Source organism: Egretta garzetta, unplaced genomic scaffold, assembly GCF_000687185.1.
Source record: "Egretta garzetta isolate BGI_Z169 unplaced genomic scaffold, ASM68718v1 scaffold306, whole genome shotgun sequence".
NCBI lineage: Eukaryota > Metazoa > Chordata > Aves > Pelecaniformes > Ardeidae > Egretta > Egretta garzetta.
In genome coordinates, this window is record NW_009260131.1 from 1,513,237 (window position 1) to 1,585,325 (window position 72,089).

Here is a 72,089-nt window from a genome sequence, read left to right on the forward strand (position 1 = left end):
TACATATTTACATGATAGTCTGTAAATTCTGTAATTACTTATTTACACAATAGACCATAGCAGCTGTTACAGTCTATTATGGTAACTCTCATAGAATTACATTATGGATTTTTTTATAACTTAAAAAATAAGTATATTTAACCAGAAAATTGTATTGTTAGTCTTAAAAAACCCCACAAACCTATAAGATAAGAAAATGTACGTAAAGGTAAAAATGTAGGGTGATACAGAGATAGAGAAGTTCTTACCCCTTCAGTGATAAATGTCTTTTGTTAGCATGAGTAGCTTAGGATTTTTCATTAATTTTAGAATTTCTTTATTTAGGTAGCTGAAATATAAATATGCAACATTATATGATTATACTTTCCTTATTGTCATGTAGACATTCAATTTGGCTAAGCATTTGCGATTCTTAAAATTCTTTAGTTCCTGTTCTGCTCTTATTAAAATCAGTGATAAAACTCCCATCAACCCTGGTTTCAGAAATCATTTATATTGAGGACAGCACTTAAATATGTACTTGAAATCAATGGCACTTAAGCATCTTTTAAAAATAAGCACATACTTAAGGACTCTCATGAATTCTGATGGACCGAAACATATGATTAAATGCTTTCCTGAACTGGGATACTGTCTTTCATGAAGGCAGAATTGGAGCCTTCCACTCACATGGCTTTTATTGGTGGGCCACAGGTTTTTTGTTGTTCATGATGTGGCTTCTCCCTGAGGGAGGGCTTTTTTAGCATGTTTAACTACAGACATACACGTGTAAGAATCAGTGCTACGGCAAATGCGTTGCTACTCCTTTGTTCTTTGTAGAGATTCATGAATTGAGAATTCATCCTGTGTTTTCCATAGCTCAGCTGCTGAATTTATTCCTCATGTTAAAGACTGGATCAATACACCTAAATGAGACTTCTGTCCATAATTACTACTAAATAGGAAGGCTAAATCAAGCAAGTCAGAATCTGACATTTAGCTCAGCCGGACCTTATGCATTTAGTAACGAAACAGAGTATGAGAGAAACCTTTGATCCTCACTGTTAGTTTCATTAAAACATTTGAGTTAAGAGAATTTGAAATGTTGGGAGCCCCATTTATAAACATGCTTTAAATGTAATGAAATATGCAAGTATGTTTTAACAGTGGTTTGAGGTCGAGGTGTTCAGCTGCGCTATATAGGCTGGTCACATATTTTGACAGAAAGTACTACATAAAGGGCTGAAGGTTTTGCCTTTTCCTTGCAACAAACCAGCGTAGCATCACATTTGGTAAAGAAGTATCTATTCAGAAATAGAGATGACATTTTATCAAGTGAAATATGCAGAAATTGACTTGCACAGGGGAAAAAAAGCCCCAGCAAGATATACTTCTGCTATTTTTTGCCACAGATCTTCCCAGCTGTTGTTACTGACACCAGTGCACACATCTGGATATTTGGTTAAGTGACCTGGAGCATCAAAGGCCAAAGGGAAAGTCGATACCAATCCTTTGTTAAAAGCACAAAGCTGGTAGAAGAAATTATTAAGTAGCAGCAGCCTAATTCTTCGCTCTTGCATGATGCTTTTTATCTGTGTACAACAGATAAACAGCATTACCTTACTGGTTAGTCTTTGAAATCAGCAAATGAAAACAAGGGATGTAAGGGATTAGAGAAACAAATGTGAGAGCAATAACTTCAGGTTAGGTAGGAGCCATATTTAAATGGTTTTAATTTAAAAGCATCTCCAGTCTTGCATTCTCCACAACAGATCCTTGCATTTGAGAAGTAAAAAATAGAAGACATCTCTCTCTTGTTGGACAGCCCTGTGGCAATGAGAATAACCGATCCTCTTCATGTAAGTGCTATCCCTGTGAAACTGTCAAGGTCAGTTTCTGTGTCATTTTTCTACTCTGCCATTAAAAAATATACACATAAACATTTGCTGGTTTTGTAACACTTCCAAGCTTTACACTCGAGTTAGCATACAGGAGTCGTCATCTTTTACACGTGCATCCTAATCCTGCAAGATATTCAGATTCTTTGAAGGTTTTGCAGATCGTCAGCTTTTCACCAGGTGAATGTTGAGAATCTTCACTACTCCTACCCTTTTTTATTTGTATGGCATCCATCCTTGCCAGGCAGGTATGTTATCTGCCAGAAGTTCTGTTACATATTATTGCTAAATAAAGATTTTGTGTTCATGGAACTGTGGCAGTTCTCTAATAATTCTGACCTGAGGTTGAATACATCCAGAAGTGCGCAGTATACATTTACACAAATAAACAAGATGTGTTGCACAACATAAATTTACATAAATAAACAAGATGCGTTGCACCATATAAGCTATATAAAGGGAAAGCTTTATTATCATATGCTTTTTGGGCACGAACCAGCTTATTTTATTGTGAAAAATCCCACTGGGGAGCCAGCACAGGAAATATTACATGAAGAAGGCAGGCAGATTCCAGCACATTATATTTGCCAATAAGCAGTACTTTGCACTTGTAATTTTGTTAATTGTCAGAAGTAATTTAAATTCATCAATTATCAATGAGTAATTCTATCAGAAGTATTTCTAGGAAAAGTTAAAATCCCAGTTGGACTGACACAACACTTTCTCCTTCAGAGATAGATAAATTTAGTAGAGAGTAATTTGTCTCACATGGTATTTTCAAATGTTCTTGGACAATTAGAGTTGAGGCTAAAGTGAGACTTTATTGCTATCTTCACATCTGCAACAGTAGAGTATGTGTCTTTCTGAGGAGACAAAGCCAGGCTTTTCTCAGAGGTGCAGAGTGAAATGGGAAGAGGCAACGGACATGAGCTGCAATGGGGGAAATTCTGATTAGGTATTAGGAAGAATTTATCCCCTGGGGGCTAGTCAAACACTGGAACAGGTTACCCAGACAGACCGACACTCAAACCTTGGCAAGTTTTGCACTGGGTTCCCAACTATCTTTTGTAGGTTGCCATAGATGTAGGACAGGTTTTGGCTGTGGTCCCTCACCATCTTGCCTGTATTCTGCAGAGAGCTTTCAGATTAAAATGTGTTGTGCTGTATAAAAATAAACAGTTACTATTACTGGTTTGTGGTGGTCCTCATTTGCGATAGAAGAGCAAGTGATTACATCACTTGGCAGCTATGATGACAAATACATATTTGTCAGAAATAGTTATTTACTTTATATGCACATGTTAGCTTTCTTTTATTGCTTTTTTTATTATAATGGAACTTGAGGACAGAGACAGATTTCTTCCCTGCAGTGTTAACTACAGTAAGAGGCAGCATTATGGAATGTCATCTAATGCCTCTTATAATGATAAATATTTCTGAGACAAAACGTTGTGAAAACTTGTATGTATGAATTCCTTCATCCCAGTTATTAGGATGGGGGTGAAACTACAGCTTACTATTGCTAGGGATTTGTCAGCAACTAAATGACTCCTTGCAGGTAGAGAACACCTCCTTCCCCCTACCATCTTTTCCATAGTTTGTGTGCTATCCTTTAAGGTCTGTATGCAAGCAGTACATCTTTTCCCTGTAGGACAATGTTTTGCATTTGATGATGCCAGGTACAGCTGAAGAACACCACAAGAGAGGAAAGACCAACCTTTAAATGCTTTTTTCTTGGTGCTTTATACTCTTTGTAAAATTTAAGAATCTGTTAATATAATATTGAAATGGCTGAGCCTCTGGAAGAGGGAGTCACATTCTGCAGCACAGTTGGTCAAGAAGGCCCATTTTATAGGTGGGTAAACTGGGACTCGGAGAAACTAAAGGACTTTCCCAAGGTGCCCCTGGGAGGATGGTAATACGGCTAGCATAGAACTGAGGAATTTTTACCTATTTTGTCCCATGCATTAGTCAAGAAAAAATGGTGCAGATTGGTAAAGATAGTTATTTTCCTTCTGTCTTAAAAGTATTCTGAGAGCTGAATTTGATGAATTTCAGTGTTCATCAAAGCAAAGGAAGTTTTACTGTAGCTCTAACTAGAGTGAGAGACAGCGTGGAAAGGTGTTGTGCAGGCAAGCCCTCACAGCTGTGTTAATGGACTTCAAACCTGACCTGCCGCACCCCTTCAGTGAACTGTCAGGCCTCTCTAGTTCAAAGAGTATAAAGGGGAATTGGGCTATAGTTAACGGGTTCATCTGTTTTTCTGTTGCATGGAGTCTTGACTCTTTGTTTTAAAGGATGTTGGAAAAATATCAAGCGGAGGACTAATGTGAGGGCTAATATGAGGAGCAGGAAGAATGTCATATGAGGCAAAATGACCGTAGCTAAGAACTTTCCATAGCAGCTGAGCAGAATAGCTGTGGTTCTGCCCTGTTGAGTCCTGCAGAAATTTAAACAGTCAATTAAAATTCCACGTGTGAGAACAACCAGAAAAAAAAAAGTCAGCAAATTTTCAGACACAACAAATTCTATTGACATGTAATAAATGTCATCCTTTCTCTTGAATCTTGTTCAATTTCCACTGCTTTTGTTCGAAGGATGTATGTTTTTAAAATGCAGCTGAGTAACTTTCTGAAAGCATAATTCTTAAATAGGTCTGGTTTTGGTCTTGATAGTTTTATGGTTATGCACCTAAAACAATAATATCAATAACAAAACCCAGATACCTTTGGTGGTGGTAGCAGTGCATGTTGCTTACTAGTTGTTCCCGAGACATGTTTGAAATCGAGAAAGTCAGACTTCTAGAAATCAGGGCTTCAGAGAACTAAAGTAATGATTTCCCCAATTTTTTATATCGTATCTTTTGAATACTTGATATCTACACACACAAAGAGAAATGCTTCAGCTGTTGTTCTATAGAAGTCTTGTTAAATGACTGAAAAATGAAATAAGAAGTCTTGTTCTTAGTGATGAACAGTGCATGTAAGTAATTGGTCACTCATATAATTAAGGGCTGGTGGGTTTGATACCTAATATATTTTTAATACATTGGGGGATTCTGGGCGAAAGATAAGAAAATTAGTAACTTAGTGTAAGACCTATTAATATTCACAAGCCCATGTGTTCACAAACTCCAGCCCAGGGTCTTTATGCAATCACAATGTACTTTTAATGACTATTGGTACGTTTCCTATACACCCAAACCAGTTTTGTATAAAAGTAACTGTATGTCAAAACCATGCAAATGGCTAGCGACTGCTTTGAGGCTGGTTGAAAATTTGGCCTATCTACATCCTCACCTATCACATAATTTCACAACTGCATTTATATTCAGTCAATGGTGTTAACACTGTAGCTTTTGTGATAGTTCCTCTAATATTTCTGAATGCTATTACAATAACTTCTCTATCACCTGCACCTTTTAATGATTCATAAATTCCTTGATTTCTATGAACAGAAAACTATAATAGCACTATAATCAGGACAGCATGCTACGGTATAGCAGAAACTTCTGCTGCCTGACTACCTCCAGCTTTCCTTCATTGCCTGACTAAATTGTTCCAAATGAGGTTTCCACTACAATTTGAAACAAGGAACTCCTGAATTCAACACAAATACCAGTGAAGGAGACCATGCTGAAAATTAAAAAGCAAAATAGACAATAACATGTAACAGATTTCAAATAGAGTAAATGCAAGGGCATTCATTGAATAACAGGCATATTATTAGCTGTACCGTAGTTTCTCTTTTTCCTCTTTCAGTCATTTGGTCCTTTTAACTAACAATTTCCACTGTCCACCACCTATACCTTGCATACACAGCACACATGTTCTGATGCAATGATACTTTCCAGTAACTTTTTCTGGGGTTGTTTAACAGCTTCATTTGAAAACACTAAGAGACTTCATGAATCAGGCTGCGTGATAAATGCTGGTTTTCAGGCACTCCTCTTTGTTTTCCACCTACCAGGACTAAATCAGTCCCTTAGAACTGCAGTAAGTGAAACATCATAGGCATGACAGAAATTGCAGATGCTATAATCAGAGGGCTCTGTGGTTTTTTTACTGTGGTTTGTTTTTTCCCCCTAAGCTTTTAAGAAACTACCTCACTCCAAAGAATTAGGCACTGGATGCAAAAGCTTTTCCAGAAACTAGTGATATAGTTCCATTTTATTCCATCTCGGTACTGATTAAAAGCTTTGACTGTTGGCTGGCCATGCCATGTCTTATGTGATCAGTCTGCCTGAAAGGTGTTCATCATAAAACTTACCATTTCTCATATTAATTTTGGTAGCTTTCTCATCTGATTAGGCAGACATGGAGAAAAATCCCCTCACTTCTAAAGTATAGGTAAGAGATACCTTAATTTCATAAATTACCTTGTGCTGCACTGTTTTGTGATGAGATGTGCTGTGTATAGAAATCGAGAGCTGTCAGTGTGCTCCTTCCACTGGCTTTTAAGTCATTAAAAAATAAACCTTCATTGATCAGAGTTCGTTCTGTATGGAGCGATTTTTCAGATGCGCGCAGTGCTGTCCTAACTTTGCATCTGTTGAAGTCAACAGGAATTCTACTATTAACAGCATTAGGCCAACTGAGTACTTTTGAACGTCATAGGCTTCGGGGGTTTTTTAGGGTTGGTTTTTTTTTTTTTTGATTGTGCACGTATAATTTTTGCTTTACTAAAGCAATTTATGGAAAACCTCTTTATCTAAGCATTAACAACAAAACAGGTATGAACTCCATCTTCATTCTTCCACTTCACAGTAATACTTCTAATAGCATTGAATGACATCTTGCCTTGAAGCCAATGGCAGCTGTGTCTGGTTAGGAAGGAATATATAAAGTAGACAGTAGAAAATGGAGGTAAAGGAGAAAACACATAATGTCATTGGAATAAGAGAATTTATATATCAAGTCTTGGAGTTAGGTAATCTAATTTTTTGTTGAAGAGATTGTTTTCTGGATTGGCAGTACCTATATCTAGATTAAACATGTAAGTGTTTTTTCACTCACCCCATTTTTTTTGAAGATGTTACATGCTAACCTGCTGTGTAAAAGGGACTGTCTTCTGTGGCTGGTGAAGTTAAGAAATCATTTTCCCTTTTCTTTGCTTCATGATATGTTTCCATTTTAACTATCAGTTTCCCATTTCTGTAGCAACCACTGCACCATTCCACTGCCTGTAACTAATATGTTGATAATCATTTAATATAACTTCCTTTTAAAACCAGCTACTATGCTGGCAAATTGGAAGTTAAAAAATGTGCCTGGTTTTAAGGAGTATTCTGTTGCAATTCGTTTGTGATTTGTATAAATCAACATGTATTATTTAAAAGAAAAATTGAATCTATTATCTAATCTACTGGGATGTTCAACTGTATCCAAGAGTTGTGGCTAAAGTGATAAAGTTGTCACTTGTACCAATGGTGTCATCAGTTGTACTGGGTTAGGACTGCTGTTATTCAATATTATTGCGTTTTAAAATCAGATGAACTTTGGGCAGAATTCGCAGATGATAGGCTGCTATCTAGGGTAATCAAGATCTTAGAAGTCTGGTGAGGAGTTTTAGAAACATCTGCCAAAGCTGAGTAAATTAACAGGTTAAGGAGAGAAAGAATTCTTGGAGATGAGTATTAGAAAAATTTTTTATTTTTAAATTAAAATCTATTTCCAGATTCTATACTAGCTTTATACTTCTTGTGGAGATCTCTGTGTCATTCTGAACAGATCAGTAAAAAAACTCTCTGTGATAACTTGGCCATTGAATTCGCTCCCAGCTTCCACTTAAATCAGTGGCAATAATACAGCTGATTTCAGTGGGCAATGATCAGTGTCTTAGTGGGATGGGATGAAAAATATTACTAAAATATTATGCCAATAAATCAATGGCCCTGGTTTATATAGAGTATTCTGATTCTACTAAGGAGGAGGTGCTCATGTTAGAATTGCTGGAAATATCAAAGGACTTGCTAATGAGGACTAACCAAAGAAACAAAGTAGGTAGTTTTAGAGGACAAAGGAAAAGAACACTTAGTGACTTATGAACAGCTGAAAGCTAGAGAGAAATAATTGTGGGACAGTTCTGTTCCATGCTTTTTAGCGCATCAGCCCAATAGTAATAGCCATACATATAGTTAATGTCTTGATTTCCTTTTAAGAGGTATGATTTTTTTTCCTCTACTGAAAATTCCATCATTTCCTAAAGTAAGCAATAGTCTGGCCTAAAGGTGCATTGACATAAGTGAATAAAACCACTGATTTCGGTAAGGTTTGGGTCAATCCCCAATATCCTCAAGTATGCCAGCATGGTCTCATCTTGCTTTATACTACAGTGATAGAGATAATTCAGGAGCCTTACTTCTGCCATCGCTTGCAATTTACACTGGGTTTTTAAAAAATTGTATGTCTTTCTTAATTCTTCTACTGTTTAGAGGTCTGCTTCTCACCTCTTTCTCTTGTGAAAACCAGACATTTGAAATTAACGGAGTACAGCCATGTGAGAGACTTGAACTTTATGCCTTTCAAGGGTAGAGCCCCTTTGCTTGTTGTCTGCTGTGAGTTTTATTAGCCTAAGTTTGGCTACACTGAATTAATTTGTCTACACTTCTACTCTGCCGGGTTTTTAGTCTGAGTGTACCTCAGTCATTCTGAATTTTGCCCAGTTTCTTTTCCTTGACTAGCCTACCAGTTTTTCTCTTTCAAACGTATCCCATCGTCTTACTGATTTTTCCCACACTTCCTGACCTTGTAGATTAGTCTTCTATGTGTTAATCTGTCAGAAGCTTTTCTATAGAGTGTGGAATATAGGCTTTTACCATCCATTATGATCAATAATTTGTAATTCTTCTTAAAAAAGTGCTGGGGGCAGTTTTAGGCATGATGTCCCTTTGGTGAGCTGTGCTAGCAAGTTTTCTTGCAGCTGTACAAACTCTTAATTGTATTGTTTCCTAAAATAATAATGTTTCAAGAGTATGGCATAGATGTGAAGTCAGGGGTTTGTATTTTTCTAGATAGTATTTATCACTAACCTCTCTTCAATCCAGCTCATATTTCCAAACTGGTTTTAAATATATCTGCTAATGATTCCTCTATCTCTGCTGACATATCTTTCTGAGCTCTGAATTAATTCTGTCTATTCCTGGAGTTATGTCAACCTTCGGACTTTCTAATTTCTTGATGAGCTGTTCTGGCATGGTACTGATTTTCTCTGGTGTTTATTCTTCCTCCCCCAGGAAATTTATGTCTGATCCTGTCATCGGTCCCAACCTTGTTTTATGGACAATAAAATAGAGACTTCATTTTTAAACAGTCTCTCCTTCCTGTTAGTAAACTGCCATTTGCCATTTCATAGGTGTGCTTCTGTTTCTCTCAGTGACCTTATGCTCTTTACGTGCCTGAAAAGAAAAAAATCTTTATTTACAATTTCCTCACCTTATGTGAACTTCTCCTTTCATTTCCCCCCTTTGCTTTTCTTATCAGTAGTTATACTCTTTTAACTTCATGCTATAATCTTTCTAGTTGTCTTCCCTATCTGTATTTTTATACCTTAAATATGCCTTTTTCTTAAATTAATTTTCTTGCATTTTCCTCTTCATCCACAATATATATTTTAACACACAGTGTTCTGATGCTAGACAGCGCATATAACCTTCGGGCACGTAATAATTGACTTTCAGTACTTTCCATTTCCTTCTCTGTCCTTTTCCTCCAGTGCTGTTTTCCATTCAGTCTCACCCACTGTTTCAGTAATTCTCTTCGCTGAATTCAGGGTTTTGATTTTTTTGTGTGAGTGTATTTTTGTTGCATTGTCATCTTAATTAAAACTGTAACTAGATGGTAACCACTGCTGAATTGATTCCAGTTATGTCCTCTTCTGTTCAAATCCTAGGTGAAGCAATAATTCCTGCTCTCATTCTTTTATATATTGTTTAAAGAGGCAATCCTGCCTATGAAACATGTTTAAAAGCAGTCATGAAAGCTGTTTGATGGGCAAAATTTCCACCTGTGGTCCTGTATTTGTCCAAGGAGAGGGCACAATGCAGACACATAGATGCAGGCTACCCAAGGCGGCACAGCCCATGTGTTGCAGCACAGACTGCTGGCGTTTCTCACAAGGGGTGGGGATTTTCCTCCCTGCCTTGCCCTGGCGATGCTGTGCTGCAAGGTGGGAGCTTGCAGCGGCTTTGGGATGGGGGCTCTCTGGCGATGCTGAGCACCTCTGGTCTTCAAAGGGGACACGCTCTGCAAGCAAGCAGCGACAGAGGCAAATGGATGTCAATATATACCTTTGACAGCGTAGGGCATCCTTACAGTACCAATAACTGCTTTTAGCTATCTTAGCTATGAAACAGTGCTTTGTAGAGTAGTTCATAGAAATGTGAAGTTGTATTTTAACAATAGGTCTCCAGCCTTGCTGACAGAAAAAGTAATTTATTTTGCAGTCTCTTCACATATAATAATGCAATCACATATAGTAGATTCTGTCCTTCTGCACTTTGCTATACGGTGTTAATGACTGGCACTTAAATACTTTACAAATTGAATTGCACTTGTATGAGAAACTGGATTGATAAAATAAATTACTATATCTTATAGGTTAAGGTTTTGGTTCTGCAATTGTAGCTGCTACAAATTACCTAAACCCCTTTTTATATTGCATTTCACATGGCTATATTTTACAACTACTCTAATAAAAAATTCTATACAAAAATTGTTTGATATTAATAGTAATCATTAACAACTTGATAGATTCTTGTTAAGTATATTTGCAATACATTTAATCTTATTAAACTCAGCTCTGAGTTTTTTCTTCCAAATATTATAGGTCTTTATGAAGCTAGCAGTATAAAGAAGAGATTTCAACCATTTTCGGCCAAGAATTAGGTTTAGCTTAATGGATCAATTCTTTTCTTATTAAACTGAGTCTGACCAATGCCAAGTAATACATTCAGCATTGATCTTTGTCTCACCCTGCTGTAGCTTGCGTTCTCTTTATGTACATGAAAAATAAGGTGCCAAGAATGAAAACAATGCCTGTATAATACAAATATAGAATTTTTCAGACTTCCATTCTGCTTATCCTTTCAGTTTGTTATTAATGTCTTGTTCAATCCTTTTCTGAAATGTATTTTTTAAAAGAGCTTTCCTATCCCTAAAGGATATTCTTCCTTTTCTATAATTAACAAAAAGCAAAATGAATAATAATAAAAGATATAATAATATAATAATATACCACTGACACATGTGAAAGTCCTGATAGGGATATCTCATTCAGTTTTAGAAGGCCTATGTGTATCTGTTCAGTTTTTATATGTATGAGGTTTACACACTGAAGTTTAATCTCTAAATGAAGGGAACCTTCTTAATAAGTAATCTGAAGCAGTGGTCTCTTGGTCTCTTTTTATAAAAATAATTTGATTTAATCTGAAAACTGAAAATTACATGAAACTGGAGACGTGATAGTTCAGATAATGATAGAAGCTGAGATGATCTCACTGCTTCTGCTAAAACTCATTTTTGCACACTTTAAAGTTCAGAGATAAATACTTTGTGAAGCTTGAAATTTCAGATAAAGTACAGACCAGAATTCCATGAGAACTTTGTCTTTTTGTTAATTGGTGCCAAAATTTCTCATTTGCTATACTAAGATCTCATTAAGGGTCAGTTTGTACTTATAAACACACCTCAGGTTTTGTTCACACCATGGACCTTTTCCAACATTCTGCGTGTGCCCAGTGGCCAGATTTTAAATGAAAATATGGTCATATTGTGTAAGTTGTGTCATGTAAAAGTTAACTATCTTATTTTTCTGTATTCAGAATTGCTGTTGCAGATTTGTGAATGCAAATAATGGTGAAATAAAATGATAGAACTACATGCTCAGAATGTCAGATCAGAATTTGCAGGTTTCTTCTTGTACCTGTATGTTTTAAATGCTTTTCACATTTCACATTTTGGAAATGTGACATATTTTCAAAATAGTCTAGATATTGAAAAGTGCTTATTGGACATGTCCTGTACAAACTACTGATTATATAAAGACAGACATTATTGGGGGTAAAGATGCTAGGTGCTTTCTGCATTTGTGTTTACAATCATATTTGTTCTTTGAAGGAATGATTCTGAATAGGTTTTTGTACGCTGATCTACATTGTATACTTGGTTGCCTCTTTTATATCACAGAACGTGTTATCAGATATGAAACCTAAAACCTTCTGTGACAAAATTACAGATTTCCACCTTTGGAATTAAATACATACTGCTTTGTGAGCTTGCTACTAGAGAGCACAATAATCGCAACGCTTACATAAATCCAAAATTCCATCCTGTAGAGGGCAATGGTACACATAAACGTAATGTAGTGTGTTATACCAAACACAACAAGCAACTGAGACCTGTAAATCCTTCCAAAGTCTATAATATGATCTAGTCCTAAATATGAACTTGTGTGCTTGCTTTTATACACTGTCCTGTGTGTTCATTTAAAAGTTGGGGTTTGGGTTTTTTTTTTTTTGTTATATCTAAGTATTCCTGGAGTTAATAAAATACAGAAAATGTTTAAACATTAATGAGCTATGACTGGAATCTTGAAAGGAGATTAAAGAGTATCAGTGCCCAAATTCCAGTGAAATTCAATGGATTTGTTTAAAAATCCCAGTGTTTAAATATTTGAAAGAGTATCAGGCATGTCAGTAGAGGGGACTTAAATGGAAATGAGCAGGATGGTGTGTTTGAAATTAATGACTGTTTTGTGGCTTTGAATGGCCACAGAACCCTTTAACTATGTATTTATGGAAGTCAGACATATAGCAGGTTCACATGAGACCTAGGGATGAATTCAGAGTTTTATTATTTTCCTTCATGCCCAAGGTTTACAGCAGTTTTACGTCAATAAACTTTTGTGTCTTTTTCTCACTAGTCATTCTTACCTGTGCATCTCTGGCTTTAGGCATGGATACAGTACAGAGGCAGCATTATTATCTGTGGTAGATGATCTCTAGATCAATACTGGTAAAGTATCCATAAAGGTTTTGTTGATTTGCTTGAGAAAGCTTGCAGGGATGGATAGGAAGGTCCTTCAGTGGGTCAGCTTCTTTCTTTCTGAGTAATAAGTATTTCTCTCTCTTTCTAGGAGAGTAAAGTAAGACAGCCTGGCATTTTGACTAATGTATAGGTGCCACTCAGATCTGTATATTCCCATTCAGCTCAGGTCTCTCCAGTTGCTCAAGCTTAGCAGATACAGGGATGTGAGTGAGAGTGAGTTAGTTAAGGTTTTATCCCAGTTATAATACAATCTGTTCCTGTAAGCCACTCTCTTTCATATATCAAACCGACAACTTCGCCTTTCATTGCAGGTAAACATCTGCTTGATTTTTGCCAGTGGAGTTCACTTTTTCAGCTGTTTTGAATGAGCTGCTGTTGGCATAGTTGGGCTACCGAAAGATAGCTGTTCCAAGTGCTGGTGGACATTTGTTTTCCTAAGACTTTTCAGATGTCTGCAAAAGCAGCTTAATTCAGAAAGGCTGCGCACCATGGGATTTCCACTGACTTTGCATTTTTCATTTATTTCGGCTCCTCTTTGTTTCAACTTTCTTCCTTCCAATTTAAAATGAGTCTCTGCCCATTGCTGTTCCCAGCAATATTTATTTTGCCCAGAGACAGAGAGCTGCTGTCTCTCTCTGCTACAGACCTTGTCGCAAGGGTCCGTGTTAGTGTACTCCAAAGGCAGGCTGACTGTAGCACCCCCCATTTTGTTGTCTGGTAGCATATTTGTAGAATATTTTGAAAAGTTAAATATACAGCAATAGGAGAAAGAGGACAATTTCATCATCTTCACTGAGCACGATATAAGTAAGTAAACAGTGTAAGTAAAAGATGATATCTTTTCCCTTTTGGGTTTAGGTATATATCCATAAACCTGATTTAGCTACATAGCCTTGACCTCGTTTGTAGAAAATTAACATGTGTTTTTGGCAGTCAAATAGAGGCCAGGTTTTCATGTATGTCCACTGTAAACATAATTCTACTGCTCTAGCCAGTGAGCACTCGGTTCTTTTTGCACTGTTCCCCTCCAACTGGCTGATCTACCTGAGACAACTAACTCTACCGATAGGAAAAGAAAAGAAGTTTTAGAACACGAACCTTGGCAATCTTCAGATTAATAAAAGGCAGGAGGGAAAGGGACAAGGTTAAATAAGCTAGTCGGGAGACTTCAGCAGTGGGTGCAGAAGATCCAAACCTGGCTGCCTCTCTGCTGATTACGTATGTGCTGTCTCCAGGATAGAAACTTCAAAGGTCTCCTGTAAGCCAAAAGCAAACTGCGGCAACTGTGTTTTGCCGTCCCCACTGTTAGCTCTGGAGTACACACATATGTAGCTCAGAAGTAGGAACAGATGATAAACTATTGTTTTGAATAATTAAATCTTGAGGGTGTCTCTATTGCTATTCTCTTTAACCTCATTTGTTTACGTTAGAACATTTTCTTAAAGATTTATGTACATGTGTGTCTATAGAACAGCATTATTTTGTTCTGTACTATGGAAACTTGTAGGCATTGCAATAGGAATTTGATGCAAAAATCTGGGACTGCATGGGATTTAAATGGCTTTGCTTCTAAAACAGACTTGCTGCCTGCCTTCAAACAAATGTCTGAAGTGATATTATGATACAAAATCTACAAAGCTGTTGAAAGAAGATACATTTCAAGTGTGTAGCTATAGTGCCTTGAGAACAGGTAAAATCTAACCAAGATATCACATATTCCTATGCATTGTTAAAAATCTTCTGTTTTCTGCAATGCAGAACTTCAATATTTTTCCATTTTGCCTTATGTAAGGCATACACTTTCAAACACCATCTAGTCTGTCAAGCTCATAGTACATATGGCTTAAAACTGAAGATCATATTTAGATACAGACTTTTTTATGCAAATGAATGAACTGCTAGAAATCAATAATGTATTTGTGTGTAAACAGAACACATGCATTGCCTAGACTTTTAACCTGATAAATGGCAGATTTATAATAACCTTTTTTTGACTAAATACTTCATTTCTTAACCAAGCATTTCACTCGCTGTGATAACATATTTCTAAAATTGTTTCTGTTTGTATACAAGTTTACTAGGACAACATACAGGATTAAAGCAACAAATGTCTAATCCACATGCCACTACTGTAGGGCTGTTGGCTATGGAGAATTTTGAAAGGAGCCTTTTCTCCTTTTTAATGTGCTGTTAATCCCACCAGAAATATGTATGCCCCGAACAATTATACTCGTGCTTATTGAATATTTTTGTAGCTGTATGTACCTATATACGTACTCAGTCACAAACTCACTTGCCGTTCCGACCTGTAGTCATATTGTAAGGAATTCCTGTAAGGAAATTGCATCTCCCAGGTTGCTTACGGACTCTCAACCAACTTCAAAGCAAGCAGTTTACACACTCCAAACAAGCTGTAGTATGAATATCTGGGGAATATTGCAACGTCTTCTGTAATGAGCTGCAGAGAAAGCCTGGTGGATTTTGAAAGCACTGCTTTTGAGGCTGCATCTGCAAATTAACCTGCTCATTATGGAGAGGTATACTATACCAGCTCTTTAAAGAAAAACAAAACAAAAAAAAAAGCTGGTTGCCAAATTTTTCTAATATGTATATCCTATTCATACTGCAATTCAAGGGAGTTACATCTGAGAGAAGAATATAGGCCAATCAAAATCTAAACTCCCAACAGATTTTAAGATTGAATTTTTTAATATAAATGTTTCAATGAAATTTTGACATTAAAACATTTTAAAAGAAAATTTAAAATAACTTTTTCTCAAATTTAATTCTTAATTTTGAGAGTATAATTAAAAATTCTTATCCCCATATTAATATTTTGCTATTGCTGTTTTCTGCTTTTTGTTTTCCTAGCAGCTCTATCACTGTGTAAAATCAGAAAAATTCTAGTTTTACCCAAATAGGCACAGACCAAGAAAATAAAAATATGGCTATTCACACAGTTCCGCTTCCAAGCAGCAGGCTTTTGGACAGGGTCAGGATTATTTCTGTGGTTTCAGCTTGCTCCGTGTCCACACGGTGCTGGGAAGCAAGGAAGGGTGTGTGTTCCTGGGAGCAGCCAGCTCTCCAGCCTTGAAGAGAAGGAGGCAGGACTGTGTTTGTGGCTCTGGAGGATTCCACGGGCAGGGGCTCTTTCTGCCCCAGTGCCTATACACACCTTCATGAGAGGGCTGTCATAATCTGGCCCTCTGCTCCCAAATGTTTCTTCACAAAAAGTATGTGAGCTTTAAAAATCAGCTTAAAATAAAGTTGTGCTTCAGATGATCAAATCCAGTGTCATCTGATCTTGTAAGGTTTAGATAAATGTATGTTTACTAAATGTTAAAAGACAATTAGCCATAGATTTTACTCAAAATGAGTCAATAATAGGAACAGTGAGAGTAATGAATATTGCAGCTTGTTGTGTACTACTTCTTTCTCTTTGTCTGGGTTTTACACAGTCTGTCAACTGACTTGGAGGCTATAGCTTGACCTGTCTAAAATATAATTAATTTTAAAAATATCATAGGTCTGATTGAACCCACCCTGAGCTCTGATTGGTAGAAAATCAATTATTAACCACAAGGGGACAGCTTCTCTTCAACTCTGCTACTTAAGTACATAAGGAAAAAGGAACAAAAGAGGAAGGATAATTGTTACCTTGAATTGATAGTGTAACTGATTGTGATCAATTCTAAGGTGCTTACCGCTTATGTGAATGCCCTTTGGGGTGACTTCATTATCTCCACATATACACTAGAATACTGCAAAAGGTTATGTCTGAAATCAGTGTAAGGATCAAGTATATACATGTGAGAAGCTCAATGTGTTAAGAAATAGATGTAAATAGTTCCTGGAGATGAAAGAAGGCACGAGATACTGCAGAAATAATTGCAGAGCTATAGATGTGTGTCAAGGTAACTGTGAAAATGAAGCTCAAGTGGTGTGTGTCATGATCAGTATGCTATGTGTAAATATACAGGCTTACCCACCACAGGCGTGTGTGCAGCCTTACCCGATTTCTCCATATATGTTAAGCTATTTTTAAACAACTTTTCTTAGAAATTTGGGAGACCAGAGGCCAGCTTCTCCCACCTTGCCTGGCTGAGACGCCCCCAGCCCTTGCTGGACTAACCAGGACTGGGAGATGAAGAGAGAGCTCACTCCTTTGGTGCACTCAGCCCCTCACTTCTCTCCTGAGAGGGCCATTAAAAGTGTTGTCAGGTGTGTTGGTGATGATAAATAATAATGGCAAACATACATTAGGAATCGGACCTGGAACTACCAAATTCGGTTTGTATAGACTAACAAATGGCCATTAGACAGTAATGACCTATGTTTGATCCCATGAAACCACTTCCATTTTCAAATGTCAAGGATAATAAATAAGACCACAGAAGGCTTCTGAAAGTCAATAAGCTTGGGCTTCATAACGTCAATAAGGAAGCAAATGTTTAGTCTTCACAAAAAATGCCATGCTGTGTGTGTTAGACTGCTAGCTCACGTGTCTTTTCTGATACCTACTACATGAGAAGACATCTAGTCTCTCAGGCACCTGGACTTCATAAATCCAGAATATCTGTCTCAAAGCCAGTCAGATGCTGGTGCAGCTGATGAGAAACTGGAGCGTGCCTCCCTCAAGAGGGAACACTAAGGCACTTAGGGCCAGCTTTTCAAAGTAGGTTCATTTGAGCTTCTCTTAGTGTACAGCTAAGCAGTTTAGCATGCAGATTGCGTTTTACCTGTGAATGTGAGTGTTCTGTACTACTTTTTTTTCAGAGAGAAAAGAGAGAGAATTTGCCCAAACTCATTCACACATGATTTCTGCTTCATTTTCTTGGCCAAACAAGTTTTGTTAGTAATTTCGTTTGTGCATATAAGATACATTTGCAAAAACTGCAAATGTAAGTGAATGCATAGGCATGCAAAGAGATCATGCTTATAACCAGAAAACTACTGTATCAAACAGGGTGCTGAGATCACTCTTACTGGGCAACACCATGTCAGCCTAACAGAAGTAGTCTGAAGCGAGGCTATAAGCAGGCAGAGTTTGGCCTACAGGGTGGTTAGGGTGAATGGTCATTGCTTCCCAGATAGACCCAAGTGTACTTTAGTAAAATAGTGTGTACCTATCTCTTGGGAACAATACATAAAGAGCTGATGTGAATAGTTGAGAGATGTATTAACATACATGGTTTGCTAATACATTTTTTACTCAATTAGCTTGACAGATAACAGAAATTTTGAGGTAACATTTCTGACATTTTAGGTAATTAGAAAAGTATGGGCATGACATACAGAAGTGTTCAAGGGTGTTACCACACAGGGGCATGTGTTCACGTGACTTTTGGCTTATTCTAGTCTTTAAATACAAGAAAACATATGCAAAACAGTACAAGCAGAGAAAATAGAACATAGTTTTTTACAAGCACAAAGACAAGGCACTGTGTCCTATTCTAGCTACGCTAGACACATACGACCCATCCGTGTGAGAATTACGCTGCAAACAAAATGTATTACATCTACAGGCACAGGCATATGCCAGAAATCCTATCTAACACTGCGGGACTTTAAAAGCAGAATATTGATCATGGTTATTAGACAATGTGTCATAGTCCATGTACATGGTATAGCCCATGCTTTTCTTACTTCCCCATTGTCTCATACAACATCATTAACCTTTCAGAACATATGTGAATATGTGTGTGTATGTATATATATACTCAATGTCTCATATTTGAAGGAAGGCATGTGAGTGACTTTCAGTGCTGAAAGAGTACCTGACTTGCCACATACTTTATTTTAAACCCAGCAGCAAAACAGGTATTATTTTATACAGCTAAGACTAGGCACACTGTGCTTACAATAGGATGTGGTAGCACAAACCTTTTTACCACAGCTACCGTTGCACAGCTATAACCCTTCTGTGGAATGGGGCTGTCATCAGCATTCCTGATGGTCAGTGGTGCTGGTGAGAATGTCCATTAATATAGCATGTATCCATATATAAATTTGTCCCAATTCAGCTAAATTAATGCGTGTTGTCTTTGTGCAGACAGGCTTACTCATGAAGCTAAACCAAAATAAAGCTATTTTAAGCAAAATACCTGTGACTGCTTTGGTACTGAACTATGCTAGTTTAAAATTATACCTTTAGGTAAACAAATGTGCCTTTGTATTTAGAGGAACTTTTGAAAGCTCAGAAGATGGAACTACTTAAGAACTTAGGTCTTGAACTGGCCCCTATATTGCCTTTCAACACAGTAGTGTTGGTCTTCCAAATGGATCATTCTGAATATTTTTCTAGGTCTCTTTTCAGGTTTTTATATTACCAGTTGTTACAGAGGAGATTTTCAATAAGCAAAATAATAAAATGTGCTCTAATAAAGCACATTTTACTCTTATCCCTATTTACCCTTTTTAAAAACCAAAAGATGAATGAACAAATTGTTAATCCAAAAAACTGCTTATAACACAAACATTTAAACAACTATATAACTGCAAATATATATTAAAGTAAGTTCAACAATTTAAAAACAATTACAAATCACTTACAATACTCATCTAATGTATACTTAAAGGCAAATACAGACTGTATATTTTTCAAATGGATGGAAAAACTATTCCAGCCACTTGGTGTCTGAGAAGCAAATGACTGATTGCTTTTCTGGTATTAAACTGGGGGACTGCAAACATTAAAAAAATCACTAGACCTTGAATTATATCAAAATATAATTGGAATAAAATAATTCAGAAGATAATTCAGTCTTGCTACTAATGTCGTTTACACAGATAGCAATGCTAATATTTTTTCCTTTGTTGTAGACTTAGCCAGTTTAACTCTGTGGGTGCCAACCTGACCCTCTGCACCATGAATGGTTTCTATTTAAAGGCCAGCTTTTTGTTTTAATTTTTTTCCCCGTAAAGCATACTGTGTTCTTGTATGTCTCTGCTGTGACATTCAGAAGAATAATGCCTATCCTGCAACACTCAGAGATTTTATAAGATTCTTAGGAATTTAAAGGCCTAAATAAACACACAGTAAGAGTTCCCAAAGCACCCAAGAAACTGTAGTTGCTAAAATACATTTGAAAACCTAGCCTTTATTCATTGAAGTAATTCTGAGTCATTTCTTTAAGGCCATGGAGGTGTTTTATTGAGAAATTCTGAAGCAAATAAGGATGACAGTCTGCCAGATAATGTATTGCTTTGAGTATACACTTTACATTTCGAGCATTGTTTGTTTCTATATCCTGCTTTCTATATCTATAACAGCTTTGCCATGATCAAATCTGTTTAATATCTGGTCTGATAACAGAAAAAAATTAAGTAAGCATAGAAAGCAAAAATAACCACCATCTTTTCCAAATTTGATTAATAGCTCGATCTCCAAGCTGATTTGCTCTGGAAAGGCCTGAGTTTCAGAATTTGCAAGGCTGCCCTTCAAGGAGCTCCAAGGCAGGAACATAAAAGTCAGATTCCCAAAATTACTAGTTGCTTTTGAAAACTGTGGCTAATGTTTAAAGAATTTTCAGTCAGCAAATTTCCATGCCTGAAGTACAAACAGGTGAATGGAAGTTGTTGCAAGACTGAAATATTCACTCACTCTGGTCCTCATCTAGGTGACCCAGAGATTGATGAAAGCATATTGATGTTGTAGGAGGCCAAGCTTCTAAACCACCATGTATATGCTATATGCCAGCATGCATATAGATCCATACCCTGCAAATACTACGCTGTTCCTCAAAGATAAAAAGAATATTGTTGGTTAAGAAAGGAAGAGGTGAATGCAACAAGATTTGTTCTTTTGTTACTTGTAGACAGTATTTGAGAGGCATGACATTACTGCAATGAAACTCAGAATGTTAAGAGTGAGACAAAACATTGTGGTTTCACCTTTTTTTCACTTTATGGAAAGTTCCAAGAAGAGTTCAAACGTGGAAAGCCACGCAAACTAAAATATACTTTATAGATAGATAGGAATGAACTTACAGCTTTACAGCCATACCATCAGTAGCTGAACAGGGGCAATTTGTGGCTGTATGACATCTAACATTTTTTCCATTTACTACATTCTAGCACCAGGCATCCTGAGCAACAGAACTGTTGTTTTCTTGAGCCTGTCTCGTGACAGCAGACTTTGTGTGAGAAAGAGAAGGGCTTCTATAGCAGCAAGAATTCAGTGGGAAGCAGAAACTCTTTTCGGTATGGGGGACATGTATGGTTGATAACCTGATAGATACTGTCTGTCTGCTGCAGTATTTAGTAGCTCCCATAAAGTGTGGAGTTTTGCCCCTTTTAACTTCAAGCATGTGTAAAAAGAAACCTAAATTTACTTATGATTGTGGGAATCTCAGGCTTTCCAATGAAATTTCCTTCCCTCATTAGAAACACTCCTGTGATGGTGGAGGAAGTCATGACAGTGTAAGCCATTAAGGGTCCCAGATCAGGAGGCAAATAGAAGAACCCAGTATTTATTTGCCATATTTTATTAGTGGGGCCACAGGGTGGAGGTGAAACTGTAGCAATTTAAACCCAGATTTTTTTAATATTTCGCCCTGGCAAAAGAATCGAGTTACTGCAAAGAAGTGAGATAGATGAAATATCTTCTGTTTCCTCTGCAGTGTCCCATACAAATAATAAGGTTACACTAACTCTGCTCTATCAAGAAGAGATGGTACAGTCATGAGGTGGAAAGAGACTAAAAGGACTAAAATCCAAGGCCCTGTGTTATCTGAAAGCATGCCCCCAAGTTTAAACAGAACATGGTTTATTTAAAATTAGGATTAAAAAGCAGTTTTTTAAACTGTGACAACGCAGCTGACATTTGGAAGTAGTATTTCTTGCCTTTTTTAGACATTGTGTCCTATCCTTGGTAGATTAGCAGGTACAGAGCATGCTTAAGTTGGCTAATTAATTTCAAAAGCAGTGTAGAATTGACTAGCAGGTAATTTAATCCAAAAATAATTAAAACTACTGAAATTATTATATTGTTGTTTAATTAATATTAGTTAATATTGTAATTTTCAGTCTAAATTATGCTGATTAAAGATTTCTCTCATAAATACCAATAAAATTAATTAAAAATTAATTAAATTTGCTAAAAGATTCTCATAATGGACTTCCAGCTAGTCTTGATTTTTGCAATAAATAAACAGAAGCATTATTAAGCGGTATATCTTCCTGAGGGAGATATTTAAACATGATATGCAGATATTGCAAATGGAAGGATTTCCCTTGAAAATAGACACACTTAATAGGAAAAGCTGTTTTTTTCCTTCTAGTAAAAGGAAAAAAATAAAAGAGCTCAAAAGCAACTTTTTTTTTGGTTTGGCAAGACAAAATGCTTTCCTTTCTACTCCATCTGAGATTCCAGGAAGACTTGTTTACACGTGGCAGTTGTGCTTCCTTCCAGTTCCAGTGTCTTGCATGGTAAAGATTGTTTGTAGTAAATGAGGGAACTTCCCGGAGTCCACTTTGTTATCCAGATGTGATAAGATGTGCAGCAGTCATGAGAGCAATTTCTTGCATTTAGGGGAGTGATGCCCACATTTACTAAACCGTGCTGTCACTGTACCAGTTAGGATAGTGCCCTCCACCAGCTCTCCATTCAGCTAGAACACGAATGGTGGACCAGGTGTGAAAACCTGCCAAGTTGCATCGTACAAGTAACTTAATACTAAGCTTGGAGGTCTCTCTCTCTTCTTCCTTGGCCAGTAATGAAAGCGTGGCATTTAATTACAGAATTGGATAGGCACAAGTGGATCGCTTTTGCATCTCAAGGAGTTTAAAAAGGATGTAACTATTCTTTCAATGCTATAGGTAGAGAAAAAAAGACAAAAAGGAAAGACACACACACACACACACAAGTGCTCTGATAGCAAAACCAGAAGCCATAACAAGTTGTCTAATACAACAGTAGGGGATAATGAATGTCAGGTCGCATTGGTAACTTTACTTGGGTATTTCTCAGCTGTCATAAGCGTACAATCCTAATTTATGTATACATTAATTCCTGGCAAAGCAAGGAAAAACCCCATGATTTCTATCCAATGAAAATTCTGATTTCAATCACTGCTTCCATCTCAAATCACACAAAAGCTGCCAACTGTCACAATGTTTAGTAGAGTGAACACCTACAAATAACTTACATTATATCAAAATCTTTTATTGCTAAAAGAACCCAGCAGTTTGTTTTATGAAATAGAAATGTTTTGTTTGTTTTTATACAATCACTTCCACGTTCAGCTTCCTTCCTTTTGTGGTGCTACACCACAGAACAGGTAATAAAAGAGGTGGGAACAGGTGATAAGACCTGTAATTCAGCTGCATTTTGCACCAGGTTTTTCCCCCTTCTAAATTAGGTGCAGTAACTGTAAACTACACTTCCCATGATTCACCTGCAGTCCTTAAAATCCTTAAAGGGAGGATTAGGTAAGGAACTGAAGGAAAGGTGGTTCAGTTGCTGGGTCCTGTGTGGGGTTTCAAAGGATGGACTTGAGCCACAGCTCCTAGGAGGCCTGCTACTGCTGGATATAGATGTATGTTACATAAGGTTGAACTGTTAAAAAAATTATTTTGGTATACTTTGGCAAATTAGAATGTTTCAGTTGTTGCTAAACTGACCTAAAATGATAATGTAAATATTGAAAATCCCTTGAATGTATTCAATTTTTATCAAGCATGTTTGCTTTTTTTTTTTTTAATTGATTCAGTGAGGTGGAAATTCCTGATGTTGGATTCCATAGTTGCTTGGCACACAGAACTTCCACTGAAATTAGTGATAGGATGGTCACAATATGGGCTAGCTTATATTTTAGTAGAAGATTTTCCTTAACTGGACTTGATCTTGTGGTCTTAGTGCTCTCAGGAGCACACTTAACTAATGAAATTTAAAAGAAAGTATTGTCTATTTAATATTGATTATATTATCTATTTTGTCTAAAATACATTTTTAATTGCACTATTTCTGGGGAGCTAATGAGGGGAAAAACTTGTTTCTGAAAAATTGAATCACAGCTGTAGCAGCAGATAAAGCTGACATTCAGTTCTTAGAAAGAAGCAATCAATGCTGAATGTATCAGGTGAGTTCATTTCTCTTGCTCTGCTTTAATTGCTTATAAAGAAGATTGATTAAGTTCTTGTCTGATAGATCAATAATGGAATGAAACTGAGCTTTCCCTCCTTCAAGCATGGGTTTGTCATATGCTGGGGAATGTAGAAACTGAAGAGAGAAAGCACTAACTTGAAAAATAAATCCCAAACACGGGGGTTTTAATGAGCTCAGTCATATCATACTGCTTATGCGGCATGTAAAACAATAGTCATATGATTCACGTAGTGTGACTGTACATCGTGGTTTCTTTTTCCATACCGCCCAGCTATGTTCTTCATATCCTTACACTTTGTAGTCTGGTGCAAAGTGTGCAAGATTTTACTGACTGAGAAAACAATTTTTGTGTTTGTATCCACAATGATGCAAGCTTAAAAGGAACCAGCCTCTTAGGTTCTACCCAGGCAGGGTAATGGAGGCTTTTTCTGGTCTCTGGAAACTGTAGAAATCATCTTAGCCTTCAAAATGTGAACTTTGAGAGAATAAGTTTCAGTGCAGGTTTCTGATGCCTCAACTTACTGACTATTGGGAATGGCAAGAAAGTGTCCTAACAACTCAATTTCCAGCCAAACTGGTGCATTCATGTTAATGTTTGAACTGGATTTACATGACTTTTTTTAATGTAGCATTTCACTCCCTCTTTTAGTGCTTTCCAGTATTCCAAAAGTAACAAAATTTGTGGAATACAGAACAATGTGAGGATGAAGGGAAACAGGAACTATAAACTGTAGCATTTGTGACAGTAGAAATGTCACTGATATGAGAAATTACAGAAGTAGCATAACATCACTATTTTATTTGCACATATAAACACTTCAGTATCTTATATGGTGGCCCATGTTTTTTATTTACTTTTGTTGTTGTCTTTTATGGTTGTGTCACACACCTAAACAGAGTATGCATGTCTCGAGATGTGAGCTGCCTTTACAAAGGAGATGTTGTTCTTTAGCATAATGTAAGTCTGGGAGACAATTTCAGCATTTATTTCATTTAAATAACATGAAAGCCCAGATATTGCTTGTAGCTGAAAAAAGATAGCCAACACGTGTACTGTGGAGACATGCAGGATGCTAATTATCTGTAGACAGTGCTAACTATACAACTAGCTGCATGGTTCTTATTTTATTTTTATATATGCACACACATCTTTTCTTTCAAGCACAGTTATTTTAAGAACTCTGTACACAATACGAAATCCAGAGAGGAAAGCTGGCAAAGGCATTGTATGTTGCTTGTAAATTCCTGATGCAATGTTTCTGTTACTAGAGTACATATTCAACTTTAATCTTATTGATTTATTATTGATTTTTGTTAATAGTGAAGTTTCTTGATACAATGTGACAGACTGCTTGTATCAGCAATTTCAATTAGACCTCTAAATAACTGATTGTATAGACTGTCAACTTCTGTCTTTTCAAATTAACTTTCACATCTGAAGCCCCGAGTGTTCATCTGCATCCAGTTACTTTGGCCAGGCTCTTCCCAGCCCTACAGTGACATGCAAACATTGAAAAAAGATGTGACAAATGCTTGCACAATGCCTAATTCATCCAGTGTCTTTACCACCACATAGCCTCCCTGTATGGGCAGGGAGAAAAGGGGCAGTAGCTGGTACAACACTTACACTTTGTATGGAGAGTCCCACAAAGGTGTAGCGTTCTGTGGTACTACCTGTTTTAAATCCTTGGTGTTTGCAATTTGTTCATGCTTGATATGCTTGGAAAATCTTATATAATACTGAAAAAAACCTCTGCTACTGGTAAATTACTTTCTTTATCCAATAACAGTTATTGGCAGTTGGTCTTTCTTCCAACTTGGTGTCCTAAACTTGTCTTGCAACTGCCATTTTCCTACATTCTTTAAAGAAAACTAACTTCATGATTCTCTGGCTTATGAATTTTTTTTATTTGAAATGGAGGACTGTGTTTCATGACTGTCTGCTATTCATTTTATACACACTTTGGTTGCTAATTTTAAAAGTTAAACCCAGGGATGTTCCTAGGTGAACAATTTTTTTTCTTTTTAATGTTCCAAAAGAAATGGCGCCTGATGGAGAAGTTGATCTTTACAGATATTTTGCATTACTAGGAAGAGATGCAACTCTTGAAGATCATTAAGAGACTAGGAATAAGGGTGGTCATATTCCATCTGTAGGTTTTCAGTCATGGATTTGAATTTGTATGTGACTAGAGTCTTAATATAATAATAAAAACAATTGGTGACATTCATTCTTTGGTAATCATGAGGCAAATCCACTGTGCATTACACAGTTCCAAAATGGAATGTATGGACGTGTACTACAGTACTTTCATTATCATAGTTTGCTTTTGTTAGAAGTTGTTATATTTTCTTTTTCTGAGAGAAAATTAGGCTTTATATTTCAACCAAGTATTTGAACACAGTCAGAATAACATCTGTTGCACAGAAATGCAGTTTTCAAAGTTATTTGCATTTTCACCAATCAAGCTTGGATTCAGGGAAAAAAAATTACACATAATTGTACGATTAAGTGCATTGGATGCCTACAGGGTTGCATAAAAGCATGAAGGAAAATTCTCTGTAGGGCAGTGTATGGAGTGAGATTCCCAAGGAGGTGGCGGTCTGGTTTGAAATGAGTGAGGTGTGACAAAGATGCACTGGACCTGACTTAGTCTGCTCTGGACAGGAGCCCTAAATGGAAAGCTGTAGCTTGTCAGTTCCTATCTGTCAGATCAGCAAGGACAGATGCTTTTAGGTTCCTCATCATGATAAACTAAGCTGAAACACTTTAGTATGTGTTTTGAATTGGATGAGACCTTGTTGGAAGTGCTAGGTGTGTTCACACCTGCTATTGGCAGCAGTTGTATTTTCAGTGAGGGATAAAGACATGCCTTCCTCCCCCTTCTTTGGCAAGAAGTCATCTACGTGTGGGAGGATTTGTCTAATTAAGGTTGGTTAAAGGTACGTAATTGTACTGTGCTCATTGTTCCCAGTGTGGATGCTCAAATCTCTGCAGCTCTTTGAAGGTGTAGACATGGAATCAACATATCTAGTTAATATCAGGGAACCAAATTTGTACTCGCTTTTTTTGGTTGGTTTGTGTTTTCTGTGCTGACTTTTAATCACAAAAATAATTTATCTGCATTGATTTCTGTCATTGCTTGTCTGAGCCTTTGACTTTTTCTGAGGAACCAGAAACTCCTTGGGTTGCTTACCATGGGAGGTGCTTGGCATGTCCAAGTGTTCTTGCCTGGTCTGCTATCTACATAGGAAATACGAGATGTCGTCCTCTTGATGTTCCTCATGATGCCGTAGTACTGCGGACTCTCAAAGGGGCATAAAGTCTGAAGAGAGTGCTAGTATTATTTTCTTCATCACTGCTGGTATCCCAGACCATCTTTCAGGCACAGTAACCATTCTTGACACCTGGCAACTTTAAGAAATACTCTCCAGTTCCCATTGCAAAGGCCAGCTTGTTTGCATGGGCATGCTGGTCTGTTTGGTTTTTTTCTTTACTTGTTTTCCATCAAAACTGTGTATCTGTCCTGGTGCAGAGCTAACCCAGGTGTGTTAATGTATTTCATGCAAATTAGAGAAACATGTGTTTGATACTTTTTCTTATTTTTGGCAGATGCATTTGTTTCTAATAAATAGAATGGTCTTAAACAGAAACATGGTTGTTGAAGTTTTGTCTGAATGTTTTCAGTCAGTATATTGGCTGTGGTGTGACTGCAGGTATTCTTTGTAAATCAGCAGATGAAAAACACTTATTTGCCAATAAAGTATCTTGAAGGCAGTGAGAGGTCACATTCAATGATGTGGTTTAACTTCAGAATAATTCAAAATTCTGTGAAGAACATCAAAGCACTCTTAATTTATCATTGCTTATTTTACTTGTAATTAAAAATTGAAAAGTCAAATAGAGACTGGTCCTTAAAAATTCAAGGAGGTTTTTTTTAAGCTGTTTGTTTTTTCTTGCAAAATTTCTCTCAAAATCTTAGTTCTGATTAGATTAAGTATAAAGCTTTAAAAAAAATCCGTTAGCTATCTTAATTGAGAATAGTTCATTTGGGGAAAAATCTAAATGGGGCTGACAGATCACAAAGTATTTGCAATTCCATGAGTGTTGCATACTTAATGCCTCCTTACACTTGCCCCTTCAGAACCATGGCTGGAAGTGTGTGGCTGTATTCCTCACCCCTGCTATGTTTTTGAATTTGCATTTGGGGTTCTTCCCCCCCCCCCTTTTTTTTTTTAAAAAAAACCCAACCCTTCCAGGACCCCCAGAAATGCATATTGGTGCCTGTGATGTGCTTTCCTTCGTAACTCTTCCCTTCTGCTTCCAGAGCCATGCATTTTAATTTGTTGACATCAACTCTATGAACATATTCATGAAAGAACAAAAAAGCAGTGTCATAAAGGTGTAACGCTACCCTGTCTTAACTAAACTACAATGAATAATAACCAGGTGTTTAATTTTGGAGTCAATTATTTGCAGAGAACCTGGATCGCTATGTGGAACGTAACCTAGCAATGAGAGGCACACCTCTGGTATCAGCCAAATAACAATAGGACGATGATAATAACAGTGTTCAAGTAAGCTTTGCAAGTCAGAGAACCCTCTGCAATACCAAACACTGTTTTATCTTATTGAGAAGAGAAGCCTGTAAGAACCACTAATTGTGTATATAAAGAAACCAAAACCAAACAAACCCTCCTAAACCTGAACTGGAAGGGAAAGAATGGTTTGGAAAGGCAAGCACAAGAAAATTCCACCAAAGTGCTTGCATCAGCTTCTTTCTGGCAGCTTTGGGCTGATGTGAGTTCGCTTTTAAAAGCATCCATAGGTTAGGCTAAGCCATACAACATCAGACTTTAGCCATCCTCTCAGGTTTTAGTGAAAGGACCCCTCTGCCAGCTTGGAAAAGCTAGAAGGAAGTTGAGCAATGCACAGTATTAAGGGGTGTTTGTAACCTGCCTGAGGCTTCCCGAAATATACGCACATGTTTAACTTTATGCACTGTAAGTAATCCCATTGACTTCCATGAGTGCTCATTTTTGTAAAATTCAGCTTATATGCAAGTCTTGACACTCCTGGTGCATCAAATGCTTACTTTTAACAGTTCCTTTGAAAGCTAATAGAGCTGTACTTTGAACTTCATGGTTATAATTCCTTGTGTTTAGCTTGTGCAACCCTACAGATGCTAAAAATGATGCCCAGAGACTTACTGGAGTGAAGATAAAATGCTGAGAACAAGGCAAGAAACGTGCCCTTTCTTCCTAGAAAAAGTAGGCTTTCTTATTTCTAGTAAATGCTATAAGAGAAAATTGGTCTCAAATCCTCTAAGATTTGGGTCCAATTCTGTCACCTTTTACTAGACTCCTTTTGGCTTTAATGAGAACAAGATTGGGCTTCCTGTGTGATTTTAAAGTTTCATGACATTGTACTGATAAATCATTTCCTTATTTTTAAAATTGAATCTTCCCTTTAAAGTACAGTATGTATTCCTTTTCCTATCTTAAATTAAGTCTGATTCTGCATTCTGTCCATAAGCCAAACGCCTTCTGGGACTACTTGGAGATTTGCTTGTGTGAGCACCGCAGCAGGGCTTGAGCTGTGATACACAGGGTGCTTCAGATAAAAGTGATAAAACTGACTTGTTACCTGGTACGTGGTCTAGCAATATCTTTGTAAATATTGAAATGAAGGATTTACTAGTCCAGTGCTCTACCTACCATGTGGGATATATCACAACTATTCCTGAACCTGTGTCTGAGGCTATTTTATGCATTAAACACAACAAAGAAGTCAAAGGTGCGCATTACATTAAGATAACATTATTTCAGGGTCACTGAAGGCATCTGTCTGTGCCTTGTATCTCAGGCTGCATTTGAGACATTTATCTTGCAGTAACGTGTGTGTGTTTGTTTTGTTAACTAATCATAAAGTAGCACTTAAAAATTGTGCTTTCCTATTAGTTGATGAGGTCATCTGGCTGTATATGCAGCTGGTTGAGGCTCAAAAGCACATGGTGCCTTTGCAGCTGGGGGAGACTCAGTTGCAGTGGGAAATCGGGAGGGCATCTGGTGGGTCTGGGATGCAGGACACCCTGCCTCTTTCAGAAAAAGGGTTTCTGGGGGAAATAGCTGAAAAAACACGTGCTGTCCCCAGGATTATAAATGGGCCTGTGACCTGCTGGGCATTGGTCCTGTTGTCCCAGTATATGTTTGACATCATTGTCAGCAGGATAGCTGTGGAGATGCTCTGCATACTCCCTCTCTTCTCCTGTCACTAATCTTTTATTCCCCTGATCAAAGCCTAGTTGTTTGGACTTATTCAGAATGTTAATTCTAGGAGAACCTCATGTCCTGTTAGTCACTTTTCTGCTACAACCATACTCAGTTAACAGAAGGGGAATGAATCATGATTACAAGTGCCTGAAAGAAAAATGCTGTCTTGGGTCCCTATTGTCCACTTCCCAAGTTGGTTCTAGGGTCACAGGGAAGAGACTCTGAGCATCACATTTCTGTCTCTTTAATCCACTGAAAAGTTTTAAAATAGAGAAAGGCAAAGTATTGTATCTTAGAAGAGCTATAGCATATAGGCCATATGGCATTGAAAAACAGATCAGGGTTTGGAAATGGAGGACAAGTAATCACAAGGAGAGCCTTTCTCATTTTCTGAGTCAGTTCTGTTCTAATTTGTCAAAAGCTGATTTTCTAATAAGATATTAATAGGAGTGGCCTGTGGTCAAAGGTGCAGACTTCTGTCTTGTGGGTAACAGCCTCACAGTCTCTGCCAATGTGTAAATACAGAGAATGGGCAAAAAGTCCAAAGTGCCCTTTTTTCTTCAGGGATGGTCTGTGCTGTCTCTGGGTGTGGGATGCTGGCACAGCGGTGTGGCTGACAGTGCCTGGCCATGCCCCCTCTCTGGCAGGTGATGATTCTGAGTGTCCACACAGGAGGGGAAGGAAAGGGCAGTGGATGAGAATTCTTACCCGACAAGAAGGAAGAAAGATTTGAACAAGGCCAGAGAACTATGTGTATACAGGGCACTGAGATATGCCATGCCACTGTATGTGCTGCGTGCAGAGTGCTGGGGATTCAAACCCGAATGATGCATATAGGGCAAGAGGATGTACGTGTGAGATTTTTCCTTTTAAAAAGACAAGATTCAAAGTAGCTTTGTAAATTCATAGTAATCTGTCACGGGAAGGGGTGATTTCACTTGAGAATTCTGTTTAGCAAAATGGGATAGTTTTTTGGAAAGCTTTTAAAATAGGCTACATTAGAGTTTAAAGCCTTTTAAGATTGTCTCATCCCTGGTTTTGAGATGCATACAGTAGTCATTTTGTTCCTGAAGCTTGCACATTTTAGCAACACTAGCTTTTAATTCATTATACAGCAGTATGGAGCTGTTGAGAGAGACATAGCAGCTTGATTCATTTGAAATCCTAGGACAAATAGGCTTTAAAAAGCAAATGCATTCATTCTGACACTAATTATGTGTCTTTCCCACATGTCGTAGTATCTTGTGTCACAAATTGCTCTCATTTGCTATTCAGTGCAAAATGTCTGAGAGACGATGAGTGCAAAACGATGTGCTTTAACCAGGTGTAAGACAGGTCTAAAACCTATGGAGAGTCCAGGAGCCAGACACAACGAGAAACTTCACACCAAAGGGATCAAAAAAAAAAATCTTTCAACAGGTACTAATTTTTGCTAGATTTTTAGGTACAATTGCAACTTGGCAGCATGCGAAATACGCTGCAACATGCCCAGCAATCAAAAATGAGCACCAAGGCCTTACCTGTTTTGTTTGAGGCTGTTGGGGCTATAAACTCATAACAATGTGCATCTTCTCATGCAAGATGATGATGACCTGACGAGCATCTTCTAGGAATATGTAGCTTTTTCCAGAGAAACAGCATGAGCTATGCTGAATGAAAATACGCTTTTCCATGTATATGAATGCAAAGGATTTTATGTATTTAAGTGAATTACAGAAACCTTGTGTTACTGAACCGGTGCTTGTTGCTAGATAATGGACAAGACTGGTATTGCTCTTCTGTAACTAATCCTGTAATAGTGTCACAGGTTATTTGGTGCCAACTGGTGTTTCTGTTCTCCTCGAGAAAGAGCAGCCTTTCCAGCTCAGACTAAAACTCTGAGAAATTAGAAGTTGACAAAAAACAACAAGAGCAAAAAGAAATCATTAAAATCCGTGATAGCGGGTTTTTCATTTTAAATAAACTGCATCCATGTTTCCCATATTAAGCAGAGGCATCCTCATTATGTCAAAGAGTTTTAAGCAGCAAATGTCTTTTCACCTGTGCTGCGGTATTCAAACCTGGCATGCTTTACACGTAATGCAGTTTGACAGTTCATTTGAAATAAATGTGCCGATAACCCTTAAAAGTGGTAATAAAATACTCTTTGCTCTACTGTACAGATGATTAATACCACTAAAGTAATTAAATTCCATTAGGCTGGGGTTCACATACCCAAGGAATTGGTGCCAGGATTTAGCAGATCTCTAGTGAGGACAAAAGACTAATGCCTTTTAAAGCCATGTTTCACAAGTAAAATCCCAGGAAAGTCTATATTAACTTAGGACATCTGCTTGTTGTGATTGTTTGAGCTATTGATGCATTGGATCATTAGCAGGGTAGTGTGAACTACTGTTTTCCTGTTGACAAGGATCTCTCACCAGGAGCTGCTAGCTTTCTGCAAAGGGAGGAAAAGCAGAACAGGGCAGCCAAGCTGGGTCTTGTGCATGGGCTTTGACTTACAGAATTATTGCTAACTGTATAGTCTCTGATGGTAGGAAACAGCATTTTGCCCCCAGCCATTTTTCCCAAGATCAGAGCCAAAGTAACTCTGTCTCCTGCTGTTTTGTAGCTGTAGATTCTTAAAGACTGGCATTATTGTAGTCGATGAACAGTTTGCCCCCTTTCAGATGGCTGCAGTAATGACCCACAGGGGAGGCAGTGGTTAGGCAATGCTGACAATGTGACCAGGTGCTGCAACATAAGCATTTCATTAAATATTGAAGCAATGGTTTTCAGTTACAGTGGCAAAAAGGAAATTTGGTCTATGTCCAAATATGTGGCAGTTTTTTTCTTTCAACCTCTTCTAATCACATTATTTTTTGCATGACCTTTCTCCTGCTAATTAGCTGCTGCCTTGAAAAGCATTGTGGGTAATATATCTAAGGTAATTCAACATTCCACTTTACACACTGGTAATCATTCTTAATGTATGAATGATTTATTTACGGCGTATTTTTTCATGATCTTAAAATACGCAAACCACAAAAAAGCCCTATCTTTTTCATTACCGTACTTCAGATCTACCAAAAAAACCCCAAACCTTGCATTTCTGTTTGAAAACAACAACAAAAGATTTGCACTACAACCTGTGTCATTTCAATGCAAGCTATTGTAACCTTGTAAGAAGGGGTGAGCGCAGGGAGTGTTGTCAGCAGGTACAAAAGAGGTCTAAAGGCTCATTCCTCCCTTAGATACCTGGGCGTCCTGCCCGGTGGGTGTTGTAAAATCGGTTACCCCGTATGATCACGATGGACAGTATTGCAAGATGTACAGTGCCTGCTGGTACTTACACCCATAGATCTGAGTGTAGGATCAAACACCACCTTTTAGCGTTGAACGTTTCCTTGGTTTGTAGCCAAAACATAGCCACCCTTGGAATGTGGAAGCATGTTTTGAAAACATAAGTTATCAAAACAGTATCAGAAAGGTGTGCATGTTCTCCTAGGAGCTTGTGTCCACCTCCACGATTTAAAAAAAAAAAGGGGGGGGGGAGGAATGCTTCAGGAAAATTAGTTCTGAGAGGTTTTATTTTTTTGTTTGTGCAATCATATTTATAACTTCATAAGAAAGATTAAGAGCATTATAATGTTTTAATCTAATTTCGTGGTGTGATGCAATGCACAACTGAATAGTACAGCACAGCTGTACTATACATATGTTATAGTATATTTTTCTAAGCAAGTTGGTAGCTTTCATTATGCTACCTTTGTCATTACTAATTACTGTTTATGAAATTATCCGTAACATGAAATCACTTAAGTGCAATAACTTAATTTTTAATACAATACATACACTTTTCTATTCTTCACCATGTACCAAATACATTTCTATTCAGAACAACTGTTTGTATAAATGTGATCCTGCATGTCAAAGCTTTTTTTCATAGCTTAAAAATTGTTTACAAAGATGCAGGTGCACAAACAGACGGAAAAATATTTTCAGAAAAAGTAAATCATATTGTTCTACCAAGACCTGTGTTTTACATATGCACTGTTAGAGATCTGAGTAAACAGGCCTGTTCAAAGTTACAATTGTTTGTAGTCTAATTTCAATACTTCATATGGTGAGAGAATATTTTTCTCTCAGTAAAAGTGTTTAAATGATTTTTAAGAACTGTAGTCTATTTTCTTTTTCCTTTTCTTGAAAAGGACTTTTTTCTTCTGTTTTTTCTTTTAAAGATTTTTTTTTTTTTAAGAAAAGGATACTACTTAAAAAAAAAGCAGAGAGACTGCAGTATGTGTATATATATCAAGAAGCGTAACTGGTTTAATCCATCAGTTCTTTCTTCATTATAGTTTTTAGCTAGTGTTGTGATGCTGAAATCTGGCTATAGCCACAAGAAAGAAAGGCAGCATTGGTTAAAGCTTCAAGATTATGAAATGCACAAGGCAGCATCTTCCACGCTATTGGAAAGAGCAGATAAAACTGGTAGTGTATTAAAATGTTTACAGTATAACAATATTATGCTTGTGAAATTGCTATGATTATCTATCTTAAAATATGCCCTTTTGAGAACTGGCCTAGTTCTTCACTTACAAGAGCAAGCTAAAATTGGGGAAGTGTCAACAGTCAAATCAACAGTTATTTCAGCAAGAGATCCTGTTTTAACTACAGGGATTTGAGAATTTCAGAGAAAATGGCATTTGCAGAGGCTGTATTAAAAGATGCAATGAGTTCACAGATAGAGCCTTGCAGTGAAAAATTTATTATGGGATGAAAAATGTAGGGTTCAGTTCTTGGAGCAAACCTTCTATGATAGCTATAGAGGTTTTATATACCTAAAGTTCAACCAAGTTTAGCTCATGTCCACCTCTTGTGCAAAGCAGGGTTTACCATTTATAGAACAGCTTTTTGATAATACTTAAATTTATTTTCTATGTACTTATGTTTTTATATTATGCTATTTAATGTTAAATTATTTTAAATTTTGTATTATAATCTTTTTTGGTGATTCAGAGCAAGAGTTTATTTTCAAAACATGTTTTATCCCCCTGCCCCCTATGTTAAAATCCATTCCGGATTCAGCAAGATCAGAGTTTTCCTTGATAATTATAACTTCACAGCCACTAAACTCTGACTGCATCACAGCAATGTAATTCTCTTGAAAAGTTACATGACTGAAATGGGTAACACCAGCTGTGATTCTTATCCAGACCTTTAGGGTGCCTGTGATTTGCTCTAGCTTTTACCCTTTTAAGCAATTTATGGAATGCAAAGATTCAATATTTTCAATTACTGCTCAGTAGCCAGAGGACTTCTCTACTGTCACTCCATTGGGGAAGAAGTGTTCTAATACATATATGTATAAACATTATACTCATATTTTTAACTCCCCAGGAAGGCGGAAGGAAATGGAAAATAAAAAGTTGGCTTTTGTGTAAACTAGTTGCTCTTATTAGAGTTATTTTTTTTGTAAAGATATTGGCAGATCAGTAGAGGGACTTGAGAATTGTGTGACTATTGTAGAAATTATTTTGGCTGATCTACTGAAAACTGTGGAAACTTCCTCATCAAAATAAATCACCGTATCTACCCCGCAGGCACAAGGCAGGGGGATCTGCTTTACTTTTTTCCAATGGCTTTTACTCTTGAGCCCTGCTTTATTGTTAGATCAAGAGGAAGATTTGAGCTGGTTTCTTCTATTAATCTGTATAAAATTTACTAGCCATAAATGGGTGTCTGTCTTAATTGTGGAGCTTTGTTATCTCTTTGTTTTGTGGATCTTAAGTTTTTACAAGCCATTACCAAGGTTTTTGCACAGTAATGGATCAATCACCACCCTGTCCACCTGCTCAGAATTATCTATCCTTTTAATATATTATTAATGTCTCTGATTTGCAGAGTGGAAGATTGCAGAGGCTATTTGTAGCTGTCTGTGGTGTACACTGAGAAAAAATGAACAGTAAATGGCTTTATAGAAAGACATTCCCCATGAACTAATATTTTTCATATTGCTGGATTTAGGAAACAAAAAAATTAAATTGAGGACGTGAAGGACCAGAACTATTGGTATAGTACTTAAAAAAAAAAAAAAAAGAGGGGGGCAGTGAAGACTAACAATACTATAAAATGCTGAAGCCTCATCTTGGTTTTAACGTCTCACCTTGTGTTCATATGCCTTTTTAGCTCTCCTGTAATAAACTTTCAACATTGATGAGTTATGGATGCAGAGAAACCAAGGGGCTGGTTTTTTGTCTCAGGGTGCACGTTTGTCGCTTTGCCATTCTTTTACATTTTCATTCTTCATGCTGATGAGTCAGTACAGATTTATATTACCATGTTATTATGGATAGTATAGACTGAGTCTCCTTGAAAGTAATGGCATGTGATTGCTTACCCCATTACTTTCAATGGGACTGAGTCTATGTCATCCTTAGGGACTCTATCCCATTGAAAGTAATAGTCTGAGACTGCCCACATCGTTACTGTGCTTTAAATTGGATTGAATTTATACTGATCTGTAGAGGCCTGCCACAAAAAGTCTCATTTTTAAGACATAAAGTTGATAAAAGTTTTTTGCCAGTGGTTGGGAAGTTTAACGGAGTGTTTGAAAGTATGTTTATAATATTAAAAAAAGATTGTTTTATGTTGTTCATAGTCCTTAGCGTTTGACCTCAACCCAGTCAAAGGAACCCCTACAGTGAGACATTTAATGGAGGATTTTTTTCTTCTACTCTCCTTTAATTATTTCTTGTATATTTTCAATTTTTAACTTTTAGGAAGACTTCTGTTGTGTTTTAATGACTTCTGTATTATATTCAGCTGGACCTTGTCAGTGCCCTGTTACTTTCTTACATCTCTAAAATACTGCCATTAAAATGTGTATAAATTATGATGTATTGTTTTCAGGGAAATTACTCATTGTTACTTCTAATAATGAAAATATACTGTACTTTCTCTAAGTGGGAAGTATCCTTTCCTAAAGCAGCCCCCCTTTATCCTATTGGCATAGAACTTCTTTTTAGAAAAAAATAATTGGTTAATGCAAAAATAAAGGCATACTGATATTATGGTCCTCCCTCTGATGCCAGCATGTCTGTTAAATTTATTTAGAAGAAGAGCTTTACTTTTACCCTTACTAATGTTAGGTGCTAATGTTCCCTTAGAAAATCAAAGTGCATTTTTTATACTTTTACATTGCCATGAAATGCAACCGGATAAAATAAAAACCGTTCCAGAAAGATTAATGTTACAATGATAATGCACTGGATGAAACAGGGAGACTAAACCCCTGTTTTTTCTTAAAGCCTTGATCAGTCCTGAGAAAGGGAAATGTTGACTGATGAAATGAGCAAATTTAGCATAGGAATGAAAAAAGTGTATGTGTGTCCTTCCTGCAGATGTGCATACGGTATAATAGAAATGACAGACGTATATCTCAACTATATATTCTACCCACTTCCACTAAATGCAAGCTGTAGAATAAATACACAGTACGCACCCTATTTAATCTATAATGCATCATACAACATCATATGAGAAATGCACCTTTCTCCTTAGGTAATCACCATGACATAATTTATTTTAAAAGAGATCACAGTGCCACAGCTGTTACTAGTGATTTAGTAATTGAATCATCAGCAGCATTTTATACATACACATATTTATTAAAACCCTTCAGAAGCATTAGAACACATTTCAGTCCTATGGCATGAATGAAAAACATGTCTTTAAAGGGGCAGTGTAGACTTTGTTTTATGTTTATTGGAGACTGCAGTATGGTCAAATGTCATAGCCAGTCACAACTCACCGTAACTCAAGCAAATAAAATATGCATATAGCCCTCTACCCACAGCATAATATACCTTCTTTCATAATCATCATTATTGTAATATTCCCACATGTCACTTTATGTAATGATCTGAGCATGTATACATGTACATGGGTAATAGGCAGGTGTATATTTTTAATATGCACTCGTATGTTTGTATCCCTCTATTTATTGAATGCTTATACAGTATCAAGGCTGTTGTACTATTTTTTTTCCTGTAGTACTTCAGCAACATCTAGATTTTTAAACTAAAGTGGCGGTTGTGTTATGTGTGCTACATACGGGAAGAACAGTTTCCTGCTGTGGATTCTTTATGTGGCAGGAGCGTAACTAGCAGCTAACTAGTTTAAGGGGAGGGTTTCAGTAAAATGTATACGTTTTTACAGCAGGACTGTTGTTGTAGTTGCCCTCTGGATGTGAGAGATGAAAGGATTAGGTAATCTCATTTATCAAATGAGTTAATATAGCCAAGAAATGAACATGTCCACTTCTTCAAACTATCAACTGGCTAAAGAAACCATGCTTTCTCCTTATGAACCCTCCTTCCCTTATATTTTTATGCACAATGCATTTTAAAGAAATATTTTATATGTATGTATGCAGTAAAGGCCAGATTCCACCCAGCTGGCTGTAAGGAATTAGGTGATTATTTATAAACATTGTGGCAGAGAGGGATCTCTGTGGCAGGGAGGGATTTGAGAGAGGAGATTGCGGCCTTGCAGTCTGGGAGTTGTCACAGCTATCAAAGCTACATAGGCTGCCAGTGATGCATTAAAATGTGAGTAGATGGATGGGGAAGAGGCAGAGTTGTGAAGTTCCATCAAAGAAAGGGCAAAATGCTTTAATTTCTGATGATGATGCCAGGGAAGCTGCTGGAGTGATTCAGAGAAAGTCTTAATGAGTTCATAATGATGGATAAGAAACATGATCTCACATGCCATGCTTGAGATTTGTTTCAGGAGTTTGTAAATCCACTGGGATTGGGTAAGACTGGCCCAGAGATGCTGGCAACCACTGCAGTAACCTGAGCCCTGTGGAATTGCAGAAATGGCAAATCTGTCCAATGACCTGAGATTTGGGATGCCCAATTTAGGTGCTCTCAAAAGGTGCCACTTTCCTGAAAGTGCTGACCCCTCCTCAAAAATTGGGAGCAGTAATAGCATTTTTGATTGTGCCCCTAAAATTTGAAGTATGCAAAATGAGTAACCACTTTAAAAAAAGGTTAACCCAATATTCCATGTGGTATGTGAGACTGAGGGCTATTGAAATTTAGGGTTCAATCCAGAAGGGAATACTGTTGTTTATTTTACAGACTAACACTCCAGTGTATGCATATGTATATACTTATGCACAGACGTATGACTAGCATTGTCAAAAAATTATTTTCCACCCTAAATGCACTATAGCTTGGCTTACTCTTATAAACTCTTCCCATGGGGACAAATGCTTCTTTCAACTAGCAATCAGCTCTCTCTGTAGCAGCAGTTATTTCCCTAAATACATGGGGCCCTGTGGGGCCAGACCCTGCTGTTCTTATTCTGGAAAGGTATGGCATTACTTCATGTGTAGTCTGTTTGGAAATGAATGGCCCAAGATAAAGAAAACTTTCTATAGAGAACCTGTGTCTGTAGTCAGGATATTTCTCATACAAGCCCATTGCGCTCTCTTTAAAACTAATTAGCACTGTTCTAATAGCAGTAGAGGTATATTTGCTTCACTGTCATGCAGACATGGTGTCTCCTCATGTCCATTCTTCTTGGGCACAAGCTGCTTAATTCTTCTGCTGTTGTCCTTCTCCCTTGTGACACGGAATGTTGGTTTAACTCATTATTAGGGGGAAGACAGCCCAGTGGGTGATGTCATGGAACTGGGAGAACTGTGTTTTTGAGGAATGTTTTTTCTTCATCACTTTTGATATAAAAAGCCTTGGGGTAAATCCATTTACTAGCAGACAACCTTGAATTTGTAGTTAGTGAAGTATCCAAGGAAGATAAAGCATGGAACATAAAGCATGTAGCAACGGGAAGGAATCCTCTTCTATCCCAGGTGCAGGAGTTGCCTAGGGTGGACAACAGGACGTTTCATCCCGATGGGGTGGGCAGCATCTCTGGTGAGTCCATTCATGGCATAGTCTGTCATGGACCCCTCTTCTTGGTGAATGACCTTTGTATCATGATGGCCAACGCTTTTAGTGGTTCTCACTAGTGTGTCTAGTATGGTCCTGTAGATCTCTGAGCTTCATTTGTATTACCAAAGATACAACACCTTGTGTGTTAAAAAAGGGCTGTTTCCTCTCTGTTCTTAGCTTATGACAAAGAATGATAGCATCATATTATAGTGGCTTTTCACTGTGTATTCAAGGGATGGTATCTTATCATGATGCCCGTGTCTGGAAGGTATCTGGTCGCAAACGCTAGCTCTTTCCTGGACCCAGATTCTTTTCCAGTATCTGTACACAATGCACTACAAGAGGTAAGGCACCCACTTAGAGCTGTTGAAGTAGCCTGAGCACAAGGCTATTTTGACTAATGCATTTTTTTTCTTGAAAGGTACTGGTATTTCATGTAGTGTGTGAGACACGCAACGCTGTATGATAAGCCCTGTCCCTCTGAGATGTATGTTATGTGGGCACAGTGGCTCTGATACTGTAGCATATATAGTAGTTTCCAAATGGGATAGCCTTATTGTGGCTGTAAGGGCCTCATGCAGACTCCTAAGCTGAGGCATTCTTTTTGTCTACAGTCCCTCTTTGTAATGATGGATACCAAAAAACAGGCTGGAAGATTGAGAGGGAGATTGCATTGCAGGGGCCCCGCTGAATGATGTCTCTTTTTAGGGCGTTAGGACTTGTCCTTCAGGACAAATGTGTGCTGTGCTGTTCATGGATATTATTGTCATAAGCAGCTGGTGAAAGGATTACCTGGCTGGCCTTGTGTTTCTGTGGGTCTAATGATGTGACTGGTGTCTGGGAGCTGCTGTCTCTGCTGAGCCTGTGCACCCTGTTTTGCAGGCGGGATTGGTGGGAGCAGCGTCCTGCTCCCCTGAAGGTGCTGGGGACACCTCCTTTTGTCTCTAGCTTGTGTCCTGGGTTGGGCCTGTGGTATCCGGAAATACTCATCACTTCCTGATCTGGCTGTTTTATATACACTGTACTTTTGTCCTTGGTCTCCTTCACAAAAGCAGCTGAAAGAACCAAGTGTGAGGAGGGTCAGTGCCCGCAATTAACAGAAAGAGTTTCCTGAATTGCATCCAGCAGTAGCATCACATCCTAAAATGATGTTGGAGTCACAAGATCTCAAATGGTATAGCAAAACTGTGTAGCAAACAAATAACCATGCACTGTCTTTACTTTTAGGCATTTTAACTTTCAGTGCTACAGTTGCCATATGACACAAGCCAAAAATGCGTAACCAGCATTTAAATGGTTGTGGTGACGCACGTGACAAACATGAGATGTACAACCAGCATTTAAATGGTTTGTTGTGGTGACGCACGTGACAAACATGAGATGTATAGTGGAATCAAACAAATTTTGAGAAGTTGTTTCAATTGTGATTTTTCTTTGTTGCTGTTGTATGTGTATGTATTGTACATTTTATATATATTTATAAAACTTTGGCAATTTTAAATTAAGGCAGGTGTTACATTAAATTTATTGCTAGATAGAAGGCAGACTTATTTTTGTACTCGGAGGATTTATTCAACTTAACTCCGTAATTGCTAGCAATATATGAGCTCATTATATTACAATTTAGTACAGTTAGCACCAGCTGTTATGGAGTTAATGGCAGAGCTGGTAGAAAATGACATACAGCACATAATATATTTAACATGGATTTAATAATCATAACATGAAAAACATTTTTTCTGAATCATTGTCCATATTAAATTGTAAAATATCATATAGTTATTTTATCAGTATGATACCTAAAGGAGGACTTGCTTGCTTTGACAAGGAACACTGTTTGACATGAAAGGCTCTACCTTAAATAACTGTACTCCTTATGTGTTACAATAGTTTTACGACACATTTTGAACCAGTTTGAATGCAGCAGTTCTTTCAGAATTTTTCAAGGCTTTGACTAATGTGGGGAAAAATCTGATTGGCGGGGTTTTTTTCCTCTTGGCATACTAAAATATTGATTGGCTAATGACATATTTTTAATAGACTGGGAAAGTCTATCCCAACCTTCATTTACCCTGTGATGGGGTAATAAGATAACAGGTCTGACAGAAAGATTAGCTGAGAAGAGTCTTCTCTCTGCTCTACCTACTCCCAAAAGGTATTGGAAGTAAAGGCCTTTCCCTCAGTTTATTATTATAGGAAGTCCCCCTCAAATGTATATGAAAAAGCCTTTGCAGATTAAACTTCTAAATGCATACATGTTATTGCTATGTATCTTGTAAATTTGTGCTCGTATTTACATTGTGTGCTGTTACTTATGGGGAGGATTAAATTAATAAAAAAACCCCAACCAAATTTAGAAAATCCTAAAGGAGTAGAATCACCAAAGAATAATTTTACCAAGTGATAATATTCATATGAGTGTATTTGCTTTGAGAAAGGGAGAATAGGGGTTTTCTTGGAAAACACTCCATAGAAATCCTGATGAAGGTACCATCAGTTATCAGTCACATGTACCAGCAGAAAGTCACCACAAAGAAGCTAAGGTCACACCGCAGGAAGGTATTAAGAAGGCCCAACAGTATGTTTATTTTGGAGGGGTATCCATGTTTAGCAGTGCTTTAGGTATATGCTTAACATTTAGTGACTTCAGTGTATGTATATGCATAGGGTAAGTTAAATTTAAATGCTGGAAATGCTCTCCAAGGTGGGAAGATGTTTGTAAGGAAATGCTATTTAAAAAAAAAAGAGAAAAATATTTCATGTTTTTGCAGTATCTCTTCTCTGTGAGAAGATGCAAGAGATTATTGATCTGTATTTCTCTAGAATGATTACTTAGTCATTCAGCTGAATGATTTTTTTGTTTCTGCTCTCTTTCTTTTTTTAACTTAACTCTTCTTGCCCATATCTTGGAGGTATTTCAACTGCTGTGAAGTGAGGGGTCTTATATTGCCCTGAATGTGGCAAGATTTGCGACTTTTCTAGTAAGTTGTGACAGCGTGTTCCACAGCCGTGGCCCTTCTGCCAAAAAATCTGGGTTTCCTATTCTTTGCAGGCGTCACTGTTGTTGCTTTAAAATTTTATTACTCATGATAGCACTTGCACTGTTGGAAAGCCAAGCATTAAAAAATCATGAGGTAGGGTTGCAAATCACCTGATCTTTTTATTTATTTTTAAAATTAATATGTTGTTGCTGTTGGGCTTTTTGCCATTTTTTTAACCTTCTGAAATATATACTTGGGACATACAGTTTTTTCTGTGTAATCAGGAAGGCTGAAAACTTTTTACTTCTTTGTTCTATTTTAAAGGAAAGTTGTAGTTTCTTGATAATAAACAGATTCCAACAAGAAGATATAGGTCAATATGGTATTTTGCAGAGGGACACCAGCTGGGCTCTGCCCAAGCTAACCACGTGCAAGTTCTGTCTGAGCCAGGTGCTGTACGACTGGGCAGTACTGAGCCCAAGCGAAAAAACTGGCTGGTCTGCCATGAGACACAGTCATACCCCAGGGAAAACTGCAAATAGTGCAAAGCTCACAGTTTATTCACAAGAGTTTACACCGATGAGTTCATTAGGAGAGGTCCTGTTTGGAAAGGGCAAATACTGTCTGCTGCAGTCTCAGCCTGACACATCATGGTAGGTCTTGAAGATCAAGGCTAGGACACAACATTTGAATTGCTTTTCAGAGGAGATCTGGGATGCTACATTCGTACCAGCTTGTCCTCTAAGCAGGCAGGCTGCCACGTTCAATACAAGCTGGAGCTTTTTCCATATGAAGAAGTTTTCAGTGACATGAAGTCGTATCAGAATTAAAAAATGGTCCTTGCCAGAGACTGAAGGGTTCAGTTTGGCTTCTGCTAAGACAGATTTTTAACTATGTTTTAATTAGCTTAGTACATGTTTTCATTTATCATATTGTGCCGAGTACATCTAGTATTAGAGAACTGAAGAACATGATGTGAGATTGCACTTAGGTTAAAACAATGAAAAGCTAATTAGGTGAAATAACTATAATGTATTAATATTTATGTGTTATATTATGTAGGTTATGGAAGTTGGGTTAATCTAAAATGGTGCTTAATAGAATTGCAAGTGCTGTCTGACTCCTTCATACAGTCTATGGGGAATCGACAAGGGATTTTGCTGGAAATCCGGAAAATCTGCATTAAAGTATAATGTTTCTTGTGGAGAGGGATCCTGTAAAGCAGAGGGGAAATACCCAATACTTCACTGCCACTCTGTGTTATTTACATAGGAATGCCAGTCCCTGCCAGTTCTAGTTCACTTGCAAAAGCCTTTCTCAGCAATGGCGAATAACAGGCACTTTTTCTTCTGTCCATGAATACTGCACTTTTAGAATATTTGGGGGGATTTTAGGAGAAGATTTTAGAGAAGGCCAGATTCTGCATCACTGAAGACAGTGGCATTTTGGATTTTAGCAGCAGTGAGAGCAGGATTAGTGGGGCAGTGAAAAGGGATCATCTCTCTGTATTCACTGGTTAAAATTATTCTGTATGGAATTCAGTTGGCGCCTGTGAAGTTACACCAGGCATGAATTTGCCCCACTCCAACCTGTTGTGTGAATGCGCGGTCTCATTCCACCTGGAAACATTCAGATCTCTACAGCTCTGACTGACACAGTATGGATAAATCCATACCATCGTGTGCGGGATTCACCTCCTGTTCTCAAAGGCTGCAGTTCTGCACGTGCAATTGCAATTCCTCTGGGTTTGCTGATCTGTTTGAATGGACTTTTGGACAATCAAGTGTCAAAGTTTGTTGGTGTTCCTGGCTTTGTCTTGAGATGCGCAATTGCGTGAATGGCTCTTCCCATCATAGAAAACAACCTGGCAAAGCAGGGCTTTTAACATTTATTTTTATTTTGCCCCCCTGTCCTCATAGCCTGTGCTAACACCTGCTCTTCCTTGTCACGATCCATATAGAAAATTTTAGGAGTATGGAGGAGATAGCATTGATGCTGTGAGCTAGTTTCATCCTTTAGCAATAGAAGATATACCCGGTCACAGATTACATTGCTCCCTTGTTTGAATTCTCAGGGTTGTAGGCTTTTTGTCTGGTTGGTTGTTTTGGGTTTTTTCATTATTTTTACATAGCTGTAATCTCCCAGATTACTAAAAGCTGAAATGATAAACTTTTCCAAATACTGTAACTCAGAAGTTGTTTTATTAGTCTTCAGAAAAAACTGGTGATCACCTCCAGATTTTCTTTACACCCCTTTTTAAATTTACATTAAAAAAGAATTTTAAAAGTATTTGCTCTTTCTTGTTTTGACGATGCAATTCTGAACCTTGAAATAGAACCTTTTCTGTAACTGATAGGAGTCTGACTTCAGAATTTTTCACATGCTTGTAAGAATGAAGCTTTTTTGATAGCTCTAGTTAAGCGGACACTGAGTATGTTTATATATAAATGGATTCATTGCTATTCATGTTTTTCAGATTCTTGAACATTTTTAAAAGATGTTCTGCAATATTACTTTGAAGAAATAGCACTCTCAATAAAAATGTTGAAGCCATAAATGGAGATAATCTTCCGCAATTCTTGTTTGAAAAGCACGGAGAAAAGAACACTCTGTAAATGCAAGTGTGTCTCAGACCTCTGGATTTCCTCACAGCTCAGAAACCTTTACCTCTCTGTAACATAGCAGCAGTGATTTGGAAGGGTATTTTAATTTTTGGCATGCACATCATCACACCGAGTGAAGATAAAGAAGATTTAGATCTTGGCTATTATATTCTAAGCCGGCTACCAGTATGTCTTTGTTAATCGGGTGCATTTTGAATTGTCTCCCTGCCAACACATATTCCAAGCATGTATTATATTTCACTGACATTTGTAAAAAGTAAATATTTTTTTGCATTTTGTTCTAGAAAATATTTCTCCTCTAAATTATTTTTGCATATTGTTTCCATTAAAAAAGAATGGAAGCATTGTTTTGCAAACCCATGCTTGTGATTTGGCTGGTAATATCACAAATAATATTTTAAAATGTTTTTTTGAATAGGCTCTAGGATAATTTTCCCACCCTGTTTCTCAGAAGATAATTAAAATATTATTACAAATCAAAGTAATGGAAGCCATGAATAAAAAGTTCCTTAAATAGAGTACCTAGCTTGCATTTAAAAATGCTAACCACCGATTTAGTTAAAAGTACATGTCTTGGGATGCATATTGCTTTAAACTTCGGAGCACTAAACGATTCTAGACTTGCACTTGTATAGCGTGTGGCTTTTGGGGGCAGACTCGTACATAGCTGTATTTCCAAAATTATTCTATCAAATTATTTAAAAACAATTAGAAAACTAAGCAAAAGTGTATGCACCTGCATATGTTTGAATGAGCATGCATGAGTGTAAACAGCAAATTTGTAAGTAAAAATATATGTAAGGTGCATATATGCAGACTGAATTTTTATCATAAATATTCAGATTATAATTGAAATGTACATAGTGTGCATATATTATGCAAATATATATGTGTATTCTATATCAGATAGAGAGAAGTGTGACCACTATGAAACAGAAAGCATATGGCATCTCAGTTCTGCTTAATATTGACAGGCTCAGGAGTTAATTTAGGACACTTGATGTGAATGCTTTTTTTTTTTTTTTTTTGCTTATAGCGTGTCACATTTTGTATGATGCATAACCACATCGGCAGAAAAATGCATTTAAATGTTTTGGATATCTTTGTCAGTGGGAGTTTTGTCAGCTAATAAAGATTGTGTGTTTTGGCCCTAACTCTGTTAAAAATAAATTACATTTTTTTGTCTAATGTAAAATTAAAATGAATAAACATCATAAAGCTGAAACCTATCCTAGTGGCTGTTTGAAAATTCCAGAGATGTGGCACTAGGGAGCGACCATCATTCCAGTGCAAAATGTGCCGAGCTATTTTCAATGGAAAATGAAGAGCAGAAAATAGAAGACTGAAATAACAATAGGCTGATTGCTTTCATTTTTTTGTGTAGTTTAACATTGCATTAAAGAGAACAACTGAGTTTCTACATTTTTCTATTTTCTTGTCATGGATATATTAGCATTACATGATGCATACTAATTATAAAGTTGGCTGTAACAAGAGTTCCTCTTGTGAATCCATTTAAGAACTGATTGTTTACTATCTTTTTCTGTAAGTATAAAATTTTAATTATGCCACTGACAGGAACTGTGCGTGATACAGTGCTCTACATTTATCACTGGGAGAGGGCCAGTTGCAGAGCTGTTTGACTTTGGAGAAATCCTGATGCGCTTGCAATGTTGAGCAGCAGGTGCCACATTATTATGTACAGAAAAGCAATTAGGAAGCATATTGGATGAATGGGGAGTGCATTAATATTAGCAAGTACATTTGTCAGTGGTTTTGATGCGAGTCTTTTTCTTTTCTTTATGCAACATTAAGATTGTGGCTCTCATAAATTCTCCCCTTAAATTGCCATCTGTTCCCTTGTCATGCAGTAGTGAGGTAGAGAAAAGTTTTCTTGACAAAATGAAAAGAATTTCTTTTATTTAAAGTAGAAGCAAAGGAGCCTACACAAAGTGGGAGAATTGTAGGTTATGCAATTCAGCTTTGTATGTGTTAAGTAATTACTGTTGAATGTAACATTAACTATGGAACAGTTAGGATTTTTTTTTCCCCCTCCCCCTTCTGGATTTCAGTTTTTCAATGATTTCATGTATTTTTAAAATATGGTGTAAACCAGTTTAGTTAAAAATGTACAAAAAGGCTGGCAGCTCAACCTGGGTGTCTCTACTCCAGGGTTTTAGTGGGGATCAGGAGCATGCTTTTGGAGTGCATCTCAAGTTGGCCCCACGCCCCATGCTTCGGTTCACGGTGCAGAGCAGTTTGGACTGGCCATGAACCACATAAAACTAAGGGCAAAGGTACATTCCACATATGCATGTACCACTAATAGGCATTCAGTTTTGAGACCAAATGGTTTTCAAGTAAATGCACCAAAATGTGTGTGGAGTCCTCAGCATCAGCTGTTGCACCCTGGAGAGCTGCTTTTTGTGGACTGCGGTGCCTGCTAATGTAGACATGGCTGCCATGACCCAGTCTTGAAGACCGTATGATAACTTCAGTGGGTATTTTATCCAAGCAGCCCATAGAACAGAGAATAAAAGTGACAATGATCCAGTACTGTCATCTTCAAAACCAGAGAGACAGAGTATGTCAGGGCTGTGCTCAGGCTGTGAACCAGGGATGTCTGGGCAAACTTCTCCAGGCCTTCAAGTTGTTGAACTCTGTATCAAACACTATTTATTTTGGATCAGGCTTTATTTTATGGCAATTTTAAAACTTCTGCTTATTGTTCTGGCAAGGATATTTGTCTTGAGGGAAGATTGGCATATGTGTGTCTGTGAGAAAGTAGCTACCTTAACAGAAAGGTTGGAAAACACCAAAAATGAAAGGCAGAAAGCAATTTCTTAATGCTGGCACAAAAGTAGTACAGCTATTGTGCTTTTATGGAGACATGCGGAAAAGATTAAAGTATTTTTGGGTACCTATCCTCCCCAATAATCTAAGAGGGAATACCAGGCTATGTATATTGTGTTTCTTTTGCCCTTTGCTGTAAATATGTTTCTTTTGATGACTGCAGATTGATGTAAAACTGAAATCACGCATGGCCTAGTTAAAGAAAAAACAGTACAAAGACTTCTCTCCTGACAACTGCCGTTTGCATGTTGCAGTTTGGTCTTGTGTGCATGCGCCTGTGTTTGCATTTGTGGAGAAAGAGTGGTTCAGCCTGTTTGGGCTACCTGCTCTATTTCTGTGCCAACCAGCACTTATTTGGGAACAAATCCCCAAAATGGTATGTTCATTGAAAAGTGCAGTGTCAGTTCTAGTAGACAACTTAAGTAAACCAGTCTTACTTCTGAACTGTATCAGTAGCAGAACTTAACATCTTTTCCTTCTTCTTTGCTCGTCTCCCTGTTGAGTAAGCTCTTCAAAGCCCAAGACAATCTATTTAGAAATACTATGAAGTGAAGAACGAGCAGCGTGAGCTACAAGCGGTGGGAGCAGCAGTTCTGTTGATACTGTAGGGAGTCAGATCGTGGCTGGTTATGAGATTAGCTCAATTGGCAGGCTGTCTGAATGAAAAGTAATGGTTTTCTGTGGGACTAAGCCCTAACTCTTTGGTTGTCCTTTTACTTCTGCTCTCTACTTAGCTAATTATGAAAAAGACAGGTTGTTCTTCCTGTGTGGCAGACCTGTTTGATTTCTGTTCCCCTTACCCGATTGTTGGTCAGTCCCAGAGAAATCCCTCTCCTGGGATGCTAGCCTGGCCTTACGCTGTTTTCCCTGAAATAAGAGTTTGTTTTCTGTTTGTCCCATTTTTTTTTCAGGCCTTCTATCATCTTTGGTCACAGCTAGTCTACCTCACAGGTTGTTTTTCTAACGTGTCCTTGATCACTACCTATCTTTACACACCATAAGGCTGTTCACTTCCCTTCTGTTCCAAATTTTTTCCCAACAGCATCTTTCCCTCACCCTCCGGTGCATTGTTTCTCTCTTCTGTCAATATGCAGTAACAGTTCTTATTCTTTCTGTATGTATTCCTGGTGCTCTTAATATCATTGCAAAGATCTGATTTTTGTTGTCTTCTGCAGTTGCTTTTCCCTTCCCATTTCATAGAACATACACACGCTTCCTGATGTCCCTACGCTGCCAGATTAAAGCTCTAGTACTAGCTGCTGTGTTTTCCTCGTACCCAGCACACTGCCACCCCTTCAATTCAGATACTGATCATCGTACATGAACCGATTGCACCTGCTCAAAAAAGAGCCGCAATCCATAGTATTCGTTTAAACAGCATTGGTAGTGGCAAATTCATTTGAGATTCATATGGATGTCATATACTGTGAGTTACAGTGTAAGCATCAGTTAATGGACACTCGCAGTAAAGTGTTCCCTATCAAATAATACATCACTGAGCTACATGAAGTGGTTTATGTTTTTTTCTCTTCTATGATTTCATCATGGCTAAGGAAGGTATCTAACGGTATGATTGCCTGGCCTTGTAGGATTTTTCTTTAGCAACCAGCATTGCTTAATGTTTTATTGATGTATTTTTAAATAATTTATCTTTAAACCTTTGTTTAATGGATGTATTTTTATTTGGAGTTTGATACTAGAGAAGGTAGGTCTGACAGTTCGTGTTTGCACTCTGACAATATTTCTCTTGTGAACTTTTTTAGCTCTCTTAAATAAACAGTAATTTCATATTTTTTCATCTCTATTTTTAGTTACATGGTTTATCATTTCAGGTGGCTTGTATTGGTATTTAACAAATGTATTGGGAAATGTGAACAACAATTTATCTTTCTTCAGATGTATCTCCATTTCCACTAAATGTGATAAATATAAAAATAGTTGCTGAAGGCACTATCATTAAAATCCTAGGCATCTCCTATAAAAGGTTTTAATGCTAATAGTGAAATATTCTATAGGCAGCATTTCCAAAAGCAGTCACTGTTTTCCAAAGCCTGTTCCCACTGAAATGGGGCCAATGCTAAAAAGCTCTGATAAGGATTGACACTTGACATTTGTAGGTTAAAGTATATCTGAAGGTGGTTTGTTTTTTTTTTTTGAGTGCTAGCAACTTCTGGGTTATATGTAGTAAGCATTTATTGTTCAGTTGGGTGATGTCCTGCTTGCTTTCCAAAGCACCTTCATTGGCTCTGCACAGCTTTTTCCCATGGATGGTGCAGCAATGGGGCATGAGATGGGGGGACCATGGGGTCCTCATCCCTGGCAGAGAGTGCAGTGGGGCTCCCACGCTCCCCAGAAGCCAGGTGCAGGATGAAGAGGAGCAAGCTTGTTGTCTGTGTGTGCTGGAATTAAAAAAAGCACAGTGAAACTGTATTGGTAAATGGATGTACACAAATAGGAAAGATGAGAAAGAAATATACTGAGTATCTTCTAGAGGAAATCTCTTCCTCTGTGATAAAGATCTGAATTCTCAGAATGCATTTTCTACCTTGAAAAATGCACAGAGAATTAAAAAAAAAAATACTCTTTTTTTTTTTTTTTTTTTTTAACATTTGTGCGATTCTTGTGCTTTGCTAGTGATTCTGCTAGGTTTCTATGTATTCAGACTTCTGAACAGTTCAGGCAGTATTTTAAATACCAGTTAGAAGTATAAGGCTGAGCTGATCTTTTGGGCATAGCTCGCTATAAAAATATAAACATACACTTCTTATCCTCTCTAATTTTAAAAATTGAAACAAATTTAAAATGTGCTGTTCAGCCTGTATTTTTGCCATATTTTATTCAGTATAAAAATAGCGTAGACATTCACCACATCATCTATTGTACAACTTGGCTATGTTTGAACTAAAGCCCCACCATCTTAAGACAACACTTTGATGTGGGTGTTTCTTTAAGTCTTAAAGGCACACACTGCACCATCAAAGCTACATGTGAACTTTAGGGTATTTACCTTGCTTAATGAGAAATGTTTTCCACATTTTTTCACCGTGACATTTTTGTACTGCACAATGTTTCTGTGTGTTCTTTTTCTATTTAAAATTTAAAGAGCTACATTTGGGAGAGGAACAATGTAGGTAAAAGAGACCCCTGGAGTGTGTCTGATGTGATAGTTCTCTTCTGTGGCACCATTTTTCCTCCTGCTGTGGGAGAGCTAAATGATAGTGCCTTATACCTTACTGAATAAAGCCTAACACAGTTTCCAGCTGTGAACATGTGATCAGGTTTTGTGTTTGATTTTTGCACGCAAGTGTACTACTGCAAGCATACCCACACACTCCTATGCAAACACTCCGTATGGGAATTATTGTTGACTCAGTCATTAATCTACCCTCAATTAATCACATTAAATATTAAGGTGCCTTTCTGTGCAGAGAGGTACGACAGCCTTTTCTGTTTTACCTTAGTGGAGAATTGCTACACGACCAATTTACTTTCTGGCTAAAGATGTTGAAAGATGTGTTGAGATATGTTGTTACGTGAAAACTGAGCGGAACACTATTGTCTGATCCTGAAACCCTCTGAGGATTACTCAGTAATCCTGCTGATATTGCTGGGAATAACGGTTGTGAAACTGAGCTCCTAATTGTTACATGTGTACCAAAAGTAACATAATGTTTACTCTGGTCTTTCATGAGTGTTTGGTTTTTTTTTTTAAACACAGTTTGTCTTTTTAACTCTACTCAAAACATAACACTCTTCATTCTCTGGACAGAACATGACTTGTAGTTCAGTGCTGTTATGGTGACTATGACTACATTTGTTACTTAACCAAAAGATTAAGCAAATCAAAATTATGCCTTTTATTTTTACCCCCAAAATGAGATCCATTGTTATGAAAGCTGAAGGCCTGCACTTGTATTCTTCAAGAGTGTGGCATGTCATGTTGTTTGTTAAACACCCGGAACTCATAATATCCTTCTCTCTGGCTCACTGAACAGCAGAAAAAAATGGGTCCTGAAGGAATACATTCAGAGACAAAGAAGAAAAGTTATTTTATTTTTAGTGATCAGATGGCATAATTGTTGGTTGGCGTTAAGTGCCTCTGAATATGAGGGGAGGGAGGATTAATTTCTGAGTAAATGAGCAACATCTGAAATCACCAGAGGGGCCTGATCCTTTTAGCACCAGCAATGGTGCAGTTGTGCCATTGATTTTTTTAATTTTTTTTTTTATTTTGAGAAAAGAAAAAGCTAGCGGCTGTCATGAAAGACTTCTGCTCCTCAGAGTGAAGCAGCTTGCTCCCTGCAGGCTCACTGGATCTCAGTGAGTGCGACTACTTGTACTTTTAAGACTGTTTGCCAGGCTTTGTATTATGCACTCATAGACAGGCACCCCTGAGTTCAAGTAATGCTGAGAACGTGACGGATCCCTGTCAACAGAAGACGAGGTCACTCACAGTAAAGGACGAATGAGGCTCATGGTTCGTAAGTTCAGCTTGGTTTTGTGGTGCTGGCCATTAGCATTGGTTAAATGTGGTTTTTACTTTTTTTGTGTCATTTTCCTTTTGTTCTGTGATGAGGATGGATGGTTTTGAACTTTGCAGCAGTTAGAGATGGCTGTAGGGGTTGTATTTTCAAGTTGAAAGAAGTGTTTGCTTTTTCCATATTTGGAAAGCTTGTGATAGAAGTATAAAGTGTAAAACAATCAGGAGATCCACAAGGGTAGCAATAGCAGCAAGGATGTAAAATAGCAGCAATCTGTAGATGCCCATCACAGAAAAGGTCACAGTGCTGCAACAAGGTCCAGCTGGACCGCTCCATCCCCACATCTACCTTGGAATTCTGCAGGACCAGAATCTGGTCTTGGGGAAGCTGGAGCCAGATAAACCAAAATGTGGCACGAGCCCCGTGAGCCACTGACCAACAATGTCCATCTAATTAAAATCATTAAATACTCCTTCCACCACTGCTGAAGGAATGCATTCTGTGCTTCAGGCATGAGAGGAAATAAAAGCAACAAGCAGCTCTGGCAGGAGGGGAGCGAGGGCTCAGGGCAGCAGGTGCACTAGGCAAGAGGGTGGAAAGGAAATGCTGGGGCTTTGGCAGCTGCTATTCAGTATATGCCCAATATGTAGTCAGGGTAGAGCCGGTGACAGAGCGTTACTGGAGCAGGGAGCACAGCAGCATACCAGCATGAGTGCCGAATGGTTCTCCGATTCACCATTGCCTTTCCCTTTGTATTGTCGTTCACACCTGTGCAAATAAGTACACAGAGGGTGCTACACCAAAATACAACAGTAGTGTTTTACACCCACTAATCACTTATGAATGTTTCTGTGCAAGCTGCTGTGCCACGTCTATGTAAGGGACCTGACAGGTAAGAGTAGGAGAAAGGATGATTGAGGACACACAGGGCAAAAAGGCTTTTTAAATATTTTTTTCCTTTCATGGGAATTTGCATGCATGCTTGGCGTTTTGTTGGTTAGTGAGGCTATCTTCATTCTTTTAGACTGAGCTCAGACATTTGGGAGGTTTTGGAAGGCTTCCAGCAGAAAATTAGAACTTCTGGATCTGGATCCAGTCGCCGTTAACATCAGCGTCAAGACTCCTACTCACTTCATAGGAACTGAATCACACTCTTGACCTGTTTGTAGCTGTCAGCACTGTCTGTGTCTGGCAGATGCAGCCTCTATAGCAGCAGAAAAAAGATTATTTCTACCAAGGCTGGCTCTGAAGAAAGCAGAAGCAATGGAGCCCAAGAAAACAGTGACAATATTTATATTCACAGTAATAAACTGGAATGTAGTGGAAGAAACAAGACAAATGTTGCAGGAGGTAGCACCAATCGCGGCATAGTCAGAATTAAGTCTTTTCTTCCTTATGAAGTAGCAGTTGGCTGCAACTTAATTATTTTCTTCTGTGAATTTATGAGATTTTATTCCAGATTCCCAGACACCTAGGATTCTCTGTCCTTTGGATAAGAGATTCACTTCAGCTCTCATGCTGTTGTCGAGCACAGAATTCCCTTGCGCTGAGCAGCTGGGTTAGGCTTTGCACCATGTGACCAGTTTTTGACACATAGCACCTAATTTTTGGGTTTCCTAAACATCTCCAGTTGGGTTGAACAGAGCTGCTGTTGCTTATCAAGCTGCTTGTGTCCCAAAGCCAGTATCTCAAGGCACTAAGTGCTTAAATAAGTGCTTGGTGTGCAGTTGCATTCTTAGATGCATGTACTTAGTTGCAGTTATTAGGGTCATATGCAGATGATAACATGTTCCTTGCCCTTTAGACAAATGGCTTTACATGTCACTGTTTCTGAGATTTTGTGTGTTTGCCTGGAAAGGAAGAGAGCAGCACTACTCTCTGGGAATTTTGGCGGTCTGTGGACTGCAGCGGATCCACATGTGCAATTATGGCTTACCATGTAAATCCAGTTTGTCGTGGAATAGTGGTACTTAATTACTTCAGACGTCCTCTTAAAACCCCTTCTGAAGTCTTCACTTAAAGCAAGCCCAGTACAAAATAGGTTTCTGAAGAAAATCAGCACCTTAAAAAAAACCCCATGCCTGTCAAAACCCAGAGCATTAATTTATAGCTCAGAAAAATGACTGTCTGGCTTGCACGTGTGGAAAAAGGCTTCAGTTTGTGTGTGGTCACTACTGGTTGGTGCCTGACAGCTTGATTGAACTCCTGCCTTCTTGGAGGGAGTGCGTTAACTGCCTCAGTTTGGAGGCAAAGTTGTACTGGTTGATACTGAAGCATTTCAGTTGTCTTCCATGTTCATAAATAATATCTAATTAGCAAAATTTTTTTTTCCTAGAACTTTCAGAAAAACCTGCAGTGTGGAGCTTGCAATTGGTGAACTTTATTCATTAGTCTTATGTGCTGGATTTTGCTCTAATTTAAATCACTACTGTGAAATCATTGCTTAAAAGATTTAGGAGGACTGGGATAGGTAAAAAAAAAAAAGGCGAAGTTGTTGAAGTTTATTAGGGAAGTCAAGTGTAAGACTTGTGTTCTCTTGGTATTGAATAACATTTCCCATGCTGGGGACCAAATGGAACCCGATGCCTTTGTACCATTTCATGGGTTGCCAAAACAGGCTTTGAACATGCCAAAACACTTCTCAATAATTTAAAGTCTAAATTTATTTTTTGTTGAAAAATCCATGTCTCTGACAGCTGACTGACAGCAACAAGTGAAATAGAGGGGAACACCAGTCTTGTGTCCCGAACAAGCTGGGAAACCTTATTTGTCTGGAATCCATTCTGTTGTGTTCCCACAGCGCTGAAATGTGCAGAGTTTCTGTTCTGTATGTAGCCAGGATTTTATGTCATCAAGTAATTATATGACTGTATTAATTAAAGTAGCTCTGGCATTATTTGGTGAATGGAGAGAAAATGGAGGAATTTGTTTCAATTTCAACACTTTCAATATGCAATACTTTGGATAGCAGGATTTAGAAGCAGAATCTGTAGATGTGAGGTATGATTAAAATGGTTGTGAATGGAACAATGGCAGCAGCTGAGAATTTGCACTGAGATCTTCTAACCACTGGGTTGTGGGATCAACTCTACCATAGAGCTGTAGATAATGAAAACTATTACCACCTGTTTTCTATAGGCTGAAGAAAATAATTTGCAAGAGTCATTCCGTCTTTCGGTAGGTGTATGTCTACCTTGTACATAATTTCCACCTGAAGAAAGGTCAAGACTCTACGTGGAAAGAAAGTGAACTCTGCTTTTACTGGCTAGTCTGTGAATAAGAGAAATCTGCTCCTTAGCAGTGTGCATTTTACATAAAAGTCCATTTTCTCACAAAGGAGAGGATATGCCCTTACAGGGTTTTAGAACAGGGTGTAGAAGGGGCATGGAGCGCTGTTTTAGCTGTATAGTACAGATGGCAATTCTGCTGACCTATGCTTATATAAAAATGGGGCAAAAGTTCGTGTAACAGATCTGAATAGTTGGAGGGGAAGAATCAGATGGCTCAAAATATTCTCTAGCCCACTATTATCTTTGTGCTAAAGTAAAGAGGATTGTGAAGGTTATGCAGAATGTAACTTGACCTGATTTTCCCCCGAGCACCCTATGATGTTATCTTCACTTAACAGGATTTCTTTGATAGTTCTCCACAATGTGTAGTTACGCACTGTTTGTATAATTATAAAATCAAGAGTGCAGTTATGGTCCCTCTATTGTGTGACTGGATATAAATGAGGAGAGATGAATACAGGAAGTAAGAAGGGGTGACAACAAGCAGTGATGGGTTCAATAGGCAGTTGATGGTACCTTCTGAAATTTTTCTCAGTTGCAGTCTTTGTGGAGGGGATGGGTTTGCTAGACAATCTAGCAGAGACTGTGTGAAGGGTTTCATGCCTCTTAAGAGAACAACAAAGTACGTTTGGAAGGTGTGGCAGCTGGCCAGGAGGAACAGAGTGAATGTGTAACTAAATTGGGAGACTGAGTGGTTTCCACAAAGAGATGAAAAGTACCAGCTGGTGACTAGAAAAGGTAAGTGGGAGAAAGTGTAGAAAGTAGCTTCTGTATGGGAATTCTAAAAAGAGTAGGAAAGAGCCTAAAATAGCAGGAAAGGACTGTGCTGTGCCATCGAGATGCATAGGGAAAATGTCTCTTAAAAAGCACGTGAACCGAGTGAGTGTTAACTCCCAGAAAATGGAAACAAAGCTGAGGTGCCAGAGTCCAGGGAAATTACTCTCCTGAAACAACACTCTCAGCCCTGGCCAGTGATCTCTGCCATGCAGTGAAGGTCAGACCTAGGGATGTGGATGATGCTGCAGGGCAGGAGGAGAGTTGTCAGGGCCCCATGTGCTGAATCAGGGTGCTCTGCTGTCCTTTGGGGGATGTAGTTAGTTTGGGGGATCCACCCACTCCATGCCTAAAGTGAGAATTTTCTTCCGTAGAAGAGAAAGCTTCTCTTCTTTCAGCTTGCTGAGAGCCTCCCGAGCGTGAATTGAGAATGCTTCTTCTGAATTTGCAAACGGTTTGAAACAATAGCCCAACAATGCACATGCATTGTCCCCTTTAATCATAACAGGCTGTTAACTATAAAACCTAATTAAGCAGTTCAACAGTTAATAACAACCCATCAGTGAGCAGGAGCATCAAGATAATATGTTTGTCCTGCTGTCCCAGACTACCTTCCCAAGCTCTGTCTGGTACAGAAAGCCCAAACACTATTTCTTGCTGGGATCCACAATTTCTGTTACAGAACTGGTCAAAAATCAATGCAAGAACTTTCTGGCATACTGAATATTGTAACTGTGGGACTAGTAGAAATAAAAATCAATTTGGTTCCAAGATAAATGTTGTCAGGATGTTAATGTTTGAACTTACCAAGTTCAAAAAACCTTAAATTTCTTAATTCTAATAGGATCATCCTGGAGTTGAAAGTATTTTGTTTGAAGGAACTGTCCATGTTAAAGACACTGCAGACAGAGCACATTATCCTGACCTGGGAATTGTGTTTTCCTCCAGTGCAATGTGGGCACTCTGTGTGACATGTACTATGCAGCTTCCTTTACTTGAGGTCAGCCTTCCTGCACACCTCTCTGGGATCCACCTGAACAGTGGACAGGTCTGTTTACACTCACCCCTACATGACAGTCTCTTGATTTCTCTTCTGACCCTCCTTTTTGTACTGTGCTGACTTTTTTTTTTTCCAGGATCCATTCCATTACATGACAAGCTCCCAAATGTATTTGACTCTAAAGCCTGAATTCACCCCTCTCCCTGTGTTCACATGCATTACATCACCTCATTGGTGCCTTCACAGGTGTTATCACCACTCTTACTATGAATATAACTTGACTAGTTTGAATGTACTTGTCCCATTGCATCTTGGACAGCTTGTTCCCTTTCCTGATACAAGCCATCTTCACATCGGCATGTATCTGTTAGTGTGCATCAATACTGTTGTATTAGCAAAAGCGTTATTTTTAAGATCCCAGATTTGAAAATATTTTGGATCCTAAGGCACTTTTTTCTGTTTCTAATGCAAAACTAAATAATGTCCAGCCATAGATCAGTTAATTTCTTCTACACCAACTGCAAAACACTTGGCATATATCATGCTCTTTTCTTCCTCTCCCTAGATATATTAGTTTGCTTCTGCTGCTTGAGCATTAGCCAGTTTTATGTCTGTCTTAATGTCGTAGATAGTGCCTTTTGTATTTCAGATTCTTGTTTAGTTTTCTATCTGATGTAATTAATACCATACATACACTGATGCTGTGTTACTGTTACATCAGTGTGTCTGTAAGAAAGATGAGAGGCCAAACGTGTGCATGGACTGCATTTTATTATGGAATTAATTTACAAGTAATGAAGAAATAGGCTTAGACTTGCCAAAACATGCTGCTATGCTCTTGAGCTGGATGGGAAAGACAGAAATGCCAGTAGGGCAGTCATCTGTGTTCTTTAAAACTTCCTCAGCAAAGGCCTTTGTTCTACAGTTTTAAGTACCGTTCGCTTTGTGCATACTTTAAAAAGCTTTGCAAGTAGTGTGATGTGAATCTATATGCATTTTCTTAGTCAACAAGAGGTAAATGTAATATGAGAAGACCTTACTCAAGCGTAGCTGTGGAAAAATTGCTCTCTCATTATCATGATCTAGGAAGTGAAATTCCAGTGACTGACTACAGGCAAGGTAGCATACACCGTGTGATAGGTGATTTTGCTGCTTTTGGGATAGATGGCTGCAGAAGGCTTATGTATATCAGCCAGTGCATCGTCCATCTCATTTTGTCTATGAGAGTTGAAGAGACAACATATAAAAACATAAATCTAAAAGTCAGAGGAAGAATTCAGTGTGGTAAACGGCATTCTTCTAGTTAGTAACGTATTGGAGGTGAGTTTATTTTAAAGGCAATCTGAAATAATTGTGGTTTGTTTGTTGGTTTTTTTAAACTTGGGAAATCCAAGAACTTAAATCTGGATTTTGTTTCTTTCATCACAAATAAAGCCCTAAATTTATGGAATCCCTTGGGATTATCTCAGGATATGCTGAATATACCTGAACTCCAGTGAGGTCACTGAGAGAACCGAACTGAAGTTAATGGGAGCTAAATATTCCAGACACTGATACTGGAGTCTTTCATGTGCTTCATGTGTCACTGAAGCAATGATATCTCTGTAGCAACTGCAGTTGGATCTGCAGTCCACTCTGCGAACCACTGCTCCCTGGTCTGGGTTTGCCCAGGGCTAACACTGGCATTGGGTCTGTAGGATCTGCAGTGACCACAGTAGGACAAGGTCTTGATTGTACTGCACAGCTTATCCAGAATATGATACAGTGATCTGTTTTCTAGGGCATTCATTTGCTGTTGAGTCATAATACTGTTAAATTGCTGAAAACAGTTTTGCAGTACCTGAATTTTATTTTGCTGGTTATTCATTCCTGAGTCTTGGTATCTCTCTTTGGCATAGAGGAAAGGCTGCAGCATGATATCAGGACCATTTTTGGTGTAAGTGCCAACCGTTTAGACCATAAACCAATGATATCCTATTTCAGGTAGTACTGACATGCTGCTGTGACCAGCTGATGGAGCCATATAACATAAATGGCCCCGAGGAAATTTTTTTCTCTTCCAGCAGTCTCCCAAAGGCTTAGAATTGGCAGAGTGCATTTGTACTTCCTCAACTAAACCAATAAGTGGTCCTTTTAACTTTAATGGAGCAGTTCTTGGGTTTAGTGTTAAGCAGGTGCTTATGTGTTTTGTTGTCTCAGGATGAAGTTGGTAACCCTGTGAGAACTCCCCTTGTAGTGTACGGACCCTGTTTATTCTTTCTCTGCTGGAGGAGATTTGATGAGCTCACAACCAGAGGTGGCATGGCTTCAGAATTTCCTGTGAAATTATTTATAATTTAATGCAAGCAAACTGCAGCCAATAATGGTAAAGGACAACTCTTGCTGTTCACAGAGAGCCCAGACGTCTTGGGGCAAGAACTTGAGGTCTCTACTAATTTCTGATGAATGATGATTTTTCACATCAGGCGATGTCATTTGTCAGCAAGTTGTGTCCTTACAGATTGTGCCACTGTAGCTGAGATAATGAAGTGTGATGTTCAAGATTTTGTCCTAAAAACAATAACAACAAAATGCCTTCGTATTGGGTCACTGCTATCAGCTGAAATTTATTGCAGTTGAAAGAAGCTGGGCAGATGTTAAAACACTCATGCTACCCACGGGCCTAGGGTTCCTCTGTTTATTATTTCCCGGCTGCTTGGCACATTCTTGTGACACACAACAAGCCCCCATTATGAAGGATTATATGATGAGGCAACAAGCATGTGAAAGATAGCAACCAAATGGTGACTCCCAATTACATGAAAAATTACTATAATCACCCCTGCTGTAACACCCGTCTGTTGGCAAAGTGGTTGATCCCCTTGAAAAGCTTTAGAAGACCCACTGTATTAAATAAAAATCTCAGTTCTGTGTGTAATCATAAAAATTAACACTGTCACTTTAAAAAAATCAAATTGGTGTCCTAAAGGGAAACCTACTAAGCTGTGTAAAGTAGCTATTATGAAAATGTTTAGCCTTTTGAATGTATTTCAGACAGCATTTGTGTTGCCAGATTTGTCAGCCAAAAACTCACTAAGCAGATTTGTCAGTAGCTGAGGCCATAATCTGTAAAACAGACATTGGCATAGAGATTAAAGATCAAGAGAATTATATAGTTTTTGTTACCATATGCCAAGATTCTTCTTCTTTTAAAAAAAAAAGTTTATTTTGCGCAGGCTGTATCTTAAGGGCTGCTGCTCTTTCTGTTTTGTTGTCTCAAACAGTGGAATTTCCTGTCAGAAAAGGGAAACTGTTTTTATTCACATACTTCAGGCTCTGTGTAGCTGTCACCCTTATGCATTGCTGAGTTTTGTGTAGTGTTTCACAAAATCAAAGTTACGCATCACAGTTCTTTTGCTTCATGTATGCAATATTTGCATTTCTCTAGGACTGCTGCCCTCTCCAGCAGAGAAGGCTGCTTCCCAAGCTGTAATCACGTTGTGGGTCAAGCAGGATCTTCTCTGCTCTGCAGGCAGGCTGGGAAAATTGAGCTTCTTAAAAGTAGGCCATGAAGAATGCCTAGCTCATGATACCACCATTCACTGATGAGTTACTGCTTTTGGGGTGGAAGACTGCGTATTGGGGCACCACACCTTTGTGGGCAGGCCTGGAATGAATTCACAGCCCACTTGGTACTTGGACCTTCGTTGCTTTCTGAGTTTTGTACCTGCATAATAGGCTGGAAACTGGGTCTTTGGGGTCTTCCTGTTTTAAAATAACAGACCTTGACTGCTGTGGTCATTGGTATGGTACTGGTGAGGTGACACCATATGTATCCCTAGCAAGGTGGGTGTCTCAGTATACAGTTTACCCGCTGGAAAGTGTTTTATGAAGAAGGGCTTCAAGAATATCAAAGTAAGAATGGGGAGACGACTTCTAAAAAGTTTAGTAAAGGTAAGCTTTATCAGACCTCTTGAATGGGAACTCCATTCTGTACGCAAGTAGGCAGTATTGCTGCTGGGACAGTTCCAAATTTTTCTTGGAGGAATGACTACACATTTAAGTTGGTAGTTGGTGTTGGAGAAAGATAAACATAGAGCAAGACACTCTCAGAGGTACTGTCTATAAGGAAACAATCTGCTGTGTCACTTTCTGAGGGCAGGTTTTGCTGCTGCCTCAAAACCAGATTTAGTGCCACCATACTTTCCCTCCCTAGCCTAAAAGGGCTTGTCTGGAAGGGGAATTGCTTGAATCATAAAATCTGTTGTCTGTCTCCTATATGCACCCTTGACTGTTTTGATTTTCCTCCTAGAATGGAGCAGTTTTGAACCCAACACCCTTCTATCCCAACAGTTTAAAAGACACAGTTGCTGGATTCTTACTAGAGCTATGGAAGTGGGCAGTGTCCTGCCACTTGGGCTAAACAAGCACCAACTGCATCTTTTTGCTTGGTCAAAAGATGGGGAGCTGGCTTTGTGTTCTTCATTACCACTTCGTAAAGGTTATAAAATGTGCTGAGCCCTACCTGGTGAAGTTCTTACCTACTTCCAAGTGCTGCAAGGAAACAGAAAATTAGAATCTATAAAGCATCGGTTCAGGGTTTCAAAGGAATCTAGTGGCTTTTCATATACAACTTTAATTAAACGAGTCCAGGTGGAAAAAATAAAGAAAAATCTATCTACAGCTTGCTTTGAGAAGGCTGAGTCTGATTGCTGGTGTTTCACATTCATGTCATCCAAATATGTGGGTTTTGTGGGGGACAGGAACAAAGGAATGTTTTGAGTACCTGTGTTTTCTCTTTTTGGGGTGTTACAGGCCTTCCCCCATAACAAAGCACCACTCTGTAGGAGGTCTAATATTGGTAGGTCATCACCAAGTGCAAGCTTTTTAACAGAAAATAATGTATAAAGTACAAAATATTTAAATACATTTGCATATGGCACAAAACAATGTGTAAAATGGGTTACGATTTTCCCTTTGGACAAGCCAGAAGGCTAGAAGCATCTGGAAGAGGTTCTGTACTTTCTTATAATTCTTAGGTATCATCTTTCTGCTGTGTTATGGCAAGGCTTGAGGGGAATTGTTCACCATTGCTTTGTGTTGCCGAACTTGTCGGTACCATAGGCTTGGTCTCACTGCTACAGGGTTCTTGCTACGGATGTGGCTGTAAAAAAGCATGCCTGTCTCTTTCCGTAGCAGGTTGGCTCAGCCATCACCAGATGGCACAGAGTAGCAACCTGTGAGAGGGTTTCTCTGTAGTGCTGCTGTGGTTGCTTGCTGAGCTTTTTTCATCTGCTGTGAAGGTTGCTATTGAGAACTGCTGTTTGTGGTTGCACTGTCACAACATTCATGAACGCTTCTGCTTAGGTTAGTCTTGAACATACTTATGTGCTCCACGTATGCTGTTATTTCTGTGATTTATGATATTAAGTGCTGCAATCCTGTAGCCAACAGGAAAATCACTGGCTTGTGCAAAAAACCTGCCTTGATATAAGTGTAAAACTGTGGTGAGGCCTGCTAGAGGGCTCACGGACTGCTCCAGCGGGTATGGCTCGGGCCTCTGCACTGTACGTGGGGTGCACGCTGAAGAATCCCACTGTAGGACTGTGATCTCTGCTGCTCTGCAGAGAACAGGGACAGGCCTTGTTCTGCTGTAGGATCTCTGCACCCTTTGGAAGGTTATCACATTTTTGGAGGTGGTGGCCGGGCAGTGTTTGTGCATGGTGCATTTCTTCTAGGGCTGCAGAATGGCTTTCTGTTGTGTGTATTCTACCTGCAGGAAAGGTATTTCTAATGTAAGCACGGCCCTGTAGGCCTTTCAAAGGGCAGACATCACACTGAGCCTGGATCCTTTGAATCCCTACAGAAAAGACTAGGCAGAGTGCATCACAAGTATTAAAATAGTAAGATAGAAGACTTCAAAGTTAGTGTAGTGACTTGTTCTGGAGTGTGAAGTGCTGAGTTCTCTTTTAAAAACCTTTAATCAGTACAGTGTTCATCACACAGATGTTAGCAGCAGTGTTAGAGCTCTCTAATTGTAATTTAAGTTATCCCTGCCGAAGGGCTTGCAATTAAATTATTAGACTGTTGCAGTGAGTCCATGGATCCTGGCTGCACCTTGCAAGGGGGTATTTTCTGGTATGATGAGAAACAGTGGTTTCTCCTGGGAAGCAAATGTACCATTATGCACTTATTAGGTCCTTGATTAGATCCACTACTGATTAGCAAACAGACTTTGCAAGAGAAAAATATTACGCTAGTTTCTGTTAGCTTCACAAAACCATTCTGCGATGAAGATGAAAACAAACCAAGTCTAATAGTAGCCACTAACTTCTGTGTTCAATTTAAAACTTGTTCTTTTCAATCTGATCACATCATTAACCCTTAACTTACAATGGGAAAAAATGTGGGGAATTTATGCAGCTGTGTAAAACTTCATAAGTGTGTGTATTAAATACACACGGCACGCAAGCACGTGTTAAACATTTATGCAAATGACCTATATGTATGTGTGCACACACAAACCCCCACATATAAATATGTATATTGATTCTAAAACCACACAGATAGTTATTCTGCAAAAACCTGTACTTTCATTTCACTAAACATCTTATTGTATTTAATTTCTTAAGAACTAAATTTCTGGTTATGGTTGTGGAGAGTCTTGAGGCTCTTTATGTCTCTCCTGTCACTAGGCTGAGAAATATCTAATGATGAAATACAGATTCACTTTATCTAAATGCAGACAATTATTGAATCAGTTGTTACATTATTACTTTGCATTGTTGTGTCATCTTTTAAAGTAAGCACCTGCCTGCATAATTATTTTAAATTCACCTTTGGGTTTTTAAAACATTTGAAAAGAGAGACAGCCATAGATCGTTTTACTGGAGTGTAACATGAGGGCGATTTAGTTTTGCAATAAAACTTCAGATAGGCAAAACCTTTTTGACTTTTTATTTTAATATTACAATTTGGATCAAGTTAATTTCCTGATCATATTGATTTCACGAATAAGTCCAAGAATTCTCAGTACTTAGCCTTTGCTCATTGTGGAAGGTACCAAGAACGTAAGGAGAGTCAGTTCATTATAAATTGCCCCTTGAGATGATGGCACTCAGCTCTGACTCTGCTCCAAATTCATCTCTTCAGTTCAATTTCCTTGAAATCAGGGAGCTAAACCAAGGTTAGCTGTTGCCCTCAGACATTTGAGAGATAACACTTAAGACCCAATGCTTTGCCAAAATCAGGGTCCAGTTGGTAGCCTGCCAGGAGCACAAGAACTATTCTTTAAGGAATTAAAAATGGAGCAGATTGCAATAACGCTCTTCTGTGGCACAGGAAAAAGTACTGCAAAGATTTCAACAATTATTACTAATTTTTCAAGCGTTGACAGTGTGCTCAGTATGTTCAGAACATGTGTTGCTCCAGACTGAGCCAAGTACAAGGCCTCTTAAGATCAGAAGGGAATATTCTATCTGATCCTAAATAGCACTCTGTCCACAATTTAGGGTGTAGAGTCTCCTGGCCCTTGAGAGCAGTATGTGAAGAATAATGTAAGCTGGGTTTGCTGAAATTCAAACCCTCTCTCTTCCATCACTGAAAGGATGCTTCTTAACTCATGTTAGGGTCGTTAATACCTGTAACTGTTCAAGCTTTTTAAAAGGGGCTTATTCAACTAACCAGCCATACAGTGGTATCCAACTGCTTGTTATGTTTAATTACCTGATAGCACTTTTCAGTTGTAAATGACCATATAGATGCTAATGATTGTTGTTGTCAAAGACATAATTCCTACTCATTATTTTCAAGGGAGATGGAGAAAGTTGGGATGCCTTTATTGTTATTAACTCTGAGGCACCAAAGGTACAGGGGGCCTGCACAATGCCTTTGGTTTGGACCTGCACTTTTAAGACATGTTGAGGTATCTAAATCTGCTCTGGCTTGGACATTCCTCCTTAAAAGATCTCTAGTGTGCTCCCAGGAAAAGTAAATATATCATCTGTCAATGTCCTTTACAAGCACATAATTTAAGTCCATTAGAAAATTGTTCACAATTGTTAAGTGAGCAGTTTTCACATTGTTATCCTAATTAAACTGGATTATTCCAATGTTCAAACCATAAACCTTTTAGCTTGTAAACTGAATGAATTTTATTAAGGTAATAATAGTCTTGTAATCATGGCACTAAAATTAATACTTTGAGGACAGTTGAATAGATTTTTACTACTTAGTACAGTAAAGGATTTATTATAGCAGACAAAACTACCTCCTGTGATAGTTAAGTGGGGAATATTTTTGGTCATAACTCCCTGTTTGCTATCACACTCATAACTTCTCTAAACATTCATCTCTTGAGTTGAAGTTTTCTAAGCTCTTAAAAACCAACCACCAAACACCACAAAACCAGTATGCCTTGAACGTAATACTCCCTGCCAATTATAGCTAGAAGGAACAGTAATTCAGTTTAAAGAAGTTTATAATGCAGTTTTACTGTTGTGAATTTAATCACAGGAAATTGAGTAATGATTCCCTTAATGTTTATACTAGACAAAATTTTTAAGCATCCTGTATTTTGAATTCGACAGTATGAGCGCTCCCTTTGCAAGTCAGTGGCTTCCGTTTGCACAGAAATGCATGCATGCAAGCAGGTGTAAACACAGACAGTGATTCAGCTTTTGTATCTATGTTCTTTGCTTACTATATGCCATTAGTTTCAGTATCTCACTGTGTCATCATTTGTAGCAGTCAAGTGGTATAACTTTTGGGAAGGAAAGTGGAAGAGAATTCTAGATTTTTCCATTTTCTCATTGCTCCGAGTTTGACGTAAACTAGGGTGAGTCCATTGGAAGCATGGGCTTGCTGACACACAAGCGCAACTTTGCCATCCCTGGTACTGGAGAATTAAAGCCAGCGTTTGGCTCAGGGTTTCACAGGTGATTTATTTGCCAGTATACATGCATTGTGTGCTTGCTGCATGCTTGCTAGTGGCACTGGTGCTACGCAGTGAAACACAGGGTTCAGATATGTGCGCGCGAGAGAGCTTGTGACTCCTGCTGAGAGCTTAGGCTGGTGCAAAAGACAGGTTGTGGTTAGGTCTTATGATGTATTGACTCAACAGAGGATCTCTGAAAGAATCTCTGAACTACTTTGAGTAGTCGATGTTTATAGGTTATACTAGTAAGGCCTGCTAGGACCTTTTGAAAACAGTGCCCTAAGTTTCTAGGTGAAAATGCTTTTATAGACAAGTTTTCCAATGGTGGGAGGTGAACGTGAATATCATGTAATGATTTCAAAGGATCTGTCTGTACCATCACAGTCTTTCTTGGATGAAGAATATATTTCATGTTAGAAAAGAAGCAGAATTTGGAATAATGTTCATGTCAGCTGTCTTTTTCCATATTTTTCCATGATATAAATTTTCAGGATATAGTTCGTGAATTGAAATTGTTTGTACTTTGGGAATGAAAACCACTTTCTGACGTTGGCTGTGGACTTTGAAGAAAATAATTATGTGGGTTTTGCCATACACAGTGCTAGAAAATTGTACTGTTCCTTCTCTTGATAGAATACTTAGGTGAGGATAGTCTGAAGCTGCCTATTTAAATACTTACATGCTGGCTAAAGTAGAGGAAGATAATTAGGAGAAATGTGTTGGGTTTTTTTTCTCTCCTGTTCTAATACTTTAAAACACTTCACTCTCTTTGTGCAATTGTTTTTACTGAAAAATCTTAACTTTGGTCTGTTCCATATTTGTACCCTTTTTTAACTATGCAAATAATATCTTTTGCAGATGTATCCTCCCTGCTCCATCATCTTCAGGATAATTAATGAGTAGATTTTCTTACATGAAGCATGTTTTTCCTGACTGAAATAAAGTAATTTTATCAATGCTTATCTATCTTTTTTTCTTTTTAATCCTGACATGGCTTAAGGTATTAATAAGCTCTTATGTAATGTCTAGAGGAATAATTTTAAAATTAATTTTATAAAATATGATAGACCAGGAGAAGGAGGAGGAAAAGGAGGTAATGTGCTGAACTGGCTCGTTTAGGGGAACTGTGAATCTGATATAGAGTGTGGCCTGTTGCAACTTTGTGAGACAAGGCCAAATGCTTTCAGTGACAGGAAAATAAAATCTCTTGTTGAATGTCCTTGTAAAAGTTAGAGATAAATTGTAGTGTCAAGCTTTCAGTGGGCACTAGCACCTTGCCTGTTGCTTGCAAAAAGCCTGCTAATGTTCTGTCCATTGTAAGTTCATGTTACTCATGTTACTGGGAAATTCATGGAAATGTTAGTGAAATCCTCAAATTCTTAGTTATGTTGCAATGTTTTTTGGCTTTAATTCTATGTCTGGGGGGTTTTGTTCCTTTTTCAAACCATTGCTGCGTAGTACTATATGTCGTACCATAGTTTTGCATATGGTTATGATGAAATGCTAATAAAAGTATTATTTGACTGTGCTTTTTTCTGTTTGGCTAAATTTGAGAGGAGTGTATATGCCTTTGGATTGTTCAGTACGTTACTGCTGAAGAGAATTGGGCCTTTTAGCCTAGACCCCCAATGAAGTGGGCCAAACTGATTTCCATTACTTTGCTCAGACCACGTGACCTCTGTGTTAAGATCTGATGTCTCTATGGTCTTTCGTTCAGGTTTTCACTTAAAAGGATGGCTTTTCCAAAATATTGCACCAGTTGCTGGGTCTATAAGGATATTGTCTTTAAGATGTGTTTCCCCCACCTCCTTTTTCCAATTAAAAAAGCCCCCAAACCAAAAAGCCCCCAACAAAAATACTGCAGAAACCCAAACAAACCAATAAACATTTAGATCAACCTATCAAGTTTGCCAATAACTTTCAGTGAGTGTTTGAAGTACCTTGCATTTTTGCTTAGACTTGCTGTTGAACTCTGAATTCTCAGTTATACCAAGAAGAGGTGATAAATTCATTTATTCTGATAACTCCAAACCCTTGAATTCAGCACTGTCTTAATCCATTGAGACTGGTATATAATGAAGCCTCTTGGGCAAAAGGGCAGGTGAGATGTCCCTTCTGCCCTTCACATTTAGAAGTGGAAGATTTCATCTATTGTTCCTCAGTATTTGTCTACCTGAGTTAACATTTTTTCAAAGCATTGTAGAAAAGCCTGTGCCCAGCCCCATGCTGCTCTGATTAGATAGATTCTATTCATTTGTTAGAGCTCTACACTGCAGTCCAGCCACAGAAGTAGATGTACTGTAAATTTTACACTTCTGTTACAGTGACCCAAGACAGGTTCTTGAATATCTCCTTTCTCTCAGACACACAAAGAATTTTCCATATGCCTGCTAGACATCTGTGACAGGCTATAGGAGCCTATGTGGGGAAGAAGGGAGAGCAGGGACAGGCATGGGGACAAGGCAATGCCATGAAAGGAAGAGAGCAGGACCCTCAGCCAGCAGCTCACTCATTTGGCTCTCTTCTCCCTATGTCCTCTGGGACTGTTGATAGCCTGGAAATGTTAAGAATTTAGTGGAAGAGCTGAGGTTTTGGAACTGATCATGCTTTAGGCACTGAAGATTGCACCAGCTGATCAGTCAAGTTGTGGTGTGGTCCAAAAGTGTCTTGTGGAAGCCCAAATCTGTGACAATATCCTTTGTGCAAGTAATGCTTCCAAGCCCTTCAAATAGGAACTAATTTCCCAACCTAGTTAGTGTTTACCAAGAATCTCAGCATGCTTCTTGTCTGCAAGGAATGGTGATATGACCACAGCCTCACTACAGGCAACCTCTGTGGTTTAGGGGGTTTTTTGGGGGGGTGGGGTGGGGGGGTGTCTGTTAGGTTTTTGGTGGTTTTTTTTTTTAAATGGAATTTACATTCATGTAATGGATTCTGATTATTTTTAGACCAGCTAAACTTTAACTTTCTAAAGCTTCCTAGGGCCCCTTGTCTTCTACTGTGTGACCCAAAATGAAAAACATCTTTCAGGTAGACTGTAATTTTTATTATTCATTAAAAGCATATTTCCTGATGAAATGTTGTAGATGCAGAACACGACTTAAGATAGTGGCCTATGAAGAAAAGTGTCTCCTGAGGGAATACTGAATGTATGGAGATGGATCCATGCTTTTCTTGGGGCCACTTCTTGTCAGGGCAGTTTTTTTAGTGTAGAAGCACATGGCATCAGCCACATCAGCAGTATTCTTCCCCTTGTTGGTGGAGGAAAGGAACTTTCTTTTTTACTCATGTACACAAATGCTAACAGATACTTGAATTTCCTCTGATGTAGGCAGAAATGAAGACTTCTGTTTAGTCATGATGGGGTAAAAATAAGTGCATCTCCACTGTTGGTGCTTCTCATCTTTCTGATTCCCAGAGTGATTTACAGCTTCTTTTGGAGAAGAGGAACTTCCCCAGGGATATAAATTATGCTCCAGCAGTATTCGTTATTCATGGCGTCATCTGAGCTAGTGGTAGAGACTTAGTGTCCTAAGCCTATGTTTTGTTCAGTCAATGGGTTGTTTAAAACACCTGTCTACTGAGCTAATCCATTGCCTCTAAAGTTTAGGCTTTGTTTCAGTTGTATTATCAGACCACAGGCTGAGCTTTGTGCTCCTCTTGCTTGATTTTTGAGTTACTTCTCCCTCTCTCCCTCTTTCTCTCAGTATTTTGGAGTCTCACGCACGTGTTCGGGGGTGGACCAGTGCCCATCTTCCGTAGTTTGTAGCCTGGATTGGCAACTTGTCTTGCTGGTTAAGGTATCCTCCAGCGGTCACAGGCTAATCTAGGTTTTCAGCAGCTTTTTGTATCCTCTAAAATGAAACGTAATTTTCAATGCATGCCTTGGTTGATTGGGTTTTCTTCTGATGGGAGTGCAATATTTCTTCAGATTTGGTAGTGCCATTTTATCACCTTTCCTATCTTACTGAAAACGATTAAAAAAATCTGTGCTTCAGAATTTTAGTTAAAAAGATTATTTTTTTTTCCTGAATGTCGCCTTTCTTTTTATTAAGCACCACTGCTTGCAGCTGCAGAATGAAGATCACTGTTCAGATTTTCTTCAATAGGCTTCACAATTTCTTGAAAATTTCAGCTTTTGCAACTGTTCTGATCTACTGTGGCTGTGTGCACATATGCATTTTCGAGGCTTTTTTACTCTTGGTACCAGATGCTCTTCAGGATTCAGACTGAAATAAACAACCAAACAAAACCCATGACAAAGACGTACATCCTTTGACGGCCCATTCAGACTGCTTCACTGGTATGTTACACAACACGAGATGCTCAGAGTTCTTGGTAGGGTTAAAATTAAAACTGAATCACAGTTCTTGATATCAGAACAGGAACAAGTTCTGCACCCATCTTCCATCTCAATTATGCACTTGGTAATTTTATTCTTGGCTTCTTGTTTGAATTTCTTTCACTTTCCTCATACTCTAATATTTTCTGCAGATTCCACTGACCTTTAAATATACCAGTCTCATTTTTCTGTAATCTTGAGAGTTTTGTTTTTAATAACTAATAATTTTCCTCCAACTATCAATTCTTTTTGATAAACTCTATTTTTTCATAAAGTAATAATGTTGCACATCAGTGGATTAATTTTTCTTCATAACAGCTTAGTTAAAGAGTATGAACTTAACCAGCAGTCTTGCTGCTCTTGTGAAATTTCCCTAACATTCTCCATGATTATAAAATGCTAAATTTTGTCTGCTGAACTCAGAAACCACTGCAAAACACTGAAAGAAAAATTCTTATTATTTCTCTATTTATTTATTTATTTTTAAACCAGTGGACTCTATACAATGTGAATGTGGCATTACCCTGAATAATGATTTATTCTCCAGTTCCATCTGCATATCTGATTTAATTATTCTCCAAAGAAGG